This window comes from Drosophila sulfurigaster, chromosome 2R (assembly GCF_023558435.1).
Source record: "Drosophila sulfurigaster albostrigata strain 15112-1811.04 chromosome 2R, ASM2355843v2, whole genome shotgun sequence".
Taxonomy (NCBI): Eukaryota; Metazoa; Arthropoda; class Insecta; order Diptera; family Drosophilidae; genus Drosophila; species Drosophila sulfurigaster.
The window spans coordinates 3,989,232-4,061,320 of NC_084882.1; the positions used below are offsets into that span (position 1 = coordinate 3,989,232).

Genomic DNA, 72,089 nt, shown 5'->3' on the forward strand with positions numbered 1-72,089 from the left:
AGTTCAAACTTTTCTTTGGGAATTAATCCTAATATGGCTACAAGCACGGTTGCCAGATTTGGTTCTTTTGAGCCGAAACTGGCTCTATTTTTTCTCGTTGGCTCTTTGGCCCATCTTTATTGAAATTTGTCTTTGTTGCTAATAGTTATACAAATTATTTTAAATTTGAAAAAACGAATTCATTTTTTATTAATGCATTTTTTTTGCAATTCGTAATTCTGCAAGAAATTAAATTGAAATAAAGAAACGCACTATGTTTGACCGCACAAAGATTTAAATAATAATAAGATATTCATGATATGTCTGACAAAGACTTAAAAATAAATCTGAATATGTATGTCTCAGAACGACTTAAGCCTTAGTTGTTAAGCTGTTTCATTTCAGAAAAATCGTTTAAGTTTTTATACTACTTTCGAATGATAAAAGTTAAATAAAAAAATCAAAATAAATACTAAATAAAAAATTGGCTCTTTTTTATTCAAATTGGCTCATTATACCCGCTACCAATAGGGTAGAAGGGTATTATAACTTTGTGCCGGCAGGAAATGTATGTAACAGGTTGAAGGAGGCACCTCCAATCCTATAAAGTATATATTCTTTATCAGCATCAACAGCCGAGACGATCTCTAGCCATGTCCGTCTGTGTGTCTGTCCGTATGAACACCTAGATCTCAGAGACTATAAGAGATAGAATTATAATAGAACAGCATTTGTTATGTTTGCACGGAGATAAAATTATACCCACGCCCACTTCCGCCCCAGCAAATCAAAAAAAACGAATTACAAGCGTATCTTTAGAGCTATAGCGAAGTTGCGATCAGATAAAAATTGTGGAAGTTATTAAAGAAATACCTTTGCGTGGGCAAAAACGCCTACTTACTAGGGGTTTTAGTTGCTTTGGCCGACAATCTGGTATATTGTGCCGTCTATGGTATATTTTGAATGCGGTACTATATCGATATAACAAATATACCGTTTGGTATATTTTTAGTTTATTGGCATTTCCGGTATATTTTGAAAAATTACCGCAATATTTTGTATTATAACTTTGTGCCGGCAAAATGTATGTAACAGGTAGAAGAAGGCATCTCCCTATAAAGTATATTTTGATCCGTATGAAACACTGGATCTCAGAGACTATAAGAGATAGAGCTATATTTTTTTCGATATGTTTGCAACAAGTTTGTTTCAAATTTTTGCATTTTTTGGTACATTGTGCCGTCTATGGTATATTTTGAATGGTGTACTATATCGATATACCAAACATATCATTCGGTATATTTTTAGTATTTTAAGTATGTTCGGTATATTTTGAAAATGATACCGCAATATTTTGGCTATATTAAATTTGGGTAGCGGGTATCTCACAGTCGAGTGTGCGCGACTTACTTGTTTTTAATCTTTTTTTGTCTTATTAAAAATGTTTAAAGTGGCAACCGTGGCTACAAATGACCTAGGCCAGACACTTAAATAGCAACCCTCGTATAAATTGTTATTAACGCTGATCGAAATGATATTTTTTTGTCGGAGGAGTGTCCTTACCTTACACAGTGAAAATTATTGTGCTTCCCAGGCTGACTTTTTACCAATTACGCATTGCAGTAATGTTTTTTTGACGGGAACAGCCAATGACCAGAATTGTTTGCCAACGATATTCGAATGGGGAGGGAGGTCCCCAACTTTAAACGTAGTCGATAATTTGTCAAGCTTTGGATAATACCATTGAAAAAAGAAGTTTAAAAATAAGCTAAAAAGTGCCTTACTAGGAGAATGGCAAAAATTTCCAGTAGAAACCACCAAAAAAAAATATTTCTTCCACAGAAAATCCTCTTAGGGCTGTTCAGAAGCTAAAACGATGACACACAAAATATTAAGCTCAAACTGAAAAATAAAAATTAATTTAAAATAACTAGACGATACATACATGCATATGTACATACATATAACAATAGTAACAGGCTGCAATTTTTCACACCCATACAGCTGAATATGTACATAATATGTAAATACAAACATACATATGTAATTACGCAAATGCTAACAGAATATTTTTTTTATGGTCTAAGAGTTCCTTTCAAGAAGTACCGAAAAAAAAAAAAAATCGTCTAAAAAGGTATTTACAAACATACACACACATGTATATATTGTCAATGGAATGAGGGTATATGATGGTATGCATAAATGGTGTATATGTACATATATGTATATGTATGTATATACACATTCATAATTATCGCTGATTTTGTATAATTATAAATAGTAGTAGAATAAACATACGTATGTACATACATATGTACGTATGTATGTATTAAAAGTTTAAAGTTGCATTCGCTCAAGGTTCATTTTCGAGAAATTAAAGCTTTTAAAGCTATTGTCGCATAGCTAGCTTTAAATTAACTTTTGCTAAAGCTTGGTTAGTTCATACGATTCCTTTTAGTCTTCGTTCAGATTCTGAAGTGCTCTGTGTGCTATGTGAGTTTTTATTTGCCTAAAATCACTAAACAAAATAAATATACTATTTGTTTTTCGATTACTTATAAAATAAGAACAAAAATATTGAACATAATAATGCGATTAAATATGTTTATTCATACAAATATAAATATGTACTTATCTAACTTGTGATGCGTTTGGCTGGATTTACATATGTATGTATGTATGACTATGTATATAAGGATACATAATAAAGGTTATCCTTGACGTTGAACCGGTCTATTTAAAGCTGCGTGTGTATATATGTAAATATATACATACATACATATATTTATGTGTTGTGTACATCGATTGTGTGTGTTCGGATAACTATTTACAAACGTTGGTATGTTTCATTGGTACTCACATATGTACATATGTATGTAAATCTGATATTACACAAAACAGAGTCCTTATCAAAATAGAGAATTTAATTGACTAAAAAGTTCTTGATTCACAGCTATCAATAAAGTGCTACATTTAATGTATATATACATATACGTATAAATATGTGTATTAAATATGATTTATGTACAAATAATATGTCAATACGTATGTACACATGTACATCAGTAAAGTAGATGACATTTAAACTCTACTGATTGTGGAAGCTGCTTGAGTATTTGCAATTTGTAAATACTGTTCGGTAAAATTGGTGGGCATGTGTATACATACATATGTATGTACATACATATGTACTTCTGATTGTGTACTTCTACAGACACGCACACATATGAACAAAGCTACACATATACATATGTACTTATTTTTGTTTGTGCTCTTTACAATTAGAATTTACCTTACATTTAAAAAAAGAATATAGGGATTCAAAACAAATATCGTAGTTAAGATAATAGCCTGCCTCATTACGTCCTGTACGAACACCCATATTCATATTGTGGGAATGTCTTCCTAAGAGTACAAAGTACTAGATTGTGACTAGCGAAATCTCTAGTGTTTTTAAGTACAGCACTAGTTGCAAGTTGCTCACGAAAAAACAGTCACCAATACAAATATCTATATATCTATATATCTATATATATATATATATATATATATATATGTATATATATATATTTGTATATATGTACATTTTAAAGTTACTAATCAAACCCAAAATATATGTACATACATATATGATTTATTTTTATGCCTTTGAAAGAACTTTGTTTATTGATTGTCCCCGGAACTCTGTTTAGTTAATTAGAAAGCATTTAATTTTTTGGAATTCAGGATCAAAAAAACAACTTCAAAATTACTATTCTTATAAAACGAATTCTCAAATTTTGATTTGTGTGCGTCTAGAGCAGCAGACAGCTAATGTCAATGTAATGCTGTGGCAGCGTCTGTCAACAGCGCTGCTCACACTGTTAATATTCACATGCATGTCGATCGGCTAATAAATAAGCATATTTACTTCTTTTCTTACTCTTATTGAAATCGTGTCGGTGTCGAAGCTTGATAATTGACAGGCAAAATTATAAGTGGTAACACATACATGTACGTAATTGCATACATATGTACCACGACAATGAAATATTAAATTTAAACTTGCGCGTTTCATTTTATAATCAACAGTATAACACGTACTACTAAAAACAGTGTGATTTCTCTAGAATAGTGAGTGTGCTCGACTGTGAGATACCCGCTACCCATTTTTAATAAAGGCAAAATATTGCGGTATCATTTTCAAAAAATACCGAAAAGACAAAAAAAATACTAAAAATATACCAAATGTTATGTTTGGTATTTCGATATAGTACTCCATTCAAAATATACCATAAACGGCACAATGTACCAGATTGTCGGCCAAAGCAACTCAGACCCCTAGTAAGTAGGCGTTTTTGCCCATACAAAAGTATTTCTTTAATAACTTCCACAATTTTTATCTGATCGCAATTTTTCAGGAATCATAACTACCATAGTAATTATTATATATACCAAAATTCGCAACTCTAGCTTTAAAATTAGGCTTGATTTTTTTGATTTGCGGGGCGGAAGTGGGTGTGGCAAAAATTTGAAACAAACTTGATCTGCGTGCAAACATAACAAATGCTGTCGAAAAAAAATTATAGCTCTATCTCTTATAGTCTCTGAGATCCAGTGTTTCATACGGATCAAGAATATATATACTTTATAGGGTCGGAGATGCCTCCTTCTACCTGTTACATACATTTCCTGCCGGTACAAAGTTATAATACCCTTCTACTCTATGGGTAATCAGCCCATTCGGCCAAGAGCTCAAATTGAAGTTCGCGCAAATCTGGTAAATTTGTTTGCTTGCTGAGTTTATTCATGTTCGTGTTCAAACAGCTCATCTCAGCAATGATCGTTTCTAACGAAATCAAAAACGCAAATGACCAAACTCACCCCCCGAATGGACAAACTCAACGCGTATGAACAAAATCATCGCATATGAGTAAATTCAGGGCACATGCGTAAACTCAGAATGGTTTGCTAAGCACCGTTATTTTGCATACTATGTGTTGCTGTTGTTGCTAACTTTACGCCAGCGATGCCCAAGCCCACAAGAATGGTCGCAAATTTGTTTACTGACAACTGAGTTTATTCAATGCTTGCCTTCGTAGGCTGAGCTAATGTGAGCGTAAAATTTTGGAGGCTGAGCGAATGTGTGCGAAAGATTTCCTGAAGTGAACGAATGTGAGTAAACTGTTTCGGCCGAACGCTCACATCGTACACGAATGAGCTGTACATGTGCTGATTTTTATTCGTTGATGAGTTTCTCCCATTGAGTTGAATTGAATTATTAGCGGACTCAACAAAAATGCGAGTTTTGCAATTTCCGACCCCGGATTATTTCGCAGTCGTAAACAGTAAAACATTTGTGGTGCTGTTTTTGTACACTTGAGTAAAAGTGCACTTTATGTTGCGATGGCAAAACGATATTACCAAATTGATTCCCCAATTTTTTTAACAGTTGAGATAAAAAAAATTAAGGGCTTGAAATTTTTAAAAACTATTTTTTATTAATATAAATTGGTTTTACACAAACTGGATCTTTGTTAACTACAAGTAAGCAAAGCGTTTGCATTTCAAATCCTGATTTTATAGTTAGTGAATAATGTCAATATTTTTTAATATTATCAAAACAACTTTTCAAACTGGTATGCATTTCACTAAGTGGAAAATTCTTTGGGATACATTTCTTTAAAGCGTCTGTGTCCTCTTCATTATACGAGTTACTTTGTCGACGAAATCGAAAAGCTGAAACGCGACCATTATTTGTCTTAATATCGTAGTAGATTTCTAGTTCCTCAATTTTGTTAAATAGTATTTCGAAATTACGATCAGCATGTTGTAGAAATTTACACCGAATTTCATAATTTCCAAAATAGAAACAGTTGAACAACCGCTGAATTCGAAACTCAAGTTGCTGCATTATGTATTTACTGGTTAGTTCCGTCATCGCGAAAACATCAAAAACAACGTCAAGTTTAGCATCTGTGGTACACTTAAAAACTTTAGCCGAATACGGTTGTAGGAATTCAGTATATTCTTTAATGCAGCTTATATCACTTCTCAAATTCCAGTTTTCTAAAATAAACCTTTGAATATCTGCATAATACGTGAAAGTGTTTTGGATCGAGAGCATCGTATTTTGAGTGTATTCGAGAACTTCGTCAATTATCTCTGAAAACATTATGTGAAAGAACTCCATTTCCGCAAAATAATTTGTTAATAATAACTTGACCAATGTCGGTTGCGTCGATGGAATTTGTCGAAGGTGTAATAAAAGCGTATAACTTGAGTTTTTTACAACTTCATAATACTTTTTCGAATCATGTGCGAATGTTTTAGCAACATCAGCCGATAAATTAAAGAAATCCGATAAATCCCATAACTTTCTTGTTTGATCCCGATTACTTTTGTGTTTATAATCGATGACATTTAACATAGCAGATGTTGTAAAATTTTTTTGTAGATTTTCAAGAAAATTTCTAAGCTGGTTTTGTAAATTTTGTTTAGACAAATCAGCTGAATTCATGACAGTAAAAAATTCCAATGGTATGAAGTCTCCTCGAATTGAGTACATTCGTCTCTCATGTCTAGGGGATAGTATACCTATGTGTTCGTTTCCTTCTAATGAGCATGAAATTTTCACTATTAATGCCAAAGTGAAAGTCGTAATTATGCAACGCCACTTCATTTTTTTCCGTCTAAAATCAAACATTTTATATACATATTTCATTAAGCATTTTCTGTTTATATGTTACTTACTGATTGTTTCAACAGTCACAATAATGATTGTTTTAAAGAACAGAATGGATTGAAATCATGATGTGATCTAAATATAGGCGAAATAGGTGTTCCATTGTATGAGTATTTATTTGTGAAAATAAAATTACGCACACAATTATATTTACTTTTGTATATACATATGTATGTACATAAATATACGGGCATGCGTCAGAAAACTATAGATCTTGTAATATTTTTAACGGTGCCTTCTGCTAGACTGAAAACAATTGATTTAAATTTATCAATGAAAACATGGGAATAATATGTGTGTCCTTTTGGTTTATACGACGTATTTCTTATCATCAGATATTAAATACATTATATGCTGTTAGAACTGTGCTGCGACATAGAAATTTCCGTTAAATAGAACCTTACGCCGCATAACCATAGCCGCATATCCATAACCGGCTGTTAGAGAGGAACAGCTAATGGAGCTGCATCATTGATCATGCGGCAATGATTCTGAAAATGTGGCCGTATTTTGGCTAATATTTTGGTATATTCATCAAAAAAATCAGCTGGTTATATCTCGTGTCAATGGTGGCGCCTTAAAATTATTTCAAATTGTTTTGTAATTAAAAAAAAAAAACTAAAATTCAATAAATTAAAAGAAATAGACAAAGAATATGACTATTAAAATGTAGAAATATGAAATATATCAGAGTGAGTTGCTAATAATATTTGTCTGATTGTACACAAAATTTGTGAAATCATAAAGACTAGTCATGAAGGCGAAGGTGGTAATCTGCGTGTACAAATTTCAAAAACTGTTGAAGTAATAAATGATGATAAATAAAATGGGTAGCGGGTATCTCACAGTCGAGCACACTCGACTGTAGCTTTCTTACATGTTTATGTTCGTTTTAGTTGAGCAGTATAATCCGGTTATAGCGACGTTCAAGGGACCGACGATTTCACGTCGTTATACCCGGAAGACTCACTAACCAAAAGGAACAAAAAAAAATTTTTTTTTTGTTTATTTTATGGTTGCTATGTTCGTAATAGGTTTTTAACATAAAACAAATTATGTACATATATAATGTTCAACTTAACATTCATATACATATATAATTTGGCTACAATTAGTTAAATGTAAATATTAAGAGTTTCTTAATACATATGATGCAAAACAATTAGTGAATAATAAATTAAATATCACGAACATACATGTGTGTTTTCATTGTGCCGCACTATTTATAAAATTTCTCCCTTTTGGTAGATATGTTTATTTTTCTTATGACACTTTAGTTACTTTTGCACCTCTGAAAAGCTGTTTTACTGATACGAATTTGATGTAAACAGTTGCATCTTCCAACTTCAAGCAAATGCATTAAAGAAATCAGTTCATTCCATAAATTGGATATTTATATGAGCTTTTTAGAATATTTTATACATACATAAGTGTGCAACCGTTTAAATATTAGCGAAATAGAGCGAGCAACACTCTGAAAAGTTATGTATCTACGTTTAAGTTTGTACTAACCATATAAAATTTATTCATATACATATATTTATATATTATATGTATTTTATCTCTTTCAGCAATCAATGAACCTGGGACCACTAACCATACAATACATAGATGCGTCAAGTCATACATCAAAAAGGTATCATTAAAAAAAGGGATTAATGCAACCCCAGGCGGGCCGAGCGCTGCGATTCGAACCAGTGTTGCCATTTTAGCTAATTTATTGCTAGATCTAGCTATTTTGAAACTGCAAAAGCTATAAGATTTTGTGAAATGCTATTAGCTAGAAATCTAGCAATGTTTTTTAATGCTTCGGCTACTTTTGGCACTTTTTAAAAAGTTCCGATAGCTCTTTTACCGATAGGATGTATTTTGAGGCTTACTCATAAAATTTGCATTATAGTTCGATTCTGTTTATAGTTCATGTGCGAACTTAGTTCGTTCACTCATTAGCTAAATACAAATGTGAAATTGTGAAACTGTGAAGCAGTGCTGCCAGTTTAGCAATTTAGTTGCTTTAGTTAATTTGCAACGTTTTTTTTAAAAATGCTTTAGCTACAAATTTAGCAACTTTTTATTTCTCTTTTGGCAATTTGAGCTATTTTACTCAAGTCCTTTTTATTATGTATTCCTTTTGTCATTCACTGCAAAAATTGCGATTAATAGTTTGCAATAAAATCGGGGCTTATATTTAACCAAGTGGTTCGATTATACATATGAGCTACTTGAGTTCGCTGACTTGAAAAGTAGTTAACTGCATTTCGCCCCCTAATTGTTAACAAAATCATAAAAATACGAAATCCTGTTTTTTTATTTTTAATTTCAAGATTTTATTCTTAAATGAATTAAAAATGTGCAAACTTGATGAATAATGTCATTTAAAATATTTAGCGATTTTGTTGGCTATTTTTTTTGGATAATTTTCGCCATTTTTTTTTTCTGAAATCCAGCAATTTTTGCTCCATTCTCCAGATTCTGGCAACACTGATTCGAACACCAGAGCATGATACAATTATACAAGATAGTCTCGTCGTAAAAAAGCTTTCGTCAGTGCGCATTCGTATTTCGACGCAAGAAGGTTGTCTGCGGACGAATTTTTAGCGCAATTAACTTATGCAAAATGACATTTTGTAATGTATGCCATAGACACGGATAGAATTAAAACATTTAGAGAATTCTCATAAATATTATTAATATTGTTCATAAACAATTTACATTTAAAAAATAAGCCAAGGAGACATTAATATTAGCTTCAAAATATGTAAATATTAATATCATCGACTAAGGGTTAATGCGCTTTTTTATTGTCGTCTCGTTCACACTACCACGCTGTGTCTCTTTCACTCGCACTCATTGCTAACATAGACAGGGTACCAGCTTTTTGCGAGACTACCTTGTATAATTGTATCATGCACCAGTGTTCGAGTCGCAGCGCTCGGCCCGACTGGGGTTGCAATAATACTGTTTTTAATGATACCTTTTGGATGTATGACTTGACGCATCTATGTGTTGTATGGTTATTGCCTGGACGTTCGTTGTGCTTTTGCTTCTATGTCTACATATGCATATGATGTTTCATAAATGCGCGGTTAGCAGTATTTGTTTTTCCGTGACGAAAGTCAAATTGAAAAAAGTTTTTTATTTATCATATTTTCAATATCAATATTATTTTAATACTGATTTATGTCAGTATTCCATCCATTTATGTATTTTATGGTCAGAGTTACAACCATGCGTATATACAATGGGTCTCTCGAATATGGGACACCAAATGATATTTCAAACTTTCAGCAAACTGATTAGTTAACAAAACAACTACACAAAATGAAGTGCAGTACTAATTAATATAAATCAATATTTTGGACTAATCAAATAGTCTAGCAGCGGAAGTGCGTTTTGGGTGCGAAATTCATTTTGGTTGTGTTCTAAGAGATATGTACCTATCGAAAAAACATGCGTGTCACTATTAGTTCACTAGATGTGATGCAATTTAAGAAAATGAACAGGACACGGAAAAAAATCCCTTAACTCGAAGAAACGCTTTGGGGGATCTGGAATGTTTCAGTATGGTGAAAACAGGGTATGTCACTCTAAAAACATTCTAAATTAACAGAGATCAAAATTGAGACTGGTAATAAGAAACAGTACATTACAGTAATTTCAATGCATTTTTATATCCGCTACCTTTAAGGTAAAAGAGTATTTAAACTTTCTAGCTGAAGGCCTTTGGAACCATTGCTTTACCAATAGTGTTAGTATTAATATTAATTAAAGTTAACCTGTTTAAATAAATAAATAACTTTCTGCCAACAGGAGATGTATGTATGTGAAGGAGGCCGAGACGATTTAGCCAGGTCTGTCTGTCTGCCAGAGACTATAAGAGGTAGAGCTATACTTTTTTCGACAGCACTTGTTAGTTTTGCTCGGAGATGAAGATATCTTTAGATTTTAGCCACTCCCACTTTCGCCCCGCAAATCAAAAAAAAAGTGTAATTTTAAAGCTAGTTTTTGGTACATACGATAAAAATTACAGTCTTTTGTGGACATCAGATAAAAGTTATTTAAGAAATTTTTAGATTGCAAAGAGCGGCTGATAAATAGGTAAGTATTATTTTATTTACCCCTAAACAGCTGTTCGCGTGATGCAGGGTAGGGTAAACGCTTGCATCAATGAACTACATCATTGAAACAGATGAATTTGGTCTTAACTTTCTAAAAGAACAGACGCTTGCTCAGCGTTATAATCATTGCGGAATCAGATTTTTTTGAACCTCGAATCCCAAATAGATCCAATCCTGCTAATGCTTTTTTCTTCATAAAAAGCCTGTCGGAGTCTGTTCTGCCGAAGTCTGATCGTTCATTATCGCGAAGCGCGTTCCGATGCTTTCACAGGCGATTGCATGAGCACACTGCTTGCTCGATCTTTTTACTACCTACGCCATAGCCATCGAACCACACTCAGCAACAACGACAAGACGCTGTCGCCCCGCAATAACTGTACTTGTCAAAGCTACAAAATGCAGACAACCAATCACAGCGCAAATAAAGGATGATGCAATCTAACATGCATACTCTTAAATACGCAGTGTCAATGTGCCGATACACACTTGCAACTACGCAGTGTCAATGTGCCGATACGCACCCACAATGTGCCAACACGAGATGCTGCACTACTCCCTCTCCGACAAGTCTTTTTTTTATTGACTTCAACAAACATTCTTGCAGCATTTTTGCTTCGGCCGTATTTAACGATGGTGTCAGTTGGTCAACATTGCGGTATAATCCGTAAACTATTGGTATTATTAGAGAAACCGTTATGTACTTGCCGTCGGAAATTTTCTCTGTAGCATCTTGAAATAGAGTCAATACATATGTTGCATATGTCCTCTAAAATAATAATTTCATTGGCAGTAAATGGCAGAGGTACATTTGCTGTGGCCAATAAAACGGTTGATATCGTTTTGTTTTAATTTGTCGCTCTAGCATGAAGTATAAGTTGTTGGACCTAGTTGGTATTTCCTGTAACAAGCTAAGCGGTTTTTCGTATTCTTGGGTTTTTTTTAATTTTACCTATATATATGTACAATAGTGCTTTGCTTAAAAAATTTGACGGTGGCCTTACATTTCGCAAATAAGTTTTTCTAACACAAATTGTTGTTTTACATTTTTAAACCGTCTTGCACAACAAGATTCATACTGTGTGCGAAACATAGCAAAATACGAATCTTTAAAATCTCACATGCTTTTAGCGTTGAGCTTGCGTTACTCTAAGACGCCTTTCAAAGTTTCAGCAATATTTTGTGCTGAATGATACGTCGCATCTTTTAATTTGTGCTGAGTGACGCTGTTCCAAACTGAAAGCAATCGATAGAATGACATGTCACAGTTAAAAATTAATCATTTGTGCTTGATGTGAAGTCCAATCGCATATCAGAGCAATACTGGTTGTTTCCTTCAGTTTGGTTTTTAGGTTGAGAATACCCTCTTCAAATACACCTTTTACCAGCACATATCTTAGATAGGTTTTGCTGGGAATTTTGTACCTGAGGTCAACGATTTGAGAGTACTTGATAAAATCTTCATTTTCAATTATATTGAACATCTTTTGCGATAATTTTGGCTAATGCACGATCGATGTCTCTCTTCCGTCTAGAGATGGAGTGCATGCTCGATCTTGTGCTGCTGCTTGCTGATGCAGGTAAATTTGAGTCATTGGACTCACTTGCCCCTGCAGGTTTGTCAACAGCGTCATCGATTCCGGACGAAATTGGTTTAGGTGATGTCTCAAATTTGACGTGTTGCCAGTTTCTTATCGTCAGATCGCATGAAGTACTTCCATACCTTCGATATGCCTTTCTTACGTTTGAGGGCTTCTTGCTGTGCGCCGCTTGCGTCCGAGACAGCGCTGCTGCCTCAACATGCTACTTCGACGTCACTGCTAAGAGTAGTTGAGCTACGTCGTTTTGGTTTAATTTTTTTGTTATGTGTTCAAACCGTTTGTGTTGAACGCTTAAAATAAAACTTACAAATACACTTGCACTTACATTGTTCCACTATTGTTAGGAACTTTACCATGCTATAAGATTATTTCTTTTTTTTTTTTGCTTTCCACTTTCAAATATATGATTTTTATTTTGTGATGTGCAAAGCGTTGTGCAAAACTATCGATAGTGCTAGGCTGCCATCGATGGCGGTTCGATAGCATCAAACTATCGATAGTGCCTAAAGTTAAAAATAAAAAGTGAAATGTATGAGGCTGAAAGCATTTAAAAAAAAAGTTGCCCATTTTTTTAAAAGTTGCAAGAAATATAAAAAAACTTCCAATAATGAAAGTTCTCAAAGTTCTCGGTTTTCATTCGAAGATCTGGAAATCTCCCTAAGTCGTACCCATGATACAATTATACAAGGTAGTCTCGTCGAAAAAGCTGGTACTTTAGTAATCTTGACAATGAGTGCGAGTTAAAGAATCTCAGCACAGCAGTGTGAGCGAGACGACAATAAAATGCGCATTAACCCTTAGACGATGATATTAATATTTACATATTTTGAAGCTAATATTAATGTCTCCTTGACTTATTTTTTAAATGTAAATTGTTTATGAACAATATTAATAATATATATGAGAATTCTCTAATTCTCTAAATGTTTTAATTCTATCCGTGTCTCCGGCATACATTGCAAAATGTAATTTTGTACAAGGGTTAATTGCGTCGAAAAACGAAAACGCACTAACGAAAGCTTTTGCCGACGAGACTACCTTCTATAATAGTATCATGGTCGTAGCAATCCTCTTCACTCTACTTTACAATATGTTATTAGTTGATGTTCGATAATGAATATAATAGAAATTGATATTGGGAAATGCAACGCGATAATTTCAAAACTTATCGAGAATGTCGACATTTTATAATTTAATGCAATAATAATTAATAAGGAATTAAACTAAAGCAAAGTTATTTAAAGCAGACTCAGGCAACTTATTTGCAGCGTACTGTTATGTTTTAGTAGACGAGCGAGTAGTTGTTCGTCTTTGCTTTCAGCAACTACTGTTCTCCGGCGCATGTTACAATAACACAAGGTAGTCTCGTCGTGTGCCTTTTCGTTCGGTTTCGAGCCGTTATCGTTCAATGCGCTCGCGCTTGTTGAAGGGAAAGGTTGTATGCGGACGATTTTTTCTCTAAATATTAACCCTTGTGCAAGGCAAAAATGTCAGATTGCAATTATATTATATATATATATAAACTTTATGATAGAATTCAGAACCTGTTCAAAATAATTAGTAATCAAAACCAAAAACAACGATTACTGTCAACTTCTAAACTATAAAAAATTAAATCATAAAAAAATTTGAACTCTTTTTAATATAGTGGAACAATTAAACCATATGCGCCATTTAAGGGTTAATCACAAAGCTCTACTGTCGATTCTTTCGCACTCACTAGGCGCAGTCGTTTCACTCGCACTTATGTATGGTATAGATAACGGATAGCTTTTGCCGACGAGACTACCTTGTGTTATTGTATCATGGCATGATACAATTATAGAAGGTAGTCTCGTCGGAAAAAGCTTCGTCAGTACGCATTCGTTTTTGACGCAAGAGGTTGTCTGCGGACGAATTTTTTTCTGCAATTAACCCTTATGCAAAATGACATTTTGCCATGTATGCCGTAGACACGGATAGAATTTAAATATTTAGAGAATTAGAGAATTCTCATATATATTATGAATATTGTTCATAAACAATTTACATTTAAAAAATATGTCAAGGAGACATTAATATTAGCTTCAAAATATGTAAATATTAATATCATCGTCTAAGGGTTAACGCGCATTTCATTGTCGTCTCGTTCACACTACCAGGCTGTGCCTCTTTCACTCGCACTTATTGCTAACATAGACAGGGTACCAGCTTTTTTCCGACGAGACTACCTTGTATAATTGTATCATGATAGAAGGTAGCATGATAGAATTATACAAGGTAGTCCCGTTGGAAAAAGCTTTCGTCAGTACGCATTCGTTTTTCGACGCAAGAGGTTGTCTGCGGACGAATATTTTCTGCAATTAACCCTTGTGCAAAATGACATTTTGCAATGTATGCCGTAGATACGGATAGAATTAAAACATTTCGAGAATTAGAGAATTCTCATATATATTGTTAATATTATTCATAAACAACTTACATTTTAGAAATATGTCAAAAAAACATTAATTTTAGCTTTAAAATATGTAAATATTAATATCATCGTCTAAGGGTTAATGCGCATTTCATTGTCGTCTCGCTCACACTGCTGTGCTGAGATTCTTTCACTCGCACTCATTGTTATGATTAAAGAGGGAGTGCTTTTGACGACGGGACTACCTTGTATAATTGTATCAAGGTATCATGCACACGATGAGACTACTTGTGTTATTGTATTATGTGTTATTGTATCCATGATACAATTATACGGACGAATAGTCTCGTCGGAAAAATGACATTTTGTCAGTGCGTATTCGTATTTCGACGCAAAAGGTCTGCGGCATGATACAATTATACAAGGTAGTCTCGTCGGAAAACAACTGTTCGTTTTAGAAATATAACAATGAGTGCGATTTTAGCTTTCAAATATGTAAATAGTATCATCGACTACAATGTTAATGCGCATTTCATTGTCGTCTCGCTGACACTGCTGTGCTGAGATATTTTCACTCGCACTCATTGTTATGATTAAAGAGGGAGTGCTTTTGACGATATTTTTACCTTGTATAATTGTATCACGTAACACACGATAAGACTACTTGTGTTATTGTATTATGTGTTATTGTATCCATGATACAATTATACAAGGTAGTCTCGTCGGAAAAAAGCTTTCGTCAGTGCGTATTCGTATTTCGACGCAAGAGGTTGTCTGCGGCATGATACAATAACACAAAAAAGTCTCGTCGCGTGACTTAACGTTCGGCTTCGAGCCACTATCGTCAATGCGCTCGTGCTTGTTGACGCGAAAGGTTGTGCGCGGACGATTTTTCTATAAATATATCCCTGGTCAGCGGACGAATATGTCAGATTGCAATTATATTGTGCAAAATGACATTTTGATAAATTAAGAACCTGATACTAAAGAATTAAAACATTTCGAAAATTAGATTATTATCATATATATTGTTAATATTATTTATAAACAACATTACATTCTTAGAAATATGTCAAAAAACATTAATTTTAGCTTTCAAAATATGTAAATATTAACTATCATCGTCTCAGGGTTAATGCGCATTTTCATTGTCGTCTCGCTCACACTGCTGTGCTGAGATTCTTTCACTCGCACTCATTGTTATGATTAAAGAGGGAGTGCTTTTGATGACGACAATGACTACCTTGACGATAATTGTATCAAGGTATCATGCACTTTGACATATGAGTAAATTGTTTACTACTTGTGTTATTGTATTAAATGTTTTATTGTATCCATGATACAATTATACAAGGTTAATCTCGTCGGAAAAAACCTTTTGCGTCGAGTGCGTATTCGTATTTCGACGCAAGAGGTCTGCGGCATGATACAATTATACAAGGTAGTCTCGTCGGAAAAAGCTGTTCGTCTTTCTAAACATATAAGTGCGAGTGAAAGAGGCACAGCACAGTAGTGTGAACGACGACAATGAAATGCGCATTAACCCTTAGACGATGATATTAATATTTACATATTTTGAAGCTAATATTAATGTCTCTTTGACATATTTTTAAAATGTAAATTGTTTATGAACAATATTAATAATATATATGAGAATTCTCTAATTCTCTAAATATTTAAATTCTATCCGTGTCTACGGCATACATTGCAAAATGTCATTTTGCGCAAGGGTTAATTGCAGAAAAAAATTCGTACGCAGACAACCTCTTGCGTCGAAAAACGAATGCGTACTGACGAAAGCTTTTTCCGACGAAACTACCTTCTATAATTGTATCATGGTCAGCGGACGAATTTTTAGCGCAATTAACCCTTATGCAAAATGACATTTTGTAATGTATGCCATAGACACGGATAGAATTAAAACATTTAGAGAATTAGAGAATTCTCATATATATTATTAATATTGTTCATAATTTAAAAAATAAGTCAAGGAGACATTAATATTAGCTTCAAAATATGTAAATATTAATATCATCGTCTAGGGGTTAATGCGCATTTCATTGTCGTCTCGCTCACACTGCTGTGCTGAGATTCTTTCACTCGCACTCATTGTTATGATTATAGAGGGAGTGCTTTTGCCGACGAGACTACCTTGTATAATTGTATCATGCTCCGGCGCGTCGTATCTTGATTAGGTTCACTTGTTGAAGCCACTCCCTTTGTAAGCGCGGAAAACTCATCCGGCACGACTTCCTTTTGGAACTAAAGCACCAACCTTGTAACATTTGAATATCTGACTGTGCAGACTTTTATCGGTGTTACTTGCGATGGTCACATTTGTATTGATGTTCATTTTATCGTGAATTCCTAAGTTGAAGAGGTGAACGATAGTTTTCGATTTCTGGGCAATGTGCATTCAATAGTGTAGTCGAGGATGCCGTTTTCCAATAACGCATTCAATTTTCAACGCTCATGTTGTCGTATTTAGTAAATGCAAAGGTGTGAACATCGCTTAATGATTTCGAATTAATATTTCAGTTAAGAGGAGACTAAATATTTCTTGTACTAGTTGCTCTATTAGTTTAGACTAAAGCTGCATGGACTAGGTCTGCATGAAAGTTTGTTGTTTTGTTATATTTTTCATAATTACGGATACAACTCCAGTTCACGCTTTAAGTTGCTATTTGAGTTTTTGTTTTGCATCTATTAATGTTGGTGTTAATTAATGTTAGTTAATTCAAAAGGGGTCTTCGATATTTTATAATTGAATGCGAAGGCTAGTAACTCAATGCGATATTCATAACTGCTGTTCCCAGATAAACTAAATCGCGTCATCCGGCATTTCGTTTTTAAGAGCTTTCCCTGATGAGGGAATGTGGATGTCAAATCAACTGTTCTGCAGACGAAAAAATAGACCACCTACTGTTCTGCACTCATATCGGCAAAGTGAACAAAAACAAATATAGATAATTTTAAAAAATTTAACAGAAAACGTGTGAGGCATTTTCTCGTGTACAGAAATAGCATTAAATAAAGTTGTGGAATCGCAAGACTGCATATGAAATTTAAAATAAATAAAAATATATGTATATACTAGTTCCTAATAAATATTTACATGTCTTAATAGGGATAGTGCACAGTACATAGCCTTTCTAAATTGTAAAATTTATTATTAAGGCATATGAGTAACCAAAATCATGTCGGAGTTATCTAAAACCAAGACGTCACGCTTTATAAAAGAAAAAGTGTGTGAAACAGATGAAACATGCATGAAAATAATTAAAGAAAATAAACTTACTTCATCTGCTGCACAAAATGTAACAAACAACTGTGATTATGATGTTGAAAATATGGAAGGTTGTGATCACAAAGAGCTCAACTTAATTAATACGGAATCAGCTTTTATATTTAATAATCAAATGGGAAAACTGCACATTGATGGTAATGACCCAATTCAATGTATGTCAATGCATTCTGAAATTCGCGAATGTGCCCGTTCTCGCTCAAATATCCATGACAAAAGAGAACATAGCACAAAAAACAAAAGGACCGATAGGTATAATGATCCTCTAGATGAACAAATGCAATGTGATTGCAAGGACCTAAGAAAAAAAAATTGCACAAAAGAGAGTGAAGTGATTTATGAGAAAAATATATTGACAACATCAGAAAATGACAACTCGGCATCAGAAAATAAATGTGTCTTAACACATGTAAATAGAGACAATGATGTTCAAGCCAATGAAATAAAACATTTCCCCACACTTATAAAATCCCAGTCGCTAGACTTATATAATGATGACTGTACTTTTGTAAGTATTGAACAGAAGTTGCATAACCGTCTTCTTCCAAATATAAATGAGAATCGGTCAACTGATAACCAAGAGCCACAAGAGTCTAGAAATGAAACATCGAGATCGGAAACAATTGAGCATTGTACTACAGGAACTGATGGATGCCAACAGATAATTCAAAAGCCAAATATTTTAACAGCAACATTTAAGACTACAGAATCTCGCCCAATATACCCTAATGTACCATATAGTCCGTATGGAAGCCCAAGATCAGTACGACGCCGACCTCCCCTGCGTGAATCGCGCAGAATTTCCATCGAAAAATCCGGAAGCTTTTTGCAACTCAATCAGTATAAGCTTATGGATCAAATTGGTCAGGTAATTACAACATATTTTCATTTTTGTCACTCATTAATTTATTTGAACAATATTCTACAGGGCTCATACGGACTTGTAAAGCTAGCTTACTCTGAAGAAGACTCCACACATTATGCGATGAAAATTCTTTCAAAAAAACGCTTAGAGCGCCAAGCTGCCCTTATGCGACGTAGTCCGAAACAAGCCACTTCTTATCTGGATCGTGTTTATCGAGAAATTGCGGTATTGAAGAAACTGGACCATCCCAACATTGTGAAGCTTGTTGAAGTTTTGGACGATCCTTCAGAGGACTCGCTCTACATGGTTTTCGAGCTGGTAAAAAAGGGAGAAGTCCTTTGTATACCCACAGATAAACCATTGTCTGAAGAGCGTGCTTGGAGTGTAATTCGAGACTCATTACTTGGTTTAGAATATTGTAAGTATAACATTTTTATTTGTGACTATGAATATTTTATTATATGTAGTAGAATCTATAAAAGAAAACAAGTAAGAAAGCTACAGTTCAGTGTGCTCGACTGTGAAATAACCTCTACCCATTTTGAATAAAAGCAAAATATTGTGGTATTATTCTCAAAATATACAAAAATACTAAAAGTATGCCAAATGATTGTCAGCCAAAGCAACTAAGACCTCTAGTAAGTAGACCTTTTTGTCCATACAAAAGTATTTCTTTAATAACTTCGACAATTTTTATCTGATCGCAACCAAATTTTCATGAATCACAATTATACTTATTATTGTATATGAGCATTTCCTCGGGTCGCGAACGTACGTTCGTACGCGTTAAATTAAAAATATAGTTTAAAACAAACGTTTCCTGAAACTGTTTTTTTTGCTTTTCAATAGCATTTGTTTAGCTCTTTGGTTAGTGTATACTATGGGACTTACCGAGTTTCAATTTTCATAATATGCAGAAAAACATGCGGACGCGAACGTACTAAAAATGGAAGTCGACTTTGGCTTAATCTAGTAAAATTCAAAAATCTGCGAATTGGAATGGAATATTCTAAATCAATACCTTTTCTTTTAAAAAAGTTCATGTAGCTTCATAGCAAGAAAGTAATATTTTTTCAAAATTTTCATGTTGGTATTTAATTTGTTCAACAATTGAATTAATAATAAGAAAGAGTTAAAAAATTACTTACGGTCGGGAGCGTACGTTACTTTAAAAATCAATATAAAACAAGTAAGAAAGTTACAGTCGAGTGTGCTCGACTGTGAGATACCCGCTACCCATTTTTAATAAGGGCAAAATATTGCGGTATTATTTTCAAAATATACCAAAAATACTAAAAATATACCAAAGGGTATGTTTGGTATATCGATACAGCACACCATTCAAAATATACCATAGACGGCACAATGTACCAGATTGTCGGCCAAAGCAACTCAGACCCCTAGTAAGTAGGCGATTTTGCCCATATAAAAGTATTTCTTTGATAACTTCCACAATTTTTATCTGATCGCAACCAAATTTTCAGGAATCATAACTACTATAGTAATTATAGTATGTACCAAAATTCGCAACTCTAGCTTTAAAATTATGCTTGTTATTCAATTTTTTTGAAAGTGGGCATGGCAAAAATTTGAAACAAACTTGATCTGCGTGCAAACATAACAAATGCTGATGAAAAAAAAAATATAGCTCTATCTCTTATAGTCTCTGACATCTAGGTGTTCATACGGACAGACGGACAGACACACAGACGGACAGACGGACATGGCTATATCGTCTCGGATGTTGACGCTGATCAAGAATATATATACTTTATAGGGTCGGAGATGCCTCGTTCTACCTGGTTCATACATTTCCTGCCGGCACAAAGTTATAATACCCTTCTACCCTATGGGTAGCGGGTATAAAGATTGGCTAGAGTATCCTCAACGATTTTTTATATTTAAAATATTTGTACTAAAATAACTTAACACGTGAAGTGTCATCCACCTGCTTGCAGTTAATGCAAAGCAAATAGAAGAAAATTATGGGTTTGGACGCGAACGTACGATTAGAGCATACATATGTAGATGAGAAGCAAAATAAAAATGAAAAATTAATTGAACATTTTTCGCTCACATGGAACTTTTTTCCTCTTAGTGGATTGTGCAATAAAGAGATGTGGTAGAAAATTATAATAATTAAACATAAAAATGCATTTAAAAGTAGCTATAAGTGAATAAATTAAATTTTTTTTAGTTTTTTTTTAAACAACTGAAATATGCTATGGATCTATTGTATTATGAAAACTTTGACATTCTTTATGAAATTATACAAAAATATACGATGATTATGAAGATTTTTTTTCGGTCTTGGTTGACCTTTTGACAGGTATGCCCATATACCAAAATTCGCGACTCTAGCTTTAAAATTACACGTGTTATTCGATTTTATTTGATTTGCGGGGTCGGATGTGGGCGTGGCAGAAATTTGAAATGCAAATTTGCGACTAATAATAATCATATTAATATTAATAAATAATATCTGACCGCAATATGAGGTTTAACAATAAAATGTGATGATAGTGATCAGATAGTCTCTGAGATCAAGATAAATAAAAAGTATAATTTCGTAACTGCATACAACGTGAAGAGAAGAAAAACAATAGTCTCTTTATCTAAAAATAATAGAAATAATTAACGTACAACGTTCCTTAAATATAAATAGGAAAATGCAAGGCCTGAAAGATTTTTATATTCAGTTCTACATATGTGTGCGTTTTTACTTAATTATCAACTTCATCAGAAACTTTGCATAAAAGCCAAACAATACCGCAACTTTATTGCACTTCTGCTCTTCAGGCCAACCTTGGACCATCAGAGTACATCGCTTGTTATGGCAGATTGCCTGAGTACCTCTTCGTGTTATTCTCATTCCTATTACCGGATTTATGTTACACAATTCCTTTAATATTTTGTATTTTTTTATATACATTTTCAACATTTACAGTGCATTATCAGAAAATTATTCACGCGGACCTTAAACCAGGAAACTTATTGTTGACTGAATGTGGACATGTGAAAATCGCAGACTTGGGAGTATGTAATGAGTTTCTGGGAGAAGACGCCACAATGAGTAATGGTTCTACAGCTGGAACACCCGCTTTTCGAGCCCCTGAAACCCTAGTTTTAGGCCAGGTTTGTAAAACTTAAATGAAAAGCTGTGCATATTAATGTATTGATTACTCCTTAGAATGTGTACTGTGGTCGAGCGGCAGATATTTGGGCGCTAGGTGCAACATTATTTTCATTGGTTTATGGCAGCGTTCCTTTTATAGCTAACTCAATACCTTTACTTTATGAAAAAATAAAAAACGACGATGTGGTTTTCCCAGACACACCAATAATTAGTGGTAATATGCGACACTGTATTATTCGAATGCTTGAAAAGGATGCTTCACATAGGATAACTTTGCCACAATTGAAGGTTCGCACAACAATTTTTATAATCTTTCAAATTAAGGTGTTCACAATAATAGTTTTATTTTAGATTGACCCATGGATCACAAGAAATGGAATTAATCCATTGCCTACAGAAGAAGAAAATTGTTGTCTAGTACAAGTAGACGACGATGATATAAATTCGGTTGTTCGCAGCATTCCGAAGCTTGATACTCTCATCTTGATCAAAACAATGCTGAAAAATCATTCATTTGGCAATCCATTTTTTAAAGGAATTTCGGGAAAGACTCCTCAACCTGGTGGTTCTAGATTACAAAAGTTTATTCAAGCTGGTAGATCAAATTCGGCACCTGGTTCATACCATATGGCATTAGACAGGTAAACAGAAAAATTATGACATATGTTATGTATGTTTGATTAAGGTTGTAATATATTTACTTTTCAGACAACCATCAACGGATAATGTACTCCCATCATTGACTGAACATAGTCCAAATCATAGAATTGAAGATTTATAATAAATAAGCACGATATCAGGATAAAATAAAATACTTTGCGATTAAATAATAACACCAATAATTTGTACATTTTTAAGAAAGTACTTAGTTTTAAAGTATTACCGGCCAAGCCGACGAATCCTGGTGATACCTTTCACGAGTGCTTTACATATATACATATGAATGTAACTATCGTCTTTAAATGTATCTTAATTAAATATTTGATTAAAATAGAGTGAAATCTCTTTTGAAAAGTTCCACAATTTTTGTCCGGCCAACAGGGGTGCCCTTCCAAAGAAATTTAAAAATGTATTTAAAATTAGTTTCGCAAAAAAAAATGTACTCCCTAAGAAGTGCGCATTATAGATTTTTCCGTTAGGGAAGTTTCACTGTATATACTTAATTTACAATTCTATACATTTATATACTCGCAATTAGTACCAATTTAGTTAAATAACACGTATTGTGTTGAATTGTTGCATAATATATAAGTTTTGCATTACAAGTAATCTTTGTTTTTTATCTCACATAAAGTCCATGCACAATCAAACAACTAAAAACTTTTTTGCCATGGTAAATACAAAAAATACATACATAAACTTCAAATTTAAAATAATAAGTATAAAACGTAACGTACCAAAGTGCAATATAAAAATGAATATTAAATATATTAATTTTTATATATATTAAATACATATGTTTTAGTACTACTGTTCCAGTTGTGGCAACCGTAACTGCAAGATTGTACAAAATATTAAGACCACACACAAAGTGTGTGCATTATACTCTTTTATTATTCAACTTTTTGCTTTAATCTAGTTATGTGTTAATATATTTACCGGAAAAAAATTCCCAGATGCTACGATTTATTAATACGGAAATGACTACATATCAAGTTTATCCATCAACTGAATTTTATAGTGCTTGAGGTTGACTTTCAATACTTAGTAAAAGACGGCTCTCATATATACATATATATTCTTATATGAGATAACTTTTAAATAATACATAATACTTAGATTTAAAAGCATTTCTGTGGGACAAAAGTATCAAAACTATGTTAAAACTCAAAAACTTTTATTTGTAGTAATAAGTTTGCTATATATTCATTAAAGTAGTCACTTCCACGTGGAATACGCTTGAACAACTTTTTTTGGCTTTATGAAATATGTTAAAAAGTACTCAATACATTTTTTTATTGCCTTGTATTTTTTTTTTTCAAAATGCTGGATTTTACAGTGGTTCCGGAATGCATTCCGCCTATTTTATTACTAAGTTATCACAAATTACGGAGGCAATTAGTTTCTCAAATGCATTTTTTTTTGCGCACTCTCTGATAATAACTTCCATTCATGAATGACAATTGCCAATGATATAGCAAAAATTTCATTACGCGTACAAAATGTATAGCATTGCTATATATTTGCAGTTAGTGTTTGAAAACAAAAAAACTCACTCATAGCGGACTACAAAAGGATGCCTCGTAATGTTGCATTTCGTTGAAATAAAAATGGTACAACCCCGACACTTTTTGCCGTACAATATTTTCACAATATTCTCATAAGCTAAAATATATGTAAATCGGAAAGCAAAGTTTTGTTTCACAAATTTGCATATAATATATATGGGGCACTATACTTTTAGTTTAGTCTGGACAACAATTGTTATATTTCGCATGTTACTTGTAAAATTTTTTTATATAATAAACATGTATATTATCTAATTAAAATATAATAAAAGGTACAACAATTTTTCTATTTATTCGATTATATGTATATATTCGAATGAGATATTGCTATCAAAGTATAACATAAAATAGGTGGAAATCATAGGTTTAAAATTGTAATTGCATTAGCTAATGCAATCTAAAACAAAATTATTTGCATAATTATTACTTACCTACATGAACTAGTGAATATTGTGAAAATTATTCAAATGTAACATATGATAACACATAACACAAAATTCACTAAGAGTTTTAAGAACTTTACAAACCTTACAGAAAAAAATTTATTTTCCTATAAATATGTTAATTCAATTAAAATTATATTGAATAATTTTTTTTATAATACATATAAAAAGCAGAAATCAAATTAAAAGTATTGTTGCCAAATAGAGATTACTACAAAGGAACTGCTCTTTATCCTCATTTATAAATGTAGGATGCCTGCTTCATTCTTCCACGAAACGCTATTATTATATGCCTGTATACTACTATTTGTAGAGGGAGATTTAAAAAATATTCGGAATATAATTTTTTTTATAAGGTATTACCCTGGCATTAAAGTATTTATCAAAGTATTTAATAAAATATTATATAAATAAAAAAATATTAATAAAATATATATATAAGCTTTCAGAATAAATATCAATAAGTAATAATAATCCGTGATTATTTCCAAAAGTGTTGACCTCGAAGGTTAGACACATTTTATATAATATAAAAACATTGCAATTTAGGTTTGTGAAATAATTTTGGGACCATACAGAGTGGCACAATTAAACAACGAAATCCTAATAAAAGTGTTAAAACTATATACATATAAAATATATGTTATAAAATATTCAATTATAGACCAACATTTAGACCAAACCATTTATTATTAATAATTTAGTATAAAAAGGTTTTCACAATTACGAAAATATATATTCAAATATATACTATTTAAGAAATAAGCATTAACATTTTTGCACATATTCAGCTTTAAATGCCTCAGTGAATAAATACACATATTTAGCTAAACAATCAAATTGTTTTTTTTTGTCTTCGATTAATAAACACATTTTAATAATTATTATTTGGCGGAAGAACTGCTGCGACCCATTGAATCTATTGTCTAAAAATCTGCGTCGTTACAATAAATTAAAGTCGATTGACTGTCCTCCAATTGACGAGCAGATCGCCACGAAATTTTCACATAGCCCAAGCGTTAACTCTATAGAAATTTCTATACAGGAGTGTCGCAAACTTCGTTGATATGCCTTATTTAATATATATATATCAAATAAATATTTTTTCTCGTTCTTAAATTTTTTTGTATTAACAAATAGCTTTTTTAAGCACATGAATTGATACTTATTACCCGAAGATAGACAAAAACTTTGGTTTCTATAAAATAAAGTATATTTTTTTATACCCGCTACCAATAGGGTAGAAGGGTATAATAACTTTGTGCCGGCAGGAAATGTATGTAACAGGTAGAAGGAGGCTTCTTCGACCCTATAAAGTATATATTTTCTTGATCATCTGTGTATCTGTCCGTCTGTCTTTCCGTCTGTCCGTATGAACACCTAGATCTCAGAGACTATAAGAGATAGACCTATTTGCTGTTTGCACGCAGATCAAGTTTGTTTAAAATTTTATATTGTGTTATAGGCATTTTCCTCTTCTTGTGCTTTTGATCTCAACGTAGTTTTCAAATATTCCTTTTAATTTTTTAGTTCTTTAATTGAAAACTTATATACATTATATTTTACTACAAGTTTGCTTCAGACATTTATCGCAGGTTCTTAACATTCAAGTAGCTTTTAAGCTTTAGATTCTGGGTTTATAAAATGGTATTTATCACTGAGTCGTAAAAAAGATTGACGCACTTTGTTATCACAGTCAGATAATGGCAATGTTCCTTTGAATGTTGACTATTAATGTTAGAGTTGAAGATAGTGAGTCTTCGGTCTGTTATCTATTGAAGAGGATCCTACAGCTGCGGCAATGCTTGTCCAGATGACGTTAGTTGCTGTAAGATCTCTGTAATAAATCATTTTTTTTAAGCTTACCCTGATACATCAGATGATGTACAAGCTTTGGTCGACAATGCTGGAATTAAAACAAAATGTAATAACAAGAAAAATTAAACTCCAATTTCCATAATAGCAATAATTATATTTTTCCAATTACAGAAGTGATGGTATGCTGCGATGGGTCGATGGTTTTTTGCGCAGAACCCATATACATGGAACCAAGTTTTCAGACAATACACGTTAATTAAATGAACTGACCACGATTGGATTCTAAAGAAGATCTCTCAGCCCTATGTCAGTCGGACAAAACCGACAGGTCAAAACAAAAATCTTATTCATTTAATTGCTGACTTATTTAAAAAACAAGTAAGAAAGCTACAGTCGAGTGTGCTCGACTGTGAAATACCCGCTACCCATTTTGAATAAAAGCAAAATATTCTGGTATTATTTTAAAAAATATACCTAAAATACTAAAAATATATAAAATGGTAGATTTGTTATATCGATATTCAAAATATACCATAAACGGCACAATATGCCAGATTGTCGACCAAAGCAACTAAGACCTCTAGTAAATAGGCGTTTTTGCCCATACAAAAGTATTTCTTTAATAAGTTCCACGATGTTTATCTGATCGCAATCAAATTTTCAGAAATCATAAATACTATAGTTATTATTGTATACACCGAAATTCGCAGCTCTAGCTTTAAAATTACACTTGTTATTCGATTTTTTTGATTTGCGGGCGCGGAAGTGGTCGTGGCAAAAATTTTAAACAAACTTAATCTGCGTGCAAACATAACAAATGCTGTCGAATTATAGCTCTATCTCTTATTGTCTTTGAGATCTAGGTGTTCATACGGACAGACAGACAGACATGGCTAGATCGTCTCGGCTATTGACGCTGATCAAGAATATATATACTTTATAATGTCGGAGATGCCTCCTTCTATCGATTACATACATTTTCTGCAGGCATAAAGTTATAATAACTTTCTACCCTATGGGTAGCGGGTATAAAAAGTAAGAAAGCTACAGTCGAGTGTGTTCGACTGTGAGATACTCGCTACCCATTTTGAAAAAAAACAAAACAGTGCGGCATTATATAAACCAGATCGTCAGCCAAAGCAACTAAGAACCCTAGTAAATATTATTTTTTGCGCATGCAAAAGTATTTAATTTATAACTTCCACAATTTTTATCTGAGCGCACAAAGAAATCCATAAACATACATAAACTTCAAATTTAAAATAATAAGTATAAAACGTAACGTACCAAAGTGCAATATAAAAATGAATATTAAATACATATGTTTTAGTACTACTGTTCCAGTTGTGGCAACCGTAACTGCAAGATTGTACAAAATATTAAGACCACACACAAAGTGTGTGCATTATACTCTTTTATTATTCAACTTTTTGCTTTAATCTAGTTATGTGTTAATATATTTACCGGAAAAAAATTCCCAGATGCTACGATTTATTAATACGGAAATGACTACATATCAAGTTTATCCATCAACTGAATTTTATAGTGCTTGAGGTTGACTTTCAATACTTAGTAAAAGACGGCTCTCATATATACATATATATTCTTATATGAGATAACTTTTAAATAATACATAATACTTAGATTTAAAAGCATTTCTGTGGGACAAAAGTATCAAAACTATGTTAAAACTCAAAAACTTTTATTTGTAGTAATAAGTTTGCTATATATTCATTAAAGTAGTCACTTCCACGTGGAATACGCTTGAACAACTTTTTGGCTTTATGAAATATGTTAAAAGTACTCAATACATTTTTTATTGCCTTGTATTTTTTTTTTTCAAAATGCTGGATTTTACAGTGGTTCCGGAATGCATTCCGCCTATTTTATTACTAAGTTATCACAAATTACGGAGGCAATTAGTTTCTCAAATGCATTTTTTGCGCACTCTCTGATAATAACTTCCATTCATGAATGACAATTGCCAATGATATAGCAAAAATTTCATTACGCGTACAAAATGTATAGCATTGCTATATATTTGCAGTTAGTGTTTGAAAACAAAAAACTCACTCATAGCGGACTACAAAAGGATGCCTCGTAATGTTGCATTTCGTTGAAATAAAAATGGTACAACCCCGACACTTTTTGCCGTACAATATTTTCACAATATTCTCATAAGCTAAAATATATGTAAATCGGAAAGCAAAGTTTTGTTTCACAAATTTGCATATAATATATATGGGGCACTATACTTTTAGTTTAGTCTGGACAACAATTGTTATATTTCGCATGTTACTTGTAAAATTTTTTTATATAATAAACATGTATATTATCTAATTAAAATATAATAAAAGGTACAACAATTTTTCTATTTATTCGATTATATGTATATATTCGAATGAGATATTGCTATCAAAGTATAACATAAAATAGGTGGAAATCATAGGTTTAAAATTGTAATTGCATTAGCTAATGCAATCTAAAACAAAATTATTTGCATAATTATTACTTACCTACATGAACTAGTGAATATTGTGAAAATTATTCAAATGTAACATATGATAACACATAACACAAAATTCACTAAGAGTTTTAAGAACTTTACAAACCTTACAGAAAAAAATTTATTTTCCTATAAATATGTTAATTCAATTAAAATTATATTGAATAATTTTTTTTATAATACATATAAAAAGCAGAAATCAAATTAAAAGTATTGTTGCCAAATAGAGATTACTACAAAGGAACTGCTCTTTATCCTCATTTATAAATGTAGGATGCCTGCTTCATTCTTCCACGAAACGCTATTATTATATGCCTGTATACTACTATTTGTAGAGGGAGATTTAAAAAATATTCGGAATATAATTTTTTTTATAAGGTATTACCCTGGCATTAAAGTATTTATCAAAGTATTTAATAAAATATTATATAAATAAAAAAATATTAATAAAATATATATATAAGCTTTCAGAATAAATATCAATAAGTAATAATAATCCGTGATTATTTCCAAAAGTGTTGACCTCGAAGGTTAGACACATTTTATATAATATAAAAAACATTGCAATTTAGGTTTGTGAAATAATTTTGGGACCATACAGAGTGGCACAATTAAACAACGAAATCCTAATAAAAGTGTTAAAACTATATACATATAAAATATATAAAATTATAAAAATATTCAATTATAGACCAACATTTAGACCAAACCATTTATTATTAATAATTTAGTATAAAAAGGTTTTCACAATTACGAAAATATATATTCAAATATATACTATTTAAGAAATAAACATTAACATTTTTGCACATATTCAGCTTTAAATGCCTCAGTGAATAAATACACATATTTAGCTAAACAATCAAATTGTTTTTTTTTGTCTTCGATTAATAAACACATTTTAATAATTATTATTTGGCGGAAGAACTGCTGCGACCCATTGAATCTATTGTCTAAAAATCTGCGTCGTTACAATAAATTAAAGTCGATTGACTGTCCTCCAATTGACGAGCAGATCGCCACGAAATTTTCACATAGCCCAAGCGTTAACTCTATAGAAATTTCTATACAGGAGTGTCGCAAACTTCGTTGATATGCCTTATTTAATATATATATATCAAATAAATATTTTTTCTCGTTCTTAAATTTTTTTTTTTTTTTGTATTAACAAATAGCTTTTTTAAGCACATGAATTGATACTTATTACCCGAAGATAGACAAAAACTTTGGTTTCTATAAAATAAAGTATATTTTTTTATACCCGCTACCAATAGGGTAGAAGGGTATAATAACTTTGTGCCGGCAGGAAATGTATGTAACAGGTAGAAGGAGGCTTCTTCGACCCTATAAAGTATATATTTTCTTGATCATCTGTGTATCTGTCCGTCTGTCTTTCCGTCTGTCCGTATGAACACCTAGATCTCAGAGACTATAAGAGATAGACCTATTTGCTGTTTGCACGCAGATCAAGTTTGTTTAAAATTTTATATTGTGTTATAGGCATTTTCCTCTTCTTGTGCTTTTGATCTCAACGTAGTTTTCAAATATTCCTTTTTATTTTTTAGTTCTTTAATTGAAAACTTATATACATTTATTTTTATATTGTTTTACTACAAGTTTGCTTCAGACATTTATCGCAGGTTCTTAACATTCAAGTAGCTTTTAAGCTTTAGATTCTGGGTTTATAAAATGGTATTTATCACTGAGTCGTAAAAAAGATTGACGCACTTTGTTATCATAGACAGATAATGGCAATGTTCCTTTGAATGTTGACTATTAATGTTAGAGTTGAAGATAGTGAGTCTTCGGTCTGTTATCTATTGAAGAGGATCCTACAGCTGCGGCAATGCTTGTCCAGATGACGTTAGTTGCTGTAAGATCTCTGTAATAAATCATTTTTTTTTTTAAGCTTACCCTGATACATCAGATGATGTACAAGCTTTGGTCGACAATGCTGGAATTAAAACAAAATGTAATAACAAGAAAAATTAAACTCCAATTTCCATAATAGCAATAATTATATTTTTCCAATTACAGAAGTGATGGTATGCTGCGATGGGTCGATGGTTTTTTGCGCAGAACCCATATACATGGAACCAAGTTTTCAGACAATACACGTTAATTAAATGAACTGACCACGATTGGATTCTAAAGAAGATCTCTCAGCCCTATGTCAGTCGGACAAAACCGACAGGTCAAAACAAAAAATCTTATTCATTTAATTGCTGACTTATTTAAAAAAACAAGTAAGAAAGCTACAGTCGAGTGTGCTCGACTGTGAAATACCCGCTACCCATTTTGAATAAAAGCAAAATATTCTGGTATTATTTTAAAAAATATACCTAAAATACTAAAAATATATAAAATGGTAGATTTGTTATATCGATATTCAAAATATACCATAAACGGCACAATATGCCAGATTGTCGACCAAAGCAACTAAGACCTCTAGTAAATAGGCGTTTTTGCCCATACAAAAGTATTTCTTTAATAAGTTCCACGATGTTTATCTGATCGCAATCAAATTTTCAGAAATCATAAATACTATAGTTATTATTGTATACACCGAAATTCGCAGCTCTAGCTTTAAAATTACACTTGTTATTCGATTTTTTTGATTTGCGGGCGCGGAAGTGGTCGTGGCAAAATTTTAAACAAACTTAATCTGCGTGCAAACATAACAAATGCTGTCGAATTATAGCTCTATCTCTTATTGTCTTTGAGATCTAGGTGTTCATACGGACAGACAGACAGACATGGCTAGATCGTCTCGGCTATTGACGCTGATCAAGAATATATATACTTTATAATGTCGGAGATGCCTCCTTCTATCGATTACATACATTTTCTGCAGGCATAAAGTTATAATAACTTTCTACCCTATGGGTAGCGGGTATAAAAAGTAAGAAAGCTACAGTCGAGTGTGTTCGACTGTGAGATACTCGCTACCCATTTTGAAAAAAACAAAACAGTGCGGCATTATATAAACCAGATCGTCAGCCAAAGCAACTAAGAACCCTAGTAAATATTATTTTTTGCGCATGCAAAAGTATTTAATTTATAACTTCCACAATTTTTATCTGAGCGCACAAAGAAATCCAAAAGAATATGTTCATTGTATAGAAATATGGTCGTTGCAGAACGAGTGGCTTATTATGATATAAAACCGAAATAAATAGAATCCATTGAAGAATAATAACTATAATTACTATTTACTTATACTTTTTGTACGCCCTCAGTGTCGCATAATTTATTAAATTGTTTTTTTTGATTTATTTGTTTAAATTCATATTCTTCTTCCTGCCTGAGTTGGTTTATTTTTACACCCCTAAGCAGCTATACTCGTGATGCAGTTTTGGTGTAAGCACTTGCATCATTAAATTGCATCATTGAAGCAGATACACTTGGTTTAAAGTGAGTATAAAGTTGGATTCTATGAATTGAATTTCGAATGTAACCAGTAAACAGTATATTTTCTAAGCAGAATGGTATATTTTCCGGTACAGATTGCGGTCACTCCCCACACAATTGGTTATCGAAAGCCAGATGTTTGATGAGTCGAATATTTCGGAATTGGTGTTTTCGTAAAAACTAGACAATGGGCATGGGTATGTTCTCTTTATTACGCAAAACTTGGTTACAATTACATATATGCACAATTCGCAAAGTTAAATTTAAGACATTTTGCATTGCTAATGCGGCAAATAATTGTACAGATGTGTGTACATAAGTGTGTGTATGTACACAATTTTTGCATTTCAGCACAATTTATTACATACTACTTTAAAGTAACTTGAGACAAAATTCTAGGTGGTGATGAAGTTGGCTCAATTGAGAAACTGGAAAGACACTTGGCACTGCTAAAAGTGGAATACACAAAATTGCAGCGCAATTATGTGGAATTAGAAAGGAAGTACAATGAAATTGTTGCATCAACAGAAGGAGAATCTGCTGAATTCAGTAGTTTTGTGTCGCGGCTGGCATTAACAGCTTCCTCCCTGTATGGACGATCGATGTATTCGGACTTAAATATAAAAACCAATGCAAACGGAACTCTTATACCTGCACATAAATTTGTTTTGCATGCCCGATCCGAAAAATGGCAAAATGAAGTTTTGGCTAGCACCAATTTAATGGATTGGAGTGACTTAGAAGAAGATATTGCAACGGCCCTTTTGCGTTGGATTTATACAGATATTGTAGACCTACAGCATGATCGTTTAACACTTGGACTCCTAAAGGTGGCTCATCAGTTCTCATTGCCTGCCCTCCTCGGATTGTGTGAAAGAGCATTAGTTGCGTCCGTCGGTGTTCGGTCATGTGTCCGCTTTTATTGTGTGGCAGAAGAAGTTGGCGCTACGGCGCTATTGGAATACTGTTCGGGAATTATATCAACCCATTGGGACGATTTAACACCGCAGGACTTTGAATATATGTCAGGACCTCTTCTTTTTAAGATGCTTAAAAGTAAAACGAAGCATCCCCTACATGCGGCAATTCGTCTTTTGAGAGAAGATGTTGTTTTCCTCTGCCTTGTTGAAAATGATACTGTGGTGAGTAGTATTCAATCTTTACAAAAACCAACCTATTCTGTCCTTAGGAATTATTTTTATTGACATTAATGACTGACCGTCTTAATTTATCTGAATCAAAATTGTTCGTCAAGCAGTCATACCAACAGCTCAACATCGTATACGCCCTATTAATTGAGCTGCTATTCGTGTTAGAAACAATGGAGTTCAGCGTTTATAGCTAGAGCTGTCCCTTTTTAGGTTACATTTACGCAATTTATTATTGCTAAATCTATATTGTTTTGCAATCTTTTTGTTATGGAATATAATACTCCAAATCATCTTGATGAATTATAAAAAAAATACAAATAGACATATAAATATGCGACAAAACTAAAATTCAAATTAAAAATAAACAATTCAATGGTTTTATTGAAAAATACTAATTTGATATTTCCCGACGCAAAGATTCTTGACCAATTGTAAGCTGGTAGCACGTAGTGTTCGCTCGCTCTTTTTTGAATTACTCTTTTTTTTTATTTTGAGATAGAACAGATAAGTTGCATTTAAAAAAAAAACGAGTAAAGAAACAAAACATGTATACAAACACACGAGTTATTATTAAATTGTAATATGTCTGGAAGGCCCTTTTTCAAACAGGTTTTAAGTCAAATGAAAAGCTTTATAAAATTACATCAATATAAAATTATATCATTAGTACATTTCTTTACAACTATTTAAATTCTTAAAACTTACATTGAAATAATCTTGAATCATCGCTAAGAGACACTATTGACTTTTTTCGATAATAAAAACAAGTAAGAGAGATACAGTCGAGATAACACCAAAACAGCGCAGTATTATTTGTATTCTATAAGAATAATACAAAAAACTTACCGAATGCTATATATTGTATATCGATATATTACTACATTTAAAATATACTATGGAGTACAATATTTTATATTATATATTGTTAACCAAAGCTGCTTAAACTCAACTGCAGCAGCAGTTTTTCCCCATATACAATTATTTCTTAAATAACTTTTACAATTTTTATCAGATCGCAACAATATCAGTAATCAAATACTGTAGTTTTTATTGTATGTACCAATCGCATTTAGCGTCAAAACGATTTTTTCAAATTGAAACAAGCAAACTTCATAAGTGCTCTATTTCAGAAATGTTGTTATTCGTTGAAAGTTTCATAAGAATAAATTGGACGGTAGTTTATTAACTTAATTAACAAAGCAAGCACAAAGTTATAATATCGTTGTACTTTATTGGGTCATACGATTCAGCTTCCAATAAGAATATAACTTGCATATTGGATCTGTATGAATCTAATATTTCTGTAAAAGGTCGAAGAAGTTGTTCTCGGGCCACTTTAAGTATACATATGTATTATATATTGGAGGTCTTCATTAACGCATTCATTTCTGGTATAGTTCTATACAGTAACTCAATGTTCTCAGAAACACTTCACTTATTTTTTACTGTGCAGTATATTTCATCAACTAGAGTGGACAGTATTTTAGCTTGTCTTTTTGAAATTGAGAAAATGTATAAGTTGTACACTTCATAAGTGAATATGTATCCTGTTTAAACATCTTCACCAAACATGCATATGAGTTTCGAATATTAATATTTTAAATATTGAATGTTGGTTGCAGTAAAATGATGAAAATAGATCGAGTAAGATAATTACTGTTAACTTACGCTTTGCCATAATATATATCACGACTTAAAAGTGCAATAACCAATATTGTTTTTACATTTGAAATATATAACTTTAGAATTAAGATACACTTAACCCATCAATGCAACTTTAAATAATAACTTATGTTATGGTAAGTGTATCGCATGCTATTATTATTGAATTATTGTAAAATTTGTGTATTCAATATTTGGTATACAATTTATGAGTGTACTATACGTAGCCGTCAATAGCAGAACTATTACCAACATTAACTCACATTCATTTGAATCAGTGTAAAACGTGTTGATGTTTTAATGTCTAATTTGTCCTTTGCAGATGCCTAATGCGTTTGGTATATTTTTGAACAGAGGGTAAATATATGGTTTATTCATATGTCCATGTGAAAGGGTGTCTCCCAAATTTGATATGAACATTTTAATATTCATTATGCAGATTGTTTTAATATTTAAGAAAAAGGGTATTCAATAACAACACTTTTGCTAAGATTGCTTGAATTTAAAAAAAAATTACCTTAGGAAAAACGTACTTAAGTTCCACAAACTAAATTTTAACTTAATTCTAATTGTCAATATAAATAACAAAAAATGCAATTCATTTGAAGTCAGCTTATAGTGGTATTATGTTGTGTTGATAAGAGCCATGGTGCTGAGTAATATTATCGCGCTTAACAATTTTTTGTTGAAACTGGAGATATTGGACGAATTGCATAATTCGCCACGACAATAGCAATGGATATTTGTAGATCCGGCTAAGTTGTTAACTTGAATTTCCGTGCATCCTTCTTTGTACACTTCCTGTACTAAATGTTCCTGCTCCCATTGCTTATTGCGAAAAACCTAAAAATTACTTAAATAATATTAAGACAATAAAAAAAAACAATGGACTAATACCTGAGTCGTATTTTTTTGCTGAGCACAGCCTCTTGTTATAGTTTCTTGTTTCTGTCCATTTTGAAGATGCAATGTGGAAATTGTTTTCAAGCACATTGTGGAATATGGGCATTTAACCATATAGTGCGATGACTTTTCAAATTTTGAACACAATGGTGTAATAATGGTTACATTGTCAATAAAAAATTTTTCCACAGTTACTGAGCATTTGTAGCATTCCAGAACTTCTAAACAATTGGCTAAAAATAAAAATATCTAATAATTAAAATGGAAATTAAGCTTCAAAGTATATTTTAGTGTATTCTCTATAATGATCAAAAACATTCCATCGTATACACATAGAAATCTGTATATTTTGGCTTAGGAAAAACTTTAAAAGATGTATTACTCCAAATCAAAAAAATTAAATTAGAAAATAATAAATAGCTTTATAAAAAATAGCTCGGGATTAGAAAAAATATATGCTCAAATGTGAGATACCCGCTTCAATTTCAATAAAATCAAAACATTGAGGAATTGTTAAATTATTTATGCCAAACTAATACAAAAAAAAAAAAGTATATTTATGGTATGTTGATTGTCACTCCTTAAGATTGCAATTATTATTTTATGTTCTAAAAATCGTGACGGGGTTAAAAATAATAATTTGCTTCGTATTTTCTTTTTCCATTAGCGAGGGTGGATGTGGGCGTGACAAACTAAATTATACTTGCTCTTATAATATCTTTCTTTACTATGGGTTGCGAGCATACAAATTAATTCCCCAAAAAAAAGATAAAAGTACTCTGGTAACATTTATCTTATGTCCAGAGGCTTATGAATGTTAATTTGCTTATATTTATAAAAAATATTATTTTTTTAGTGATGTCTAAATGCATGTAGATTAATCTAATGAAGACATGATAAATCTCTTGGTGCATCTTTTTTTAGTTTTGCATAAATTCTGAAGAATTTTGTATACTGCTATGGTAATAGTAAATACAAATTAAATTATTCTGTTGTTTTTATACCCGCTACCCATAGGGTAGAAGGTTATTATAACTTTGTGCCGGCAGGAAATGTATGTAACAGGTAGAAGGAGGCATCTCCGACCCTATAAAGTATATATATTCTTGATCAGCGTCAACAGCCGAGACGATATAGCCATGTGCGTCTGTCCGTCTGTGTGTCTGTCCGTATGAACACCTAGATCTCAGAGACTATAAGAGATAGAGCTATATTTTTTTTTCGACAGCATTTGTTATGTTTGCACGCAGATCAAGTTTGTTTCAAATTTTTGCCATGCCCACTTTCAAAAAAATCGAATAACAAGCATAATTTTAAAGCTAGAGTTGCAAATTTTGGTACATACTATAATTACTATAGTAGTTATGATCCCTGAAAATTTGGTTGCGATCAGAAAAAAATTGTGGAAGCTATTAAAGAAATACTTATGTATGGGCAAAAACGCCTACTTACTAGGGGTCTTAGTTGCTTTGGCTGACAATCTGGTATATTGTGCCATCTATGGTATATTTTGAATGCGGTACTATATCGATATACCACATATACCATTTGGTATATTTTTTAGTATTTTTTGCAGTAAATTTGGTATATTTATAATACCGCAAAATGGGTAGCGGGTATCTCACAGTTGAGTACACTCGACTGTAGCTTTCTTACTTGTTTTTTTTTTTGGCCTGTACTTGTCCTACGTTCTTGCCCTAAATATTCGCAAAAGAAAAGGTTGTGTTGGAGTGACTTTCTTAAATACACTCACATTCAGTAATGGTTTTAAAATAAGGGGTTGTGTTCCTAAAATTTTAAATTGGCAATAATAAAATTTGTATATTCTTCCAATTTGGTCAGTTATTAATAAATCTTCCTTCATTAAAAATAAAAATATAATTTTCATGTGTTTTTAATATTTTTGAGTATATAAAAAGTTTAACATGTTAGAAACTTTTGGCTAGTTTTAACAAATGTATGAGATCAAATTTGAAGTATACAAAATGTATTCATTATTATTTGCTAAGGTTTTCAGCGAATTGCTTGACCAAAGAGTTTGTTTTCCCTGAATTTCAAAGATCATAATTAGTTTTCGCAATCTTGATTTATTAGATAAACTGCGCCATTTTTTCACATTTTTTTTTACATAAGAATCAATTTATCTGAATTTCATTACCAAATAAGTTTCCGATTAAAAATATTAATTGTTTATCTAATTCCCTTCTACTTTGTAGTGAAATCTACGCTATACCTAACCATAACACATCACTCAATATGTCTATGATTAACATAGAAAAAAACTTAGAAGTACGGTTCTTCACATGACAATATAAAGTTAAATTATATTTCGTTAATTCTCGCAATATATATACGAATATCGTTTTATTTCTGCGCAATTCAGTTCGGCAGCAGTTCGTTTTTACAGTTCCAGTGTGTGGATCTCAACTCAGCTGTTGCACAGATGAATAAATAGAAAACCTATTTTCTCGCACTTATATCGGCCAGGCCAAAATATAAATATTTTAATTATATTGGAAAGAAAGCTTATCAAAACTGTGGAGTCGTAGAAGTGCAGTTGAAGTCATCAATTAAAAAAAAATGTAACCCAGTTGCAACAAAATGTGCTTGGGATATTGTTACTATGAAAATAGAAAAACAATTCGAACTCATCTGTTTCTGTTTTACAATTGCATTTATTTAAAAGGCTATACATTTTTAGTTTTTTACCAATTTACGCAAAGGTTCACACTAAAATGTGGGGGAATTTGCAAAATATTTAGCAAGACAAAAATTTAGTGTTTCAAATCAATTTCGTGTCCTGTTGTCGTTGTTATTTTATGACAAAGTTCTGTGCAAGCTCCGAAATAAAATATTTGGACTCTGAGCCATCAAAAATAACCATTCGTTAGTAATTTTAGAATTTAAACTTTAAAACACCTTTTATTGTGCTCCTTCTTATCGCCCAAATCCCTTGATTTCTTAAGAAAACGTTAAAAAAGAAACATTAAACCATAAGTATATATATATATATTTTTTTTTCTTGTTCTACTTTTTCTAGTTCTACTCCGTAACTTACTTTTATTACTTTTGTATAGCTTGCTATATGTTAGCAATCTCAATCTGTATATATATGTAAGCAATCTTAAGTTACCACACGTAATGTGGTGCTCTCCTCGGTCAGCTGGACGGAATCTGGGTCCGCGCGATAAGATCAACTAAATTTACTTGCCTTAAGGCGTAAAAACTAACATATACAAACCTTCCATCACATGCTACAAACCTAAAATTGTGGCAAAAGTTAAAAAACAAACACTTTGGATCAGGTTGGTGCAGACGCAATGGGGCCTCATATTTAACATATCTTTTTTATGTTTATGTTTATATTCAGTATGTCCATACACTCAGTCATCGGTTTTCCCCTAGAAGTACATATATAGAGATAATACATATACACATTTATTGTATGCACACCACATATACTTATGTACATACATATACCATACAGTGGATTATTTTACATATTTATAAATTTTTTTATACACATACTATAGTATATATTATGTTTATATATGTACATACATACATAATATATACCTTTGTGTGTACACTATATGAGGGGATTATTTTACATATTTATAAATTTTTTTATACACTTACTAAGAATTAACTTTTATTCTGAAGCCTGTTATTATAATTTCAGCAATTGTATACATATGTCTGCACATACATACATATGTACATAGGTATGAGCAATACGCCGGTTGGTGAAAGTGGCTTTGAATGGGCAATACATGTATATATGTATATATATATGCTATCGATTTTATATGCGTTTGTTAAACGTATGGATTTATGCACATACATGAGCACAAACCATTTTCTCTGTTCATAATTATTAACATTGCAATTACACTATTTAGAATATGTACAACAAACTGAGTTAGAAAGGTATGTAAGTTTATGTAAATATCAGCTTCGTACCGACATGCAACACTTCTGTTATAAAGATAAAGTGAATTTGTGTTCTCAAAAAAAAAAATACGAACTGACACGGTTCAATTCACAAAGTTGCTCAAAGAAATCTTGTTTTCCGAAGAGCATATAAATTCGACGTCACAATTTTACTCATCGGACAGAGCAGCATCCAGCGTGACCATACCGATAACGATAATAGATACCATCCGACTAAAAAATAAATACCATAAAATACTGTTTGAATATGATGAAATACAACGGAAATATTAAAGTATTAATGACCTTTAATTCTAATTTTAGTGGAAAGAAAACAAAGAAGGTACATGTAATAGGTAATAAATCTGAAAAAACAAACAAGCTTTCTGAAATGGGTTTTTTCTTTTTGCGACACCTGTACGGTGCAACTCCACACAATATATGTACATATTCTTGATCAGCGTGAACAGACGAGATGATATAGCGATATTAGTCTGTCCGTCGGTCTGTCTGTTTGAACTAGGTATCTCAAAAATTATAAGAGATAGAAATATAATATAATTCGACAGCACTTGTTAGTTTTGCACGCACATCAAGTTTTTTTTTTTTAGATTTTTGCCATGATGGTTTATTAATTTCTTAATTTTTAGATTATGGTATTATAGGGTCGCGGGCCTTCTTACATGTTTGTTTTAATTGTTGTGGATTTATCTCTTATAGTCTCCTAGGTGTTTCATTTATTGATCAATTATAAAATAAAAATATGTTTACTTAAATAAAATTGGCCATGATCTTGTAATACCTATTCTTGACCTGTTCAAAAGCGGCATTTTGGGAAAGCTCCCTCTTCGAAGATGCTCCCTATTTCTTTTTATTCGCAAATATACTGAAATATTTTTTTTGATTTTTTTTTTTTAATACGCAACCAGTTATAGTAAACAAAATCTGAATAAATCTGTAATTCTAGGCCATGATAAGAAATTACTGCTACCTAGGAACAGGTCAAGTGTAAATAAACTTGAAAGTTTGTTTTTTTTTTTTCTAGAAAACAAGGAGTTCAATAACATAAATTAAACTGAGCTAAGAGGGCATGAGCAGTAGATACATAAGCTTATAAACATACGGTACTTAGTTGCTTCGACTGACAATCAGGTATATTTTGCATATAGTACTATATCAATACACCAAATATAGCCTTTCATATGTGTTAAGTATGTTTGCGGTATATTAATTAGGTGTATTGTAAAATTAATACCGCATTGATTTGCTTTCATTAAAAATGGGTAGCGGGTAGAGCACATTCTATTGTTTCGCTTTCATTAAAAATGGGTAGCGGGTCGAGCACATTCTACTGTAGAGTTTTTATGCACCGTTTCTACAGCACCACTCGATTTTTTCATATTTGTGAGCCTTTTTACATTGGACACAAACGTAGAAATATCGAACACCAATTTTTGGTATATTTTATTGAGGTGGCATCAAAACGGAGCTCAAATTGACAATAAAATTGCCTGCAAAGCTATCCAAATTTCTTCAAAAATCCTTCTGCTTCAATTTATCGATGATCGTGATCATTAACTTATTGATAATAAGCCAATTTTTTTCCATTTTGATGAGTAAGCGCCAAACGGGACTTCTTCAAATGCGAAAAAATTGAATGGCTGTGGAAACGGGGCATTTCTGGTTTATTTTAGGCATTACAACATTGCTTAAGCTCCTTAATATTATTAATGCTGTTTGCTCTTAATATAAAATGCTGTTTTTTATTTACAAAATTAAGTAATAAAATATTGCATCGAAATTAGTTTCCTTTAAAAAGAAAAATAGCTACGAAAAAAGTAAAAATAATTTGAAAATTTTTAAAAGTTTAAAGAATAATGAAATTGTAACGATGAAAATGTCTGGGTTATCAGAAAAAGTCAATAAAGTTTGAAAGTTTTTGGAATTTGGCAAAATTTTGATATTTAAGATATGGGCTAAAAAAGAAAATTAACGGGACAAAAAATGATGATAAAAATCATATTTTTTAAATTTAGAGAATCTGCGAGATATACAGAGTTGAACAAATATTAGGCTAACGATGCAGAATTAACAAAATTCTATGCTGTGGACTATCACTTGCGATCAATTTTGATTCACTCGTTCCGAAAAAAATGCAAAATTGGTGTTTTAAAATGAAAAAAAAATTGTTTTTAAAAAACTACAAGTTATGAAAACAAGGACAAACGATTCTTAAGCGGCTTCCCTAAAAAGAAAATTGTTGTATTTTTGAATTAAAGCTTGGCAAAGAACACTGTTCCTGGGCCAAAATGGCAAGCGTTGAAGCAATTTTTTTCGGGGTGTGCCTCCTTCTGTCTGTTACATATGTACATTTGCAGGCATTTTCCGGTATTCACTTTTCGTTTTTTGGTTTGCGACCAAAACCGAGATTTTCGATTTTAGGTGCTCCGGTTCTCACAAGTTTGTGGTCATCGTTTTGCTATCGGAACGTTTCATTTTTGACTGCTGAAACAGCTGACTTTTCCATTTGTATGTCCATTTTCCTGCGTGGATAGAACTCACATAAGGATATTTTTATCGTGCATGGTTGATTTATGCTTCCCCTGAATGAAATATATTTGCCTTTTGTCTTTTTTGCAAAGAAAGATTTGAAACTTTCTTTAAAAAAATCAGTTGAACGGCAATCAGCTGTTTCCCACAAAAAAGGGGATGCCACCTTTTTAATGGATTTCATTCCGGTGATTTCAACAATTTTTTTTTCAAAACGAAAACCAAAAGTGAATACCTTGTCGTGGCGCTTTTCACCTTATAAAGGCGTCGACCAGTTCTCGGTCGAGTGATTAGGGAGCGGCCAAATAATTCCCCCCTGCCCATGGGTCGGGTGGTAACTTAAAACACACAAAAAAAAAAAAAGTGAATACCGGAGCATGCCTGTTGGTGTAAGCAAAAAGTTAAAGTCTGTGTAATTGATGATTACCAGGATTCCTTCTTTCTTTACTCGAAGGACCTTACCGGTCCCTCATATCAGTTAAAGCATTCACATGGAGTTTCGAATTCTAGATTAAACTGCTAAGAAGCTTCTGAAATTATCGAACTTTACAGTAGCCCTATGCGTGTCCAATATCATCTTCTCTATAAATTTTCTAAACTTTAATTTTCTTTTTATATTTTTTGAGAGCTATTTGATAATTTGGTACTTTTTTTTTTTAATTGACCCAATAGTGATTTTATGCATATTTTTGGATTTAAATAAAAATAAATAATTAGTTAGCAGTTTTTATTAGATATACAACTAAAATACATTTTTGGTTTTAGCTACCGAAACTGGTCAATAGCTTATCAGAAAATGGCCAGTTGCCATTGCAAATGGCGTTATCTTTAAAAAATATTCAAATAGCTCAAACACTTGTGAAGAACGGATGTGCTAACGTAAACGCTTACGATGCTAATGTAAGTAAAGCATTTCAAATCTTTTATATAAATGTTAAATTACATTATATCCACTAGGGATCAACACTTCTAATAGATGCCGTTAAGAAAAGCGATAATTTTGCTGCTGATTTCCTTTTAAGCCAAAATTGCATTGTTGATAATTTATCCAGGTATTTTATATAAGTTAAATTAACTAATCGAACTATCTAATATTTTTTTATTATTCAAGACCTTCGTCTGACACTGCACTTCATATTATATGTAGTTACGGGCGAAGCAATTGCGATCAGAATGACTTTTCTCAAATGTTAGATATTGGACGTAAAATTTTACAATGCAACCCTAACGTTAACATCCAGAATATTCAAGGTCAAACCCCTTTGCACATTGCGATCATTTCTCAAAATTTGGATATGGTGAATTTATTGTTGGATGTGCCTAATATTGACGTTAACCTACGCACTACAGAGGAAAAGAGTCCTCTTGAATTAAGCTTGAATTTATTTGAAAAAGAAGGCTCTGGCATAGCTTCAAAGCTTTTACAGATGGGTGCTCAACCAAATCCATTAAAAGCCGAAACAAATGACAGTCTTTTGCAAACGCTTATCCTTCAAGGAAGTACATTTGAAAATGCTGCTGTATTTTTAGCAGACTTTGCTATCGTAGACCATATAAATAATAACGGGATGACTGCTCTGCATCTAGCTGCTAAACATAACATGCCAATTCTAGTAACAAAATTGTTGCATATGGGCGCATCGGCAAACATTCAATCCAGTAAAGCGGATATGAAATCTCCACTGCATGTAGCTGTAGAGGCGAGCGCTCTACAAGTTATTAAAGTATTTTCAAATTTTCGAAAAGATGGAGCAACACCTTTAGATTACAACTGCAAGGACTCTAATGGCGATTCGCCTCTTAGTCTATGCTTAGCATTAAATCAAATGAAACTAGCATCACTTCTTATCGCCGGGGGTGCTGATGTCAACGCAAGGAACGACTGTGAATTAACTTTGTTTCATCAATGTATACTAAATGGTAACGACGAGAAAGCAATATTCTTGCTCGAACAAGGAGCTGATATAAATGCACTCACAGGTATGGTAGATCTTAAGATTCATAATATGAACAAACGTTCGTTTAAATACACATATATAATTTTAGGTGAACAGAAGTCAGGTTTGCAATTATCTATTGACAATCATTTACCTAAAGTGGTAGACATGCTTTGTACAAAAGGAGTTGATCTTGGTGTATTTAATAAAAATGGCGATTCTCCATTGTGGACATCCTTGGAATTAGGCTTTGAAGATGTGGCACAGATTCTGATACGTCATGGAATTGACACAGATTGCTGGAGTCAAGGTCCTGAAGGCTGTCAGCAAACGCTTCTTCACCGTGCAATTGATGAAAATAAGGAAAGCATTGCAATGTTCTTGGTTCAAAATCAATGCGATTTAGACTCGCCCCGACAACTTGGGCCCAATGGAGAGGGCAGTGACGAGGCTCGGGACAAAGCTTCGCCATTGCATCTCTGTTGTCAATGGGGCTTATCAAAGGTGGTTCAAGCATTAATTGATCATGGCGCTAATGTGAATTCCTTGGATATCGATAACAAATCACCAGTTCACATAGCTATTGAAAATCAACACGAGGACATTATAAATATTCTTCTTTGCCACCCTGGAATTGACTTAAAGGTACGCGATAAGCTCGGACTTACACCTTTTGCGGCCTCTTTAGCTATTCGGAACCATAAAGCTGCACAGCGAATATTGGAACGTCTTCCAAATGCAGCAGAAATAATGGATCAGCGAGGACGAAATTTTTTACATGTTGCCATACTAAAAGATGATCTGGAAAGCGTTTTGTTCTTATTAGCCATAGTGGTTGATGTCAACTCTCGTGTACATGATGCATACCAATCGACTCCATTACATCTGGCAGCTGCATCTAAAAATGAAATGATTATTAGAAACTTAATATTAGCTGGAGCACGAATCAACGAACGTGATGCTGTCCAAAAAATGCCTCTACATATTGCAATTGAGAGAGGCAACATTTCAGCAGTGTCGGCGATGATACAAAATAATGCTGACTTTGATGCAACTGATGCTGATGGTAATAACGCTCTACATCTTGCAGTGCACGGAGGTCAATTAGCGATAGTTCGTGAACTTTTAACGGAATCCCGTGTAAATGCTGAAGCAATTAATGCTAAGGGCCGTAATCCTCTGCACGAATTATGTAGGCTGGGAGAAGATAATACCGGAGCTGCAATTTGTGAACTATTTCTGGAATGTATGCCCAAATTTCCAATTAATGTTCCTGATATGGATGGAAACACTCCCCTACTACTTGCTTACATGAGAGGTCAATCACCGCTCTGCAAGGTGCTGGTAAAAGTTGGTGCTTGTCTTGGTGCTCAAAATCGCGAAGGAATCAGTATTTTCAATTTTAAACTTGCCACGGATCAATTGCTAAGCAAATTGCTAGATCAATTGCCAAAGGAGTCACCATGGTCAGAATCTGAGTTGTGCCAAGAGTGTGGTTCGAAATTTTCACTTACCATGAGGAAACATCATTGGTGAGTTTATTACAACTCTTCTAGTCATAATCCCAAGTGCTTTAGCATTTAGCATGTAGCATAGTACCATTCTGAAATGTTTAAAACGGTACAGTTATGTACGGGTAAGGATTCTAAATATTTAATGACTCTTATTTTTTCTTGATGCGAGTTCAGTACCAATTTTTATATTGTGAGTGAGAGATAGAGATATGTTAAAGATATGTTGTATTGAATCGCAGAAATTTCACTTTTTCATGCAAAACTTTAGTGATGATGTTATAGATTTCAAAATTCTTTCTATTACAGTCGACATTGTGGGCGAGTTCTCTGTTCCAAATGTTCAAATAATGATGTACCTATTCTTAAATTTGGCATAAATAAACCGGTACGAGTATGCCACATTTGCTTTGATGTTATTCAAGGGGGGGGAGTTGAGTCGATTGGCAATTCTTTTGTTAACTTTTTTTGGTAAGTACTGTTCCTAAAAGCTAACTATTTTATCAAAATACATATAAATACATTCAAAATTTACATATTATTATCAATTTGACAATATTGTTATGCTACGTTTTTGTTACAAATTAATATTAAGAATTTTGTCTGAGAGAAGAATAAAGAACGATGATCTCAAGTCCAAAGCAGGACAAATTTCTTTAAGACGTTTTACAGCTTTGGTAGAGAACAGACCCGCAATACTGATTAGATTATTGACATTGAGAGATCACCTTTATAAGTTATTGTAATTTATTTTTTATTTATGTCATAGGTACACCCTGGTTTAGAATGTATCGATCTAGCAAATCTAAATTAATATAAAAAATATGTGACAGTCCATAGATTTGTTGGGCCTTAGTAGTTTCCCAAAATAATAAAGATATGTATGTATGTATATGTAATTGCAATTCAGCAAGAATATATATATAATATATGCTTAAGAAAATATACTTATGGAATTTTTCCTTTAAGGTAACATCTGAAATTGTATACTTAAGCATTACTTATATACTTAAAATATTGCACCAATTTGATAGATAAATTTGTATTTTATTGAAGTGCATTACGTATTGGGCAATCGCACACACTCCATTGTAACTTTGTGACTTATTCTTACAGATGTCTTTTTTTTTTTGTAGAAATCAATACTGGACTCTATGCAATGAAATATAGATACATACATACATGTACGTACGTAGGTATGTGTGTTATGTATTCAACAATCCTGATGAACAAAATACATATATGAAAACACATACGTTGAAATGTTAGTGTACTTTTACATATATTTTTTAACTATGATACTAGTGTAAAATGAATTAAATAAAATAATAATAACCATAAGCATATATAATTTATCACCATTTTAAATTTGTTACAATTTAAATATTTTCAAAATATAATACATATACACATATACATATATCTTTAATATCGGAATGTTTTTCTGGAAGACGACAGTTAGAGAAAAACATTTATAGATAGTCGACTGTCTATGGTAAAACAAATATTAATGAAATTCCCCATATTTATATGTAACAATAGTAGTTTATTGATATGAAATATAAAATGAATATATAATGAAGTAATGATGATATAAACGGAATAATGATGAAATAAACACATTAATGATCAACACGATTAGAGGACAACTGTTCCTATCAACGCCGACACACCAACTGACTTCTCGTCGATCTTGCTTTCGTGATCAGTGCTGCCATATCCTTTCACTAAGCTCGCGTTGCCACTCGTTGCCAGCCACCAGTAGTGCCACACTTCACATTCGGCCATCCTGATAAGCATCGTCTGTCCCAGACGACAAACAATCATCGTTATACCCGACGTACTGCAACAGCTTCATATTGTCCGAACTTGTGTTAGTAATATTGGGCCCCTCTGTCTGAGCAGCTTTTCTGATTTCAAAACGCCCATTGCCTTTTACTTTAATTACCTCATATGGACCAAGGTAATTACTGGCTAATTTCTTCCCAGCAAGGAATTGTGTTCGCTTCACAGCAACTAAGTCACCTTCTTTGTATCCATATTCCTGTTTACGCTTTTCGTCGTACTGCTTTTGATGCACAGTTTTCTGCAATTCACCAATCGACTGATTCAGCTGACGCAGTTGCTCAGCTACCTCGACAGCGGTGCCTTGCAAATTCTGATCGGTTTGTTGCACCTCCTGCAGTTGCTCCTGCAACTGCTTGTTGCTACTCTGCTGCAACTTAAGTGCGCTGTGCGTTTGCTGCAGCTCCTGCTTCATGCCGTGCAGCTTCTCAATAAGTCTTTCGGCATTCACGTCCGCCTCCATCTCGAACAACTCAAAGCTTTGCATCATTTCGTTCTTCTCTGCCTGCAACACTTCCAGCACTGTCGAAAGCTCCACATTTTTGGCCGATAAATTGGCATTGGCCACCTGAATGGCCTCGACGAGCGTCTTCAAGTCGGCGATCTTCTGTGTATCTTCTCGTGCCAACTGCTCCTTGTGCTGCAGCTCGGTGTTTGTGATCTCCAGTCGCTCTTTCAGCTCCTTCATGGCCATCTCGTTGTCGCTGCTCTGTTGCTGCTGTTCCAGTTGCAACTTGGCTAAGTCTTTCTGCAACTTTTGCTCACGCCTTTGCGCCTCGCTCATGTTTGCATTACTTGTTTGAAGCTGTTGACGCGCCTCCTGCAGCTCACGCTCCAACTGCAAGCGTTCCTTGCTGCTCGCATCGCCACTTACGCTGCTCCGCTCCGGCTTCAGCGACTCAATGCTCGGTTTGTACTGCAGGGGAGCATTTATATCAACTTTTGTTTCAACGATATTATAAATACTCATCTGATTAAGGTCAGCCTGATCCTCCTGAGCTGACGACGAAGAAAAGTTAAATCCCTTCTCATTCAGAGCAAAATGAAACTTTGACACAAAATCGTATCCAACCAACGCATCAAATTCAATTTTGCTGTCTGGTACCACAATGAACTTTTGAATCGACTGAACATCGTCTACAGTTACGGCTCCTTCGAATTCGCCCAATGGAATTGTACTGGCTTTTCCCATACCACGCAAAACAGATGTACATTTATTGAGCTCCACTGCAGGCAAGCGTTTATAAACTGAGTATTTCACAATAGATACATCGGCTCCTGTATCAACCAGGCATGACACCTCAACGTTGTTTAGTTTTATAATTTTTAGTCGCTTATCTGCTTTAACAACTTGAACGGCTTTTATAGCATTAGGACAATTTAACGAAATATGTCCATCTTCTTGACACTTGAAGCACTTCGTTTTAGCTACGCAGTCCTTTACGCACATGATCGACTGAACCACAATTAAAGCAACGAGATTCTTTTTTGGAGTTGTCGCTGTTCTGGTTACGCTTTCTTTCTTTATTATCGTCTTTTTGGTTTTCAACATCTTTTACACACTCATAGTCAAAGTATTTTTCTTTTAGTTCCTCAAAAGTTTTGCAGCCGTACATGTTATATTTAAACTCTTTTGCAATATTTAAGCCATTTACTATGTAGCGAATAATTGACTTTGTTTCGACGTTACCCAAGGCAGCAATTTTTCTCATCTGCAGCACATATTCTTGGAAACTTTCAACATCTTGTTTCTTCCTTTCGTTGAGTTTTGTATGTATCTCTGCACTTTCATATTCTCTTTTGAACTCATTTAACAGCTTGCTTTTTAGTTCTCCGTAACTACATACAAATACAGATTCAAGGAACAACTGAGCCGTTTTTGTCATTTTCGATCGCGCATTTACGTATTTTTGCTTTTCGTTTAACCCGTATGCGTCTGCGTTTAGCTCGAAATTATTAAACCAATATTCCACTGGCACTGACTCTCCATCAAAATCTGGCACAACTTTAGAAAACCCTTCTACCGACACTTTCGGCTCTTGCCGGTCTATCTCATCGGCTTGAATTTTTAAGTTTAATAATTGAATTATTTGTTGCAAATTCACTTGATTTTGTTCAATCATCTGCTCCATTTTCGCCAGTTCAATTTCACTTTTTTTCTTTGAGCTATTGCTTGCAACTTCTAATAATTCTTTTTTTCTTCTTCTTTCTTCACTCTGTTTGTTGCGCTATTTCTCGCAAGTTCCACCGATTTGATTTTCACTTCTTCTGTCTTCACTGTCTCTCTGCTTCGCAGCGTATATTTCTGTCCTCTTTCAACTTTAGCTTTTTCTATTGCAGCTGTTTTTTTCATTGTTCACATGCACACACACATTCATCGCGACTCGACAATATGTTATGTACACTCGATTTGGTTTTCAACGCCGTTTCAACGCAATTAATTCTGTTTTATAATACCGAACTTCAGGCGGTTGAGCCCCCAAATGTAACAATAGTAGTTTATTGATATGAAATATAAAATGAATATATAATGAAGTAATGATGATATAAACGGAATAATGATGAAATAAACACATTAATGATCAACACGATTAGAGGACAACTGTTCCTATCAACGCCGACACACCAACTGACTTCTCGTCGATCTTGCTTTCGTGATCAGTGCTGCCATATCCTTTCACTAAGCTCGCGTTGCCACTCGTTGCCAGCCACCAGTAGTGCCACACTTCACATATATACGAATTTTACACTTATTGCGGAATATACAGATATACGAACTACTGAAGTATTACTCAAACAATGCGGCAGAGATAAATTTATGCAGAGAATCGATTAATTTATATTTCTACACTTTGTGCCTAGATGAAATGTATGTAACAGGTAGAATTTTCTTATGTATAAAATTTTTAATTATTATATTATTAACTGCAAGCACAATTTATTTATTTGAAGCAAATATTTTTTTTTTTATTTTATTTAATTATATTAAATCTAGCATTTAATACTACATTTGATAGAGAAGCGAGTACTAGCTGCTGGGGCCTTCGACTCTGTAGTAAATATAATTGTGTGTTAGCTGTAGCAGTAATATAATTATTTATTAGGTGGTGTACACTGAGAGAGCTGAGCTGAGCTGCAGTTGATTGGTGAACAAGAATTTCATCCTGCCAGACGCTTATTCTGCGACGCTAACTGCTGGCCGTTGACATTGGTTAACTATTCCCTCTCAAGATTAAGACCGCCCTCGCTTGACTGCACCTCTGCGCTAACCTCTCTATTCTCTAAAGCTCCAGTGATTTACCTGCAGGTTATGAGGTTATGAATGTTATGAGCATTGTATATCCGGCCAAATGAACTACTTTTAGATGGCGGCGATAAGGGAAATAAGGACTATATATATTGCTTGGTTGATCTAGAATATTGGGACTTACCAATATACAATTTAGCAACCCCATGATGAACACTTTATTTTGGCTGTTTTGAGAAACGTTTACAGTATGGATGAGGCTATATATCTGATCATAAACTCTGATATCGAAATTAAATTGCCTATTTTTATACCCGCTACCCATAGAATAGAAGAGTACTATAACTTTGTGCCGGAAGGAAATGTATGTAACAGGTAGAAGGAGGCATCTCCGACTCTAGAATGTATATATATTCTTGATCAGCGTCACAGTCGAGACTATATAGACATGCCCTTCTGACTGTCTATCCATATGAACACCTAGATCTCAGCGATAAAACTAAACTATAATTTTTTTTCGTCAGCACTTGTTTTATATGCAGGCAGATTAAGTTTGTTTCAACTTTTTGCCACGCCCACTTAGTCCCCGAAAATAGACTGTAGCTTTCTTACTTGTTAATTTTTCTGTTAAGTATTTGACTTGTGGGCGTGATTCAAAATGTTTATTTTCAATTTGTAAAATTTTAAATTATGGTTCTATTTTTGATTGATTGATGGGTATTTATACGTGTAAAAATGGTCAAAAGTCTGAAGAACATTGGTAACTTAAAATGTTTTGTAATCGGGAGTGTTTTCGTTATTTGGCGTGGAAGTGTTGTATTTACTTTTATTAATTTTATTTTTTTTAACTTTGGTAGTAGGCCACTTTTCTTCCTCTGTATCTTCGAAATGTTTTTTGTCAGGTTTTTTGATAGAAAGAAAAAGTCAGGAACTTTTTAAAAGGGTTTGTTTTGGATTTTACCTATGGGAACTGTCTAAATCTTGTATCTAACTCAAAATCCCCTCTCTTAAGATTATTTTTTTGACTTATAAAAAATTGCCACTTGAGTTTATCGGTCGGGCCTTTCGAGTTTGCGTAAGTACTCTGTAGCAAAATGTTCACATTTTACAGTGTACAATGGTCCCAGTGCGGCATAAAATCGAAAAAATTATGAAACTATTTTTTGAATATGAACAAAATTTTTATTAATAGACATCCCAAATAAATATAAATAGAATTTTTTTGAGCTTTATTGCAACCCTGTTAACTTAGCGCGGTCATTTAACCAGCTGATTCATTGCAACCCTGAAACTTGCAAATTGGCGGCAACTTTAAGGCAACTTTTAATTGTGTTACAATTGACTTAAATTGAGTGAAAATACCAGATTAAATATGAAAAACAAAGATCAAGGTATGAAAAATCAATAATAAAACTATTTCGTGTTATCATTATATTTGTGTCTATGTTGTTTTGTAAGTGTCTATTTAGCAGGAATGTGTAACAAAAGTAGTTGTGTTTTGTGGAGTGTTACTTTTTCAGCGCATATTGGCGCAAGCAACTAACCAGGTGAAGTTACTTATAAATATATAGGAATTCAAATTTAATTGGTCTTCTTTGCTCGTTTTTGCCTCTCATGCAGCGCTGCTCAAAGTATTTCTTTAATAACTTCGACAATTTTTATCTGATCGCAACCAAATTTTCAGGGACCATAACTACTATAGTAATTATTGTATATCCCAAAAACTCTAGCTTTAAAATTACGCTTTATGCCAAAAATATGGGCTTTTGGACTATTGTGCAGTGGGGGTAGTCGATACACAATGCAATTGTTGTCGTATTTATGTATCTGCGTTGCAAAACTACACATGCATACACATAAAAATATAGGCTACATACATGTACATACATGTACATATATACGTATACGCATACATACAATACATACATAACAGGCGTTTTTGCCCATACAAAAGTATTTCATTAATAACTTCCACAATTTTAATCTGATCGCAAATTTTCAGGAATCACAATTACTATAGTTGTTAATGTATATACCAAAATCCAAAGCTCTAGCTCTGAATTTATGTTTGTTCTTATTGATTTCCGTGGCGGGAGGTAGCGGGTATAATGAGATTATTTTCTAGTAAATATGATGGTGGCGGGCAAACTAAATTGTCTACTTTGGGTGTGGAACACATTGAAAATTTGGAATTTGAGTTGTAATATGACCTCTACCTCGACTATGGCAAATCGGGTGAAATAAGTGGCTGAAAAAGAGATGACTTGTGGTAGTCTGCTGACTAATGACTAAATGCTTAGAGGGAGCTGCTCCTCAAGATCCAATGAATACAATGGTGCAGCGAATATAGGCCGCTCATCTTCGTCATATAGAAAAAAAGCACATCGTCGAGTTCATCAAATAATTGTGCACAGTGATCAACAAGTTCCATATGGATTCATCATCTCGTGGAGGGTTAACTCTGCCATAATTAGCGAACTGTGCAGCGGCAATGAGTGGTATTTTCATTGGATTGCCACAGCCGGGATCAATGGGATTGCCCAGTAACCTACACCAACCAAATGACATGCAGGCTGCCAATTAATCGGCTAGGTGTGGGCCTTTGACGGCCGCTTAAATCAGTACACGACATGTCATCAGCCGAGATCGGTCTACTTTTACAGGAAAGCCTGGCGAATGGCTACTGTTCAATAGTAATTATGAGCAGTCGACGGAAAGATGTGATTTCAGTAAAGAAGAAAATCTTTTACGCTTGCAGAAGTGTCTTTAAGGGTTAGGCACTGGACGGAAAACGCGGAAAACTGATGGTGCCAGATACTGTGCCGTATGCAATTGGAACATTATGAATGCTGTATGGCCGACCAAGGAAAATTATAAGACGAGCCAGCGATAATAAAGGCAGAAAACTTTGACTTTGTCATTCGACTAGCTCTTGCTGTCCAAAATTACTGCGCAAATCAAAGCGCCAACATTTTTTTTTTTTTTAACTTTGATTTTATTTATTGAATCTTTTTAATTTGGAGACTAACAATAAGTTTACGAATCTTAACATTAAAATTTAACTAACAGTGCTAACGATTTCATTTAGGCGAAATTCACTTGGCTCATGTTGAGGCTCATATGGAAAAGTCAGCAAAGTAAATGCACTCGTGGCAGGATTTCGTTGGAAGACATTCTTGAGGTGGTTGGCAAACGTCTGCATCGCTGCGCGCCCAGCAACCTGTGGGATTTCTAATAGGCATTTGGTGAGCTCAAAGTTGGGTGAGCTCTTCAAAGTGAGTTCTTTGTATTAGAAGTACACAATTGCTCTATGTAGTAGCGGTGGACATATGATTCTTCTTGCAGTAGAGCTTTAGTAAGTTCACGTGAAGCACGTCTTAAACTTTGCTTAGCGGATGGCGATTTGTGGAATTGCCACTCTCGACGTTAGCGTCGCTTTTCGAGGTCGAGCTGCTAGATTTGTAGCTTTATCTTCTTTTGATTGCATTGTGTATTTATAGTGTTTTATGTGTTGAAGCTCGAGCTGCAGAGACAAGTACAGACTCCAGTGAATTATCAAAGTTGGGATGAGGACTTAGCGTAATGTGTGAACTAATATACTTTCTGTACTTAACAATTAAATTTTAGTGATCAATCAGATTTTTTGAATGTTTTTGGTAATCGCAAAGTCTATTAAATCGGGTAGTTTTTTGGGTCTGCCCGTCAGTATGAAGAAATATAGTCGAGCTTGTTTTTGGCGTTGATAATTGCATTTTAGAGCTGCTTTTCTTTTGGAGTCATGGGACGAGATCCCCAGTGTGTGTGCTTGGCATTGTAGTCTTCTGCTGCTATTAAGTGGTCTCCTAGTGAGTTGAAAAACTGCATAAGCTCATCTTCAGCTATAGCGAAGTGAGGGGGTCTGTATACGGCGGCTAGTGTAAGTTGGTTGCCAGTATTTAATTATATATTCATAGATGTCGGTAGTTTTTAGCAAATTTGTTATGATAGTGGTTCTCAAAACGAGTTCTGATTAGAATTCCAGGCCCACCATGCACAGTGGTTCCGCCAGAACACTATGGGCAAGAAGTCCCGAATTGCGGCATTTTTACCATTTTTGAAGATAGAAACATGAAACTTTGTATATATACCTAAAAAAATAAAGATCGAATTTCGGATTTTTCCTTTTTTTCAATTAGACCACGCCTTTCTTCCCGCCCACCTTACCATGAGGTTATAATTTTCGATTTTTTTCTAAAAATTTGTTTTAAAATATTTTAATGTAATATATTTAATAAAATTAAACTAAATTTATTAAATTAATATATTTTTAGCAAATTCGCATTTTAAATTTGATTTGGATCCATGCAAAATTAATTAAATCAAAAATTAATTAGAGCCCAATATCATGTTTTGTGAATCCATACCTTGGTGCCAAGTTATTAATTTATTCTTCACAAAGATCTTCCTCCAACTCCAGGGAACTTTGCCCGAAAATTTCGAGTTCATTATCTCCGCCTTCTTCTACCTGATTATCGTAAATGTCTACACATGCCCATTGGAGGCTCAATATCAGGAGATTCCAAAAGAGCTATAACATCTCTTGGTAGGCTTTTTTTATAGTTTAATCTTTGGCCTTCCTTTAGATTTATAGTTGAAAGCAGTGGGTCAGAGCAATCCAATGCTCTATTAAACACATCTGATATAGTATTCAGGCGGCTGTTTTTCCTTGCATGAGAAAACATATCGAGTTTGTACAATTTTTTGCGCTCTTCTGACACATATTCACGGAGAGCCCCTAGAAAAAGTACGGAGGTTTCCATAATTTGGTGCCAATATACTAGTACGTTATGCAAAATTTGAGACCCGCTACCTCCCGCCACTTATAAGTATTAACGTATAAGTACATCAAGTACCTACTTTAACTTTTGAGGGGCATACCTTAAACTCACATTATGTAGCAATTAAAATTATATAAAAACTTTTCAAAACGTCATGCAACAATAGCATTGATTTTTTTTGTTTCATAGACTAGTTCAAATGCTAATTTTCACTTTAACCTTGGTCCTGCCTAAATATACGTCAATCGTTTACGACCAGACTTTACGCGTGGAACATCATCTTAAGAAACTCAATTATGAACGAGGATGCAAGCCATTGTGCAAGTTAATTAGTGTTATTCAATCCGAAAAACTGAATAAGCTTATCTTTTATTAAGATTTCCTGAACATCACTTAATTAATTTTCATCGATATTTTGCAAACTGCTTCACAGCAGTTTGTTGGCAGTTGTTTTTACTCCAAAAATCAAGCAACGTTGAAAAATAAGACGTAAATAAAACTGCAACATTGAGTTTTGCCGTATATCGGGCAAAAACGGGCAACAATGTTAATCACTATTTGATTGTTAACAGTTTGGTTAATAACATTCAGCTTTAATATTGCCTCGACCGGCCTAGACGCACTAGTTACACTCCACAGAAACACAAATACATTTGTTACCAGGGACCTAAAAAACATACCAACAACACATTGCACGATTGGACAATATCACATGTACTACAAATTTAGTGCCAATAATTAATATTACATACCTTGACGATTAAATTCCATATTCAAGCTTTTTTGTTTGATTTAATATTTTTTTTTTTTTTTTTTATTTACTGTATGTTTTATATTTTGAATCTTCTCTTACGAGACTAACAAAATGTGTTTAAATCTTAAAAATACTACATTATTCTAACAGTTTCTTAAACTGTATTTATGGTAGGCGGTCCTAGTAATTGTCGCTGGATGGGACGGTCGTTACGACGAAGGCGGGAACGGCTGCATACTAATGTTAGTGCTCTAGCGAGGTGATTTGGATGGTTCGACAGCTTGATGTAGTAATTTTCCATGTGTTGTGCTATTTCATCTCCGACGGGAAGTATATTCAAGTCTCTCTGAATTTTTTCACTCCGAACGTACCACGGTGCCCCGGTGATAGTTCTAAGGATCTTTGCTTGGGCTCTCTGCACGATCTCTACGTTGCTGTTGCTGGCGCTCCCCCACAACTGAGAGCCATAAGTCCAGATTGGTTTCAGAACGGAGTTGTAGAGCAGGACCTTGTAATCCAGACTAAGGTGGGAGCGGGAGTTTATAAGCCAATGAAGACTGTTTGCCTTCAGCCTTAGGTGAGTTCGTTTAGCTTCAATGTGCGTGCGCCAGGTGAGCCGTCTGTCGAGATGTACGCCAAGATACGTTACTTCATCTGATTGGGGAAGCACGGTGTTGTTTAGTGTAAGGTTGGGGCAATTTTGTCTATTTAAGGTAAAAGTTACGTGTTTACATTTTTGCTCATTTACTTTTATACGCCAGTCTGAGAGCCATTTCTCTACAGCGTCTAGATGGGTCGCAAGTTGCGCTGAAGCTTGTTGTGGAAATTTAGATCGGCTAAGGATCGCGGTGTCGTCGGCAAACGTAGACATAGTCAGTTGTCTACTCGTAGGAATATCAGAAGTGTAGAGTAGATATAAAGTCGGCCCGAGAACGCTGCATTGAGGAACACCAGCTTCGATATAATGTTCAGCTGACATGACGGTATTGCATCTCACTACAAATATCCTGTTGTAAAGATATGACTTCAAGAGTTTATGCGTGCTATTAGGGAGCATTATTTTGATTTTGTGCATTAGGCCGTCAAGCCATACTCTGTCGAATGCTTGAGAGACGTCCAAAAATACCGCAGTGCAGTACTCCCTATTCTCGAATGCTGTTCGAATTTCTGAAGTTATGCGGTTCACCTGTTCGATAGTTCCATGCTTTTCGCGAAAACCGAATTGATGTGCTGGGATACTATTGTGTCTTCTTAAGTATGGTATGATACGGGTTAAAAGGCATTTCTCAAAGAGTTTTGATAGACACGAAAGTAGGCTTATTGGTCTGTATGAGGAGGTGAGCGTGTGGTCTTTTCCTGGCTTTGGTATCATTATGATGATTGACTTTTTCCACCTCTTCGGGAAGCAGCCGATTCTTGTCATCGCGTTGAAGAGTTGGCATATGGTACCAACAGCACATAGTGGCAGCATTTTGGTGTTATTAGATCGCGCCCGAGATTTTCGCGGTTGCAGCTGCTCTTTTATAATTTTTATGACTTCACATACTCGAAATACAATTGGTTCGGCAATAGGGAAATCTACTTCTGTTGGCAAACGTATATTAGGCAGGTTTGTTACTGGATTTGGCTGGAAAACATTTTGAAGGTGGGCAGCGAATGTGTCGGCTCGGTCTTTGTCGCTTCGGGCCCAGCAACCTGCAGGGGTCCGTATTGGCGTAACCGTTACTGTTGGTGCGCTCAGTGTTGAGTGAGCTTTCCAAAGTGGAAATTTTCAGCTGGTTGGAGATAGTTGCTCTATATAGCGCTGTATGGATCTGTCTTCTTCTTGTCGTAGAGCCTGGGTGAGTCGACGTGAAGCTTCTAATAAGATAATTGCCATTCGCGCCGGGAGCGACGCTTTGCCAGAACTAACTGCTCTATTTCTGCATTCGTGTGCTTGGTGTTATGCGTTATATTTTGCCTACGTGGTGTTGCGATTCGAGCCGCTGAAGCCAAAACTGTCTCGATATTGTTTACGGTTCTGTTGATGTCATCTTCGTCGGTTAGCCGTGGTGAAAGTTCAATGTGTGAACTTATGTATTTTTTTGAATTTGAACCAGTTTGTGCTGTTAGAGGTTAGCATGACGAGGTTGTCATTACTAACTGGCTGTTGGTTTAGACCAAAGAGTACAGGCGAGTGGTCTGATGATAGATCCGGTAGAGAACAGGCGCTAATCAGATTACGTGGGATGTTTTTTGTAACTGCGAAGTCAATCAAATCTGGCAATTTTCTTGGATCACTAGGCCAGTGAGTTGGTGAACCAGGGGAAACGCAGTCAAGCTGTCTTCCTTTCGGGGACACGAGGCGAGATCCCAAGTGCGTGTGCTTAGCGTTATAGTCTCCTGCTACTATAAAGTAGTTGCCTAGCGAGTTGAAGTAGTCAATAAATTGGGCTTCGGATATCGTAAAGCGAGGAGGACAGTATACCGCGGCTAGTGTTATATTGTGACAATCCAACTGTATAATGATAGATGTGGCTTGCAGATAGCTAGTTGCAAACGTATTGTGGAAAAGGTGTTTAATGCGGTTTTTTAATCAGTATTCCAGTGCCTCCATGGGCCTTTCCATCAGGATGATTTGTACTGTAGAAAAAATACCCTCGGATTTGGAGATTGTATTTGTTGGTAAGGTGGATTTCTGCTAGTAGCATTACGTCGATTTCATTGTCATTCATGAATTGTGCTAACTCAATTTTGTGCCGTGGAACGCCGTTGGCATTCCACAGTGCAATGCGTAGGGGAGCCATTGATTATTTTGATAGAGTGTTTTGGAGCATCTGAATCAAAATATTTTGATTTGTCATCAGACTTTGCATGGTTGTTCGCATAAAAGCAATGAATTCCTCCATGCTTTGTTGCAGTCTGAGTATCATCGTTTCCATTTTATATTCTTTGTGCTCTACGGGTTGGTAAGGGACTGTAGATGGTGATTGGTCATTGCAAGCAGGGCTCGCCTGATTCGATTTTATAACGCTTGCAAAGCTTACGTTTTTTGTTACGTTGGAACTACCGAGTGATGACCTGGCTGCTGACGAAAAGAAAACTTCAGGCGTGAGTTTGGAGGGTATTAATGGTGCGTTGTGGGATCGCGTTGTTAAGACTTTATGGTTGATCCGACTTGTTAACTCCTTGTATACTGGACAGCCTCTGTAGTTTGCGGTGTGGTTTCCTCCGCAGTTACTACATTTTTTAGTGGTTGGGTCGTTTTGTGCTTTACGTTTAGCAGATGTATGCAGTCCTCCGCAAGCTACGCATACAGAGCGGAGTGTGCAGTAAGATTTAGTGTGTCCGTATTCTTGACAATTTGCGCACTGGACCGGGCCATTACGTTTGTGCGGCTCTTCGATTGTAATTCTGCGGTGCAGTAAGAACTGAAGTTTGTAGATGGGATGTACTTCGTTTTTCTTGAGGGCCTTGGAGTCAGGGACGAGTTCCACTTTGAAGAGAGGTTGCGGTTGCTTGTTTCTATTGCGGATATTTATAACGGTTTTTACGTTGAAACCTTTATCTTTTAGTGCCTGTTCTACTTCAGTAGTGTTAACATCTGGTTCGATGCCTTTTATGACCACTTGTTGTCCTTTGCTACTTTTTAGCTGATAAGTATAGTAGCTTTTTTCTTGGCGTTCAGGAGCTCCGTCAATTTTCTGAAGTTTTCTTCGCTTTTCACTTGGACCTTGGTTTCATGAATGTCTCCTTTAGTCAAGGGGATTACATGGAAGCTATCTTTACCAATAAGATCGATAATTGTGTTCACAAGGTTGTTAGAATTTTTCTCTCGGATGTATAGCGGAGGCGGCTTCGCTTTGCTTTTGTCCGCATCCGTGACTGTAGAAGGCATTTCGTTGGAGATGTCAGCCAAAATTTCAAATCTATTTGTTGTATTAGGGCTCTGCATAGTTCCTTGATCGGAGGAAGCCCGATTGATTTTTGCAACGTTACCCATTTTCGAACCCTGTGGACTTTGTTTTCTTTTAATGTTTACGTAGCGATCCATACCAGTCTGTATGGTCGAACATTGCTTTTTACTTGGTGCGTTTGTCAGTGCTAACTCAGCTGACACAGCAGGTGGAACGATCGACGGTATCGGGTATACAGAGGAAACTGATGTTGTTGTTGTCGTTATTGCATTTACAGTTGCAACTGACGTCACTGTGCTAGTAACCGTGGCCAGACATGTGTGCAGTTGGGGCGAGGCAAAGCAAGGAAGGGGGGAAACACATTTTTCGCTTAGCTCGCTTTGCGCTGTCGGTAACGCAGACGGAGAGAGAGAGTGCGCCTTTTCGTTGAGAGTAGGCTTGAGTTCGTTTTTCGGTGTTGGGGTTAACGCTCGCGGCTGATCGGCAGAAGCTTTTGTTTTTGCTGATTCGTCTGCATCTGTCGACACGAAAGTGAAGTATGCATTGCTAAGAGAGCGCCGACGCTCGTCTAGCTGACGTTGGCGCTGCGACCGAAGCTCGCTTTGGTTCATCACCTTATTTACTTTATGTTGATTTTATATGTTTATTATTATTAGTTACAAAAGTGCACTAGTTTTAAACACAAAATAAAAGTAAGTTGCGATTTTTCATCGCACTAAGCGTCTTTTCGCCGTTGGTATTGATTGATATCGGGGGTTTTTTTTTTTGTTTTTATAATTGGTTGTCTTCCGGAGCACAAAGTGAAATAAAAACACGTCTGCACTCGTTGACGTTCGATTAGCAAAAAAAAAAAATGTTCCCGCTAATTTTTTTTTTTAGAGGGTCCAGACCATAGTCTTTAAATATGGCCGAATAAAAAATTACCAACGAAGTCTAAAATTTTTTAAAAATATGTTTCAGTATTCTTGAAGTATTCTAATTCAAAAAATAAAGTCAATTTAATGATACTGAACACAAAAAATATGTAAAAATGCCGCACTTTGCGACTTTTTGCCCTTAGTGCAGAGGCCAAAAATAAAAAAACCGATCAAAAAATATTTAAACTCAATTTACACAGTTTGTCTCTAAAATGTTCAAACTTTCAATTTCCAAACCGGTTTTCGCTGGAAACCTAACCTTTCTAAAAATAGAATCAAAAGCATGAACACGTGTTCATTTCAACAGCGCATCGCAGCTGTGGTGCAATATTTCGCAAGCAAAAGTGCACTTCAAATCGGGCTGGTAACTATTAAAGTTTATAAATTTATATTATTTAAAATGGATTTTAAAGACCAAGGTAATTATTTCAATTTATGAAATTAATTGTTAATAACTTGATATAAAATTAATTAAAACTAACTTGATATGCGGAAAGTTGCGGATATATTTGTAATCGTTAATATGGTTACACGACTTCTAATTTTTTGATCAACACGTTACTGCAGGCCAGTTTCCTTTGTCAGTTCAAAAAAGAGACAACTCAACTGTCAATCGAAGAGGAAAAATACTTTAGGAAAAAATTACATCCACTTAAGCCTACAGAATGTATTATTTTTATAATAAACAGATAATTGTTGAGTATAGTTTACTACTGACTATCTTAGATGTAAAAGTATGCAACGCTTTTTGTAACAGTATAACTAGCAGTATATATTTATGTTATAATTATATTGATTCGTTGATGGCTGTGTAAATATCAATTTAGCGAATTTGTTTAGGATGGTTTAATTTAGGATTTATTGATATTATAATATTTTAGTAGGTGTATAGCTTGGGGATTGGATAAGATTTAACTGAAGTATAATAAAACAAAAAATAGTTAATCTTTCCTATGACAGCCATATGATTTAGTTATCCGATTTTAATAAAATTTGCTAAGCATATGTAAAACTATACCAAACTAATAGTCTGAGAGTTTAGATAACATATCTTTAAAAATAAACAATTTTTCATACTAAATTTGTATTTTTAACCGATCATTCCTATAGAAGCTATATCATATAGACGCACGATATGGCCAATATTTATAAAATATATTTGTAATATTTTTTTATAATTTTGGGGAAAATTTTGTAACGATACAACAACTAGAAGTATTTATGGCCGCGGCTCCATACAAGCCGAACCACGTGCCATGTGCTTTACCATCTGGATGATTTGTTCCGTAGAACGAATATCCTCGTAGTTGAAAATTGTATTTGTTTGCAAGATTTGTTTTTGAAATCAGAATTGCGTCGATTTGATTGTCGAGTAGAAATTGAGCTAACTCAAGTTTATGCTGCGAAACGCCGTTAGCGTTCCACGTAGATGTCCGAAGAGAAGTCATTATTTAGATTGTTGTGAAACCAGCATTTGAATTAATAGATTTTGGTTTCGCATTAAATCTAGCATAGTTGTGCGCATAAATGACAAAAATTCCGTAATCTTTGTTGTAGGCTGCATATCATAGCTTCGAAGTTGCTTTTTGGCTGCTCCGGCGATTGATGCTGCTGAACAGTGTTCGGTTCTTTGTATGCTCATTGCAGAAATGAATTTTTTGAGGCAGGGGTAGCCGGTCCTGATTTTAAAGCGCTTGCGTATGTCACAATTTTGTCAGAGTTTGTGGGTCCTAGTGAGGATCTGGCTGCAGTCAAGAAGAAGACTTCGGGGTTTGATCTGGAGACTTTCAACGTTTTATTTTGTGTGCGGGAATATATAATATCCAGTGGGAAGTTGAGATTGAAATGGACACATGGGCGGTCGCAAATCCTTGCAGTTTTTACTCTTTTATTTTAAAGGTTCTCTTTTTGTATTCTGGTTACGTGGTCCCGGCGTCTTATCAACGATTGATGGACACATTTACGGTCACGTACTTGCAATTTTGGTTTTTCTTTTTAGAGATTTAACTGCGTACTCCACTATCAACGTTTGATGTGCACACGTCACGACTTTTCACTTGCACTTGCACTTATTTTTTCACTTGTTGATCACATTCCTCCTTCTTAACACCACTTGTTCAAGTGCCTGACTGAAGTGACACAAGTAAAAGCGTAAAGAGCATTTGTCCTATCTCTTCAGTTCGTGTCCGGCTGCGCCAATTATAATATCCAGTGGGGAGTTGAGATTGAAATCCAGTTATATAGTGTGAGATTGAAGCGAAACACACTCGTTTATAGTCAGAAGTATAATGATCTTCTTATTCATTTCAAAACTAGAACTAAGTTACAAAATAAAAAGGAATGGTATGGAATCAAAACGGGAATCTGCACGGCATGCAGATTCTCGGCGGTTGGTCTTATTACTTGTTTATTGTTTGCTTTATACGGTTCCGCTCGTTTGCCAACTCAGCGTTTGCGCATACAAATATATGGGTTAATAACCATTCATTTGTATCGTTGAGGTTTTGGGAGGCGGCGGTTTAATCGCAACTATGTGTGCGGTAACTCTGGCAGTAATTCCTCTCAGATGGATGCGGCTTTTCAGATCCTTATAAACTGGGCAACCTCTATAGTTAGCAGTGTGATGGCCACCGCAGTTGCCGCACTTTTTCGAGTTGCGGTCATTTTTGCTCGCTAGGCAGTGTACGGAGTCATAAAGCTCTCCACAACCTACACACACCGGGCGCAGTTTACGCAGTTTATGACCTTGTATGGCCATATTCACACATTGCACCGGACCATTGCGTTTGTGCGGTTCCTCAACTATAATTCGGCGGTGCAACAGGAACTGAAGATTGTATATAGGGTGCACTTCGTATTTCTTCAGGGGCTTATTTTCTGGTTCGAGATCAACCTTTAAAGAGTGACTGCGGCTTTCTATCCCTGTTAAGGATATTGAAGACTGTCTATGCGCTAAATCCCTTCTCTTGTAGCGCCTTTGTTAACTCTGCAGGCGTTACTTCGAACTCTATGCCCTTAAGTACGACTTGCAGGCCCTTGCTGCTTTTTATCGGATACGTGTAAAGCAGGGGTGCTCAACGCCTATATATATGCTCAACGGCGGGTTAGAAAAATGAGTGATGAATTGGAAAGCACTTTTTTTTTACCAAAAACTTTTAATGTGAAGTAAAATGCGAAATATGCTTCATAGTTCTGGATGGAAACACAAAATACAATCGTGATTTCTCTCAGTGCACAGCTGCGCCCCAACACAAAAGCGCCGCTACATATGTACACGTTTTCTTGTATCTGTGTTAGTAAACGCACTGCCATAAGACGAATTTGAGCACCCCTGGTGTAAAGGTTAGTTTTATTCTCGGTAAGATATTTCGATAACACTCTTCAGACTTCATTTGAACTTTTGTTTCCTGAATGTTGCCCTTTACATGGGGTATTATGTGGAAGTTATCCTTGCTAATAAGCTCAATAATTCTGTTGACGAGAAAATTTGAACTTTTTTCTCGTATATAAATAGGTAGCGGCTTTGGCTTCCTTTTCTCGACTTCAGTAGATTCGATTTGAGTTCATGTCCGTTTCTATTGCACCTAGGCTAGCATTGCCACGGGTTATTTTGCGTTATTTTGAATTTAGGGGCATACCAGTCTGCATAGCCGGCTTAATATCCTCATTGTTTTTGTTCTGTTTTTCGGGCAGCGCAGCGGCAGACATATTAATGTTTGCGCTGCTAGCTGATGATGTGGTTAAACGAGCTGTCGATACAGTTGTTGTTATAGTTGTTACGGTTGACGTTGTCAGCGAAATTACGGTGCTGGTTACTGCGCTCTTAGGCTGCAGAGACATCGATGGTAGCGAGGGAGAGCAAGAGCGCGTGTTATAATATTGGATCCCAATATTATTAAATTAGAGAACAAGACCTTTCTGGTGGAGTTGCCTTTTAATAATAATTCTTTATTCAGTTATAACTTAGCTTCTAGGGTACATAGAATCGGGAATCTGCATCGTAGGCAGATTTCAAGAGGCAGCTGGCTTGATCGCTGTCTTTGGGCTATTCCGCTTAGTCGGCATAATATCCCAGACGTGGATCAGCATAAACAACGGATGTCAACAATGTTGCAATGTTAACATATCGAGTGACCCACATGGGTCGCTCGTGGCGGTTTGTTAGGCAGAGGAGGCGAGGCAGAGGTAGTTGTGGTAACTCGCGCTCTAGTGCTTTCTAAGAATTTGGTCGAGTTGGGGGTAATTGACCGCACTTGATCAGAGCTTCCATTATTTTCGGTTGCTTTAAAATAGAGGTACGCGTTGTTTCTTTGTACTAAGAGTCGTCTCTCGTCTTGCTCACGTTGACGTTGTGTATGAACGTGGTTTTGACCCATTGTAATCGAGATTGATTTAGTTAGAGTTTTAATTGTTGTGTTTTAAATTAATTATTTAATCAATTAATATAAAAATGAGCGATTTAGCGCTATTGTAGATTTACACTTTTGTGCACTTTTGCGATTTTATTGAATATTTTTTCCAGGAGCACAATAAATACACGTCTGCATGGGACGACGAATAGTGGCGATAAAGCGTCAACATGGCTACATTCGATACTTGGCTCTTTAATGTGGCAATGTGTGCTAGTATGGTTTCTCCGTATGATATCGGTCGAACGACCTCAGAAAGCTTGTTCGTGTTACCGATAACAATGAGGAAGCTCAACAGCGACAGAAACATGGAGATTCAGAGAAGACTACATGCCCAAAATGTGCAGGCACGCACCGACTGTCGGAATGTGTTGAGCATCGAACGTTAAACAGAGCTTGTGAAATCGAAAGGGCTATGTTTCTGTTGTTTCTGGCGGCACCTCGTACGAAACTGCAAACCTGTGGTGTTGAAACACGATCCACGGCAATCAAAATCCGTGAAAACATTTGCTTTGGCCGATGAAGGAGTAGCTTGTTCTTTAATTAAAAGAACCTTGTCGGACGAGATTAACTGTGCTTAAAATGGATAGGTGATGTTTCTAAATTTGAAAACTATTCGCAGTCATTGGACGTCACTCAGCTACGAGTGTGGCGTGCAGCGATACTCTCTGAAAATTGTGTGAACTGTGTCTGATCTCGACCTACCAGAACAAAGCCTCGACCAGCAATTGTTGGTTTGCGTACTTTGCTTATAGAACCCTATTCCAATGTACAAGCATGAATCATCATCCTCTAGAGTTGTACGAAAGTGATGACGACGACGACATTGCAACACGTTGCTTGGCTGGGATGTTTACGGTCGCTCAGCAATGGAATACTCATTTATTCCACGCCTGTTACATATACATAGAAGCAACGACAACATTTTTAGCTGTTGAGAAAAGGTGGCAAACTGGACTACTGTGGAGATTCAATAAAGTGTTCTTGCCTGACTTCCATGAAATGTGTCTTAAGCGTCTAAAATGTTTCGAACCAAAAAAGTCGAAGGAAAGAAAGCAGTTGCGCAAGTTCATGCTAACGAGGATGAAAAATTATAAGTATGTATAACTTTGCAGCAAAAATCCAAGTAGTGTCTCTAAACGACTGCCTGTTTGGAGGTCCTGACACACTTGCATTATTGAAGGGCATTCTCATAGGCTTCAGAGAACACTCAATTGCTGTTTCGGAGACATACGCAAAAGGTTCCACAAAGTTAGGGTGCGACCAGAGGATCAGACAGCTCGGAGATTCCTCTGGGGTGATGGGAACTCTCAACAGCTACCGGTTGTATACGTCATGCAGGCCATGACATTTGGAGCATTGTGTTCACCTTCTTTGGTGAGTTATGTTTTGAAACGCAATGCTCAACGATATGAAGCTGAATATCCTGAGGCCGTAAAAGCAATTTGCGGCAATACTTTCGTCGTTGACTGGTGTAATGTTGTGGGTTAGTTCTTTTAATATTTTTAAAGACTTTAGTTTCGGTTGTATTTAGGAGAGCGACTGTTGTTATTTCTTTATTCGAATGATTTCAAATTATTATATCCTAAGGCTGCATGCCTCAGTCCGGCACGACAGAGCAGTAGTTTTATATATTTGAAAGTAAAGTTACTTTATGTATTACTTTATGCAAGTTAATATGTTTATGTTTTAATTATTTATTCTTTCATTTTTTTGTGGTTCTTGCTCTTGAGAGCTTGAGCTTCAGATCTAATCTAACTAGCATAACTTAAAACTAATCTCACAAAGTTCTGCACTCTCAGCTTTCAAGCTCTAGATCGGCGATTGAGTGCATTTGGGCCGCAGCCGACGCTCACCAAAGCTCCATATGCACCTCTCTTTCGACGACTTTCAAATTAGTGTCCCAAGCCTGACTATTTGTGACGTCAGTATTGCTCGGCACGTTAACTTGCACCTCTCTTTCGACGATTCGCAAGTTAGTGTTCCAAGCCTGACTATTTGTGACGTCAGTATTGTTCGACACGTTAACTCCTCCCCCCGGTTAAGTGAGGGCCGTCCTCGGTACTCTACGGAACGATGGTTCAATTCTGTGCTCGATGTTGGTGTTTCGTTTAAAGGCGTCGATAAGCCGAATAACTAAACAGCAACAGAGTGGAACGTTGACTGCAATAAGCTCATCTCGCAAATCACCGGGGTGTCAGGATTCTAGTTACTCAGTGGATGCAGGAATAGCATGCCCAGTTTCCTCTGTGCGATGTCACATTCAGTGTGAGATTGCCGAGACAATGTTGGTTCTTATAGGCTGTGTTTTGTTGTGTTCGACCAGACGCCATTGATAGAAGCTCGATCGAATGGTGAGCATTCCATCGTCGATCTCCACTGTAGAGTCTAAAATCCCGAGTCGTGTGCCATGATATGCCTTCGCTCCTTACTGAGCGTAGAGCGGATGAGTTTCGTGTAATTTCCCATGATGAAAGTGCTTGCCCCACGTTCAGCGAGGATTTTTCTGCAGTCTCAACTATCTTCTTCGTACTGAAATTTGTAATCTTACAGTTTTATTACAAAGTGCAATATGTAATTATTTGGATACTCTTAATACTAGATACATATATTATATTACATAACCTACTCTAAGATTTGTGAGATGTTCATTTTTAATATCGGCTTTGTTAAGATTTATTTATTTCCAGATTATTAATTCTTCAATGAGTTTTCCATATATTTTCTTAAGTTTTCCATATCATATCATATCGCAAATTATTACTTTATTCCTTTAATTTCTATAATTCAAAAATTTTTGTTATTCTAGTTTTTTATTTTAAATTGTCCTTATGGACCACCCTCCCCCTTAATTAGAACCGTCGTTCCTAAGTCGGCTTCCACTACCTCTTCAGAGCATAAAGGAGATAATTTATTTCCCAGTCTCTTATTCCTCTTCAAAAAAACCTTATCGCCCACGCAATACTCCTTGTAAACTCGATCTTTATTAACTTGTTGCAATTTTCTTTCTTGAGCGGCTTGTAAATTTTGCATTATTTTGTTTTGAAAATCGATGGGAGTTGAGTGAATAATCTCAATCGGTTTCTCTTTAGTTACTGAATGAAAGGTCCTATTGTACTGTATCGTGGCCAAAAGGATAGTCTCCACTGTGTCGCTTAAATTATTTTCAATCTTTAGACAACGTGCAATTTCCCCCCAAGGTACTGTGAAATCGTTCTACCTGGCCATTAGAAGTGCTGTGCAATGGTGGTGCGTTCACCACACTTATTTCAAAATGGTTCATTAAGGTGGTCCTAATGGTTTCTGAATTTAATGATTTTTCATTATCGCAGTAAATTGTATTTGTTTTAGGGAAGAGATTTACCAACTGTAAAATAGGTCCCTTTATGTCAATAGTACTTCTAGAAGGTATGGGTTGGACAACAGCAAATTTGGAAAATTTGTCCACACACGTTAAAAAATATGTTCTGTCCGTATTAAATATATCTAGATGTAGGATTTCTCCCGCAAAAGTTGGGATCGGGGTGCTGGCAATATTTTGTTTTTGTGGGTGCCTATTATATTTACCTACAGAACAAGTTCTGCAGTTAGCAGCAATCTCCATTGCAAGACGAGACATTTTGGAAAGAAATAGTCGCAAAGGATTTGTTTCACGTTTTCCTGGGCTGCACGGTGTGCTCAGCTGTGACAATTTCTCTTTGTTCCGTATCGTTTAGGACGTCAATTACTAAGTCTTTCGAATATCGAAACGTTGTAGAAGGAAACGCCTCTATTAGCCTATGTTGGATAAAGGCCAATACTGGCAGTGTGCAATGTATAGCGTTGACAACATTTGCATTTACTGCATCCACAAGTATTTGGTGAAGTTCTTTCCTTTCGGAAACCTCTATGATGTGCCTGGTCTTGTCTCTAAATAAAATTCTTGTTTTACTGAGGTCGTTTCAGCTTCTTTAATAACAATTTGGTTTTGAAACAATTGACCGGTTTGTCAGTTACTTCAATCGTGTAAGTTAGAGATTCCTCACTATGGATGGTCGCAACGTCTGATTCTGGCTCATTGTCTAGTGCATTCAAATGCTGCCGTGACAGTGCATCAGCTACATGATTTTCTCTGCCAGGTTTATAGATCAGCTTCGCTCCGTGTTCGTCGATAAATGCTTTCCAGCGCTTTATCTTTGAGTTTGGGTTCTTATCGGATACCGCAAACGTCAACGGCTGATGATCTGTGAAAATGTTCAAGGTTTTCACTCCGTAAAGATAATTACGGAGATTTTTAATGACCAAACTATAGCTAAGAGTTCTCTCTCGTTTGTCGCATAGCTTAGTTCGTTGTCGCGTAGTGTTCGTGATATCATTGTAATGGGTCGTCCATTTTGTGACAATACGGCTCCGAGGCCGAAGCTCGAAGCATCTGTTGTCAAATCAAAAGGCTTTTAAAGTCAGGGTATGCTAACATGACGTCCTCCGACGCAAGTATGTTTCTAAGTTTTTCAAAAGTCTCTTGATGATTTTGCTTCAGCTCTATTTTCACTTTCCTAGAGTGATTCTTTGAGATCTTGCCATTCTCGCCTTTCAGTAGCTCCGTGAGGGGCTTGGCTATGGAAGCATAATCTTTGATGAAGCAGCGATAATAGCTGGAAAGACCCAAGAATGATCTGAGGTCGAATAGGGTGGTTGGGGTCGGGAACGCTTTTATTGCCTGAACCTTTTCAGGTGCGGTTTTATTCCTCCCTAGACACGATGAATCCTAGATATTCTACTTCTTTTTGAAAAACTTAGATTTTTCTTGTGATACTCTCATGCCCGCATCATGAAGACTTTTGAGGACCCATTCGATGTCCCTAATATGTTGTTCCTTTGTTTCCGAGAAGATTATAACATCATCAACGTAGACATAGCAACTCTTCCCAATTTGTTCTCTTAAAACATCATCAATGGCTCTCTGAAAATACTTGGGGCATTTTTCAGCCCAAAGGGAGCCTGCAAAATTCATATTTTCCGTTGTTCACGGAGAAAGCTGTTTTTTCTCTATCTTTTTCGGCAAGCTCAATTTGATGAAATCCGGACTTCAATCCAGAGTTGTAAAAAATGTAGCATTGCCCATATTCGATAGTATTGTCGAAATTGTAGGATTGGATACTTGTCATCCACAGTATTTTGATTCAGTTTTCTAAAATCAATAACAAGCCTTTTTTTTCCTATGCCCATTTTCATCAGTCCCTTTTTTATCGACCACCCAAGTGGGGTTATTGTAAGGCGATCTTGAAGGCCTAATAATGCCATTCGCTAAAAGTTGTTTAACTTCTGCATTAACAAAATCAGATACGCCCCTGGGATGTGGATATAGTTTTGAGTACACTGGCACTCCGTCTGTTCTGATTGTAGCAATAGTATTAATGTTATATGGTAAGGCCACACAAGGGTCTGCGAATGTTTTGATATGATCTTTTATCATTGAGTTAAAGAATGGCCTGATAGCACATGGTACATCAGCGTCATCTATATGAATAAGATTCACATTTTGAGATCTCGCAAAAAGGAGGGGCTCAGAGGTATACTCTGTTGAAATTATATTTTGAATCAAATTAATGTTTGCTTGGCATTTTTTTAAAAGGTCTAAGCCGATTATTGCGTCGAATGCCTTAAGTGTGTCAAGTATAAAGAAATATGTTTTAACTTGAAAAAGTGATACCAAGCACTTATGAGTAATTTTTGTGCTTCCGTGGATGGATGTTACTTGGAATTCGTTTTCTACAGGGATGATATGCTTCAAGCCCGGAAGTGGCTTAATGTAGTTTTTGGAGGCCCCTGTATCCACCAAGAGTTTTATGGTTTGCCCTGCTACTGTTCGTACGATGTACGGTAACAGGGACTTCTCCCTAAAAAATTGCATGCTTCTGCATCTGACAGCTCATCCTCGGCCTGAGCGACTGTGGCTCTAGCTGTTGTTTCATATTCGTGCTCATGGGTGGTGGCATGAACCTTTTGAGTCCTCCCGGATTTTGCAGCACCCTGACTGTTGGTGTTTTGCC

General features: G+C 34.7%; 4 protein-coding genes across 7 annotated transcripts; 2 read left to right on the forward strand and 2 right to left on the reverse strand.

The window, feature by feature from the left end:
- Nucleotides 1-2,341: 2,341 nt before the first annotated feature.
- Nucleotides 2,342-22,961, forward strand: LOC133836331 (calcium/calmodulin-dependent protein kinase kinase 1). The gene is made up of 7 exons (XM_062266754.1): nt 2,342-2,472; nt 17,942-18,986; nt 19,047-19,401; nt 21,931-22,118; nt 22,174-22,407; nt 22,471-22,760; nt 22,828-22,961. Exons 2-7 carry the CDS (start codon nt 18,012-18,014, stop codon nt 22,898-22,900), a joined length of 2,115 nt encoding a protein of 704 aa, XP_062122738.1. The 5' UTR covers nt 2,342-2,472; nt 17,942-18,011; the 3' UTR covers nt 22,901-22,961.
- Nucleotides 5,450-6,679, reverse strand: LOC133836332 (uncharacterized). The gene has a single exon (XM_062266755.1). The coding sequence runs from the start codon at nt 6,662-6,664 to the stop codon at nt 5,558-5,560; it is 1,107 nt and encodes a 368-aa protein (XP_062122739.1). The 5' UTR covers nt 6,665-6,679; the 3' UTR covers nt 5,450-5,557.
- Nucleotides 22,962-32,572: 9,611 nt separating the features above from the next.
- On the forward strand, nt 32,573-47,521 carry LOC133836254 (rabankyrin-5). The gene is made up of 8 exons (XM_062266633.1): nt 32,573-32,722; nt 32,925-33,667; nt 43,490-43,624; nt 43,682-43,776; nt 43,836-44,704; nt 44,771-46,193; nt 46,482-46,643; nt 47,309-47,521. Coding segments are annotated over exons 1-8 (3,438 nt in total). The 5' UTR covers nt 32,573-32,712; the 3' UTR covers nt 47,310-47,521.
- LOC133836255 (uncharacterized) lies at nt 35,661-40,349 on the reverse strand. 4 transcript variants are annotated; one of them, XM_062266637.1, is made up of 4 exons: nt 40,205-40,349; nt 39,483-39,642; nt 36,236-36,474; nt 35,661-36,181 (listed from the first exon to the last, which is right to left on the reverse strand). In XM_062266637.1, the coding sequence occupies exons 2-4, from the start codon at nt 39,487-39,489 to the stop codon at nt 35,963-35,965; spliced, it is 465 nt and encodes a 154-aa protein (XP_062122621.1). In that variant the 5' UTR covers nt 39,490-39,642; nt 40,205-40,349; the 3' UTR covers nt 35,661-35,962. The 4 variants fall into 4 exon arrangements, with proteins under 4 accessions (XP_062122621.1, XP_062122620.1, XP_062122619.1 ...); XM_062266636.1 differs by lacking the exon at nt 39,483-39,642 and having other exon boundaries at nt 40,276-40,339; XM_062266635.1 differs by lacking the exon at nt 39,483-39,642 and having other exon boundaries at nt 40,270-40,339.
- Nucleotides 47,522-72,089: the final 24,568 nt, after the last annotated feature.

Excerpts from the sequence above, each read along its gene's own strand:
- LOC133836254 (XM_062266633.1), top strand. Across the intron at positions 43,777-43,835 it reads ATTGTTGATAATTTATCCAG|ACCTTCGTCTGACACTGCAC; the intron begins GTATTTTATATA and ends TTATTATTCAAG. Across the intron at positions 44,705-44,770 it reads TGATATAAATGCACTCACAG|GTGAACAGAAGTCAGGTTTG; the intron begins GTATGGTAGATC and ends ATATAATTTTAG.
- LOC133836332 (XM_062266755.1), bottom strand. The coding sequence starts at position 6,664 with ATGTTTGATTTTAGACGGAAAAAAATGAAGTGGCGTTGCATAATTACG.
- LOC133836331 (XM_062266754.1), top strand. The coding sequence starts at position 18,012 with ATGTCGGAGTTATCTAAAACCAAGACGTCACGCTTTATAAAAGAAAAA. Across the intron at positions 19,402-21,930 it reads ATTACTTGGTTTAGAATATT|TGCATTATCAGAAAATTATT; the intron begins GTAAGTATAACA and ends CAACATTTACAG. Across the intron at positions 22,408-22,470 it reads TAACTTTGCCACAATTGAAG|ATTGACCCATGGATCACAAG; the intron begins GTTCGCACAACA and ends GTTTTATTTTAG.
- LOC133836255 (XM_062266634.1), bottom strand. The coding sequence starts at position 39,582 with ATGTTAAATATGAGGCCCCATTGCGTCTGCACCAACCTGATCCAAAGT. Across the intron at positions 36,475-39,503 it reads AACTTTTGCCACAATTTTAG|CCAATTGTTTAGAAGTTCTG; the intron begins GTTTGTAGCATG and ends TTTTATTTTTAG. Across the intron at positions 36,182-36,235 it reads AGCAAAAAAATACGACTCAG|GTTTTTCGCAATAAGCAATG; the intron begins GTATTAGTCCAT and ends AGTAATTTTTAG.